The following is a 72,089-nucleotide window of genomic DNA, read 5'->3' as shown; positions in this document are numbered from 1 at the left end:
CTTTGTTTAGCAATTGATGTATAGCTTGCTCTCTGTTAATCGTGTGTTGTTTGAATAATCTAATTGATAATGATTCTTGAACTTATATGTTTCCGGCTACCAAAACGTCAAGCTTAAAAGTTAAATATATCAAGATATAGATAATAGCAAAAGTTAAATATTCAAGATATAGATATGCTATTGTTCGGTTATTCTCGTTTCTCATAGGCCCTAACGTTCGCGTGTAACTCTTCTCTCATTCTCACTACCGTAATCATCCTCATACATTCTTGAGGTGAGTACCACATTCCCTTCCATTTTACTCGTTTTACCATGTTTTGAGGACATATACGTAACTTATTATATTTTCACATTTATCTATACACAAAACTGCAACTGTTTGTCTTATGTGTTAACTAATCTCATGCCATACTTGTTATATGTGTATGTGCTCAATGTGAACCGCATCCGGAGAGGTCCAGCATAATCTCAGAAAATAGTATGATCATACGCTAGTCGTTATAGCCTTGTGCTTTTCGACATCTGATTTTATTTGCTCATTGGTTGATTTGTTAATCTCATATGATTCGTTGCAGCTACGTATTTTATTATATATATATATAACTGAACTGGTGTGTTGCTCACTCAACCTCGTGTTGACAAACTATATTATTTTCAACGCATATGCAGGTCAACGTTTGATGTGAAGTGTGGACTTAGAAGAATTGTTTTAAGGACTTATGTTAGAAGAGTTTATTTTTGAGACTATGAATTTTCATTTGAATTATTTGATGTTTTGTTTACTTTGGATTTCTTTTTGTAATAAATAATGGTGTTATTTGAATTAAATAAATAGATATTTAAATTTATAATTTTGCGTGATAGTAACCTTGCGAGCTGTGACAATCAGTCCACGCCCTGGCATTTCCGCCGTAGGTTGGGGTGTGACAGGAACGCCCATTATACCCATTTAAGTGGGTGATTTTAAAATGACACGGGCACTTCTAGATCTTGGAGCTAGCATTAGTATTCTTCCGGGAAGTCTATATGATCAGTATGACTTCGGTCCGCTTCGGGCAGCCGCTACCACGGTTGTCTTAGCTAACCAGACATCGAAACGTCCTCGGGGGATACTGACTGACGTTATCGTCAAGGTGGTAGATTTTGACTTTCCAGTTGATTTTTTGGTCCTCGATTATGTTTCGGGTGAAAGGACCAAACAGCCCACGGTTATCCTCGGTAGGCCATTTTTGGCCACCACGAATGCAAACATTTACCGTAGAAATGGTACTGTTTACATGGCATTCGGTAACCGTAAGTTGAGGATTAATGTTTCACACATGGAAATAATTCTCCGATCTTCATGGCTGATGTCATTGACGAGTGCATCCCACTATACGACTCTGTCGTCAGCACGGATGACACAGCGGAGACATGTTTTTTGTTTGACAGGTTACATGTGGAAATAGACAAGTTACTGGAAGAGGAGGAGAGACAGCTGGAAATTGAAGCTGTGCGAGGAAACCGTCCACCATCTTCAGTTCAGGTGGAACCACTTCTCGAGAAAATCGATATCGGGTTGAAACCGTCACTACAGGAGGCACCAAAAGTGGAACTGAAAGAGCTTCCAAAGCATTTGAAATATGCTTTCCTTGATAAGAATGAAACTTTTCCTATTATTATAGATTCTAATTTATCTGTTGAACAGGAAATGCTTTGATGGCGGTGCTGGTTGAAAACAAGGAAGCAATCGGGTGGACAATTGCGGATCTGAAGGGAATCAGTCCCTCAATTGTGATGCACAAGATTTTAACCGATCCGGATGTCAAACCCGCACATGACTCTCTGCGAAGGTTGAACCCGAACATGTGGGAAGTGGTGAAGAACGAAGTGCTGAAGTGGTTGGATGCTGGTATTATATTTTCCATCTCAGACAGCATGTGGGTAAGCCCAACACAGACAGTACCGAAAAAATCGGGCATTCAGGTCGTCAAGGACGACACAGGTAACGAGGTAGCAACCCAGCCGGTAACCGGGTGGCGCATTTGTATTGCTTATCGAAAACTAAATGCGGCAACATCGAAAGATCACTTTCCGCTTCCGTTTATAGATCAAATTGTCGAAAAGCTATCTGGTCAAAAAATTTATTGCGTTTAGACCGGTATTCCGGGTATCACCAGATAGCTATTCATCATGAGGATCAAGAGAAGACTACGTTTACGTGTCTGTATGGCATATTCGCGTTTAGGCAAATACCATTCAGGCTATGTAACGCCCCCGCTACCTTTTAAAGGTGCATGATGAGTATTTTTTCCGATATGGTGGGGGAGTCTTTAGAGATTTTTATATTTGATTTTTCAATTTTCGGCACATCTTTCGAGGCATGTTTGAATCAACTCGAAAGAGTATTGAAAAGATGTGTCGAAACGAACTTGGTTCTTAGTTGGGAGAAAAGCCATTTTATAGTCCAAGAGGGATTGTTTTGGGCCATGTTGTGTCGAGTCGCGGGATTGATGTGGACCAAGCTAAGGTTCAATTTATTTCCACCTTACCTCATCCCACAAATGTTAAAGGCATTAGATCATTTTTGGGGTATGCCGGATTTTATAGACGGTTATTAAGGGTTTTAGTGATATTACCAAACCCTTATGTAATTTATTACTTAAGGATGCTGATGTATTGTAAAACACACTTACTTTCCGTATCGTTTTATCATGTTTTAATTTCTTAATAGTATAATATATATGAGTTATGGCTTGTTTTTGCATGATCTTACAAATATTGATAATTGATTATAGGTTATGAGTTTTAAGGAAGAAAAGTTTCAAGTTTGAAGACTCTAGGGGCCTTTTTGATCAATTTTGAAGACTACAACTCAAGGCCCGACCCAAGCCCACAAGATCCAAGCCTTTTACATCTTATTATATGATAAACAACAAAAAACATACCCTAACCAGCCCTATATCCCGAAATCAGCAGCCCCCTAGTCCGATCGCAATTTGCAGCCAAGAGAAGAAAGAAAAAAAGTGTTTTTGAAGCTTGTGGTGGCTAGAGGAAGAAGAAGATCATTAGAGAAGGTTGTGGACAGCAGCTAGGGTGGATATTAATCACTAAACTCAGCCATAATCTTAAGTATTACTCTCATAAACTTTGTGTTTTTGTTCAAGATACATAACTAGTTAATTTGATTTTTTAACTTGAATTGTTTTGCAAGTAAATTAAAGATTGAGTTGTGCTTGATTGTTAGTGATTATTGAATGAGTTTAATTATGTTTATGTTGAGTTTTATGATGTTTACTTTGATGTATAGCTGCTGTCCAAAAATCATGTTAGGCTAAACTAGTTAGTTCTACCTAGGTTAGATGAATATTGTTAGGTTTTAGTAAGTAATATGGATTGTTGATCATCATCACTTGAATTGTTGATGAAAGTTTGGTTTAATATTGAATTAGGTTGTGTTTAGTGGCTGTGATTTGATTATTTATACTCATATACCTCTTTCTTTGATTGATTGAATCGGTTTTGGTTAATTTTAGCTTGTTTTAACTCTTTACTTTGTGTTTAGAGATTGTTTGCTGGGTGATCAACCATAGGGTTTAAGTGGGTATGTTAATTAGTTAAATTCAGTGGGTAGGCACCTTCTTAGAGACTGAGAGGTGATAGGAAGTAGGGTCGTCTCATAGCTTATACTTGTTAGGATTAGGATCGCGCGAGAGCGGGTTCGGTTCTTGTCGGGTATGGGTTTGTGAGCGATTAGTTGACCTAGTTTAAGTTAAACTAAATGGTTCCTCTATCATTGGTTGTGTAGTATTCGTCTCCATTAGGGTAGTGTTTCGGTGAGACCGAGAGGAGAGTCGACATTAGAACACTTTAGCAATTCATTCCCCTGTTTGTTCTTAAAATCAACTTAGTGTAAGTTAGAGTTTGTTGGCGAGACCGAGAGGTGATCTAGCTTTCTTGAGTGAACATTAGTTGTGTCATCCTTAGATACCGGTGTCGTGAGATTCTTCAATCCATTAGCTTATTATACCTTCAATAGGATTCTTACCTAGGTAGACGTTTTCTCCAATTGCAGTTAAGTCTTTAAGTTTCATCAAGTGTTTAGTTAAGTTAAGTTAAGTTAAGTTTAGTTAATTAATTTTGTTAAAGTAAGTTAGGTCAAGTAGTTAATTATTAAAAAATCATTTAAATATTCTTAGGTGAGTCTTGGTTAGGGTTAAGTATTAAAAACGTTTTCACGTGTCCTTGTGTTCGATACTCGGACTTCCTTAGTTCTATACTATTAGTGATCGGTAAACTTGCCGGTTTTGTGTGGTTTCTTTAGGAGTCTTGTTTTATAAATTTAAAGATTAGTTGTGAGTTTCTTAGAAAGAGCATCATTAGACACACATCATATGCACCGTTTGATTTTAATGATGAATGTGCTAAAGCTTTTGACATTTTGAAGTTGAAATTGGTTGAAGCCCCGATCTTGCAATCACCCGATTGGAATTTACCTTTTGAAATAATGTGTGATGCAAGTGATTATGCGGTCGGGGCTGCTTTGGGTCAACGGGTTGACAAGAAACCCGTTGCCATATGCTATGCGAGTAAAACTCTCTCGGATGCTCAATTGAATTACACAACAATCGATAAAGAGTTACTAGCAGTAGTATATGCTCTAGATAAATTCAGGTCTTATATTTGAGGAAGTAAAGGAATCATATATTCTGACCGCTCTGCAGTTAGGTACCTTATGGACAAAAAGGATGCAATACCGAGGCTCATAAAATGGGTTTTGCTACAGCAGGAATTTGATCTAGATATTCGGGACAAGAAAGGAAGTGAAAATGTTGTTGCAGATCACTTGTCCCGAATTATGGTGGAAGATGGAGACAAGGATGGGCCTATTAATGAGTCTTTCCCGGATGAACACATTTTGGCAATCTCACAAAATCCCTGGTTTGCTCATATTGTTAATTATAAAGTTTCAGGTGACCTACTGGAGCATTGGCCAAGGAGAAAGAAGAAGCATTTGATGTCACTAGCCAAACAGTACATTTGGGATGACTCGAACCTGTTCAAGATTGGATCAGATTAGATGATCAAACGATGCATACCCGAGGAGGATGTCAGATCAGTGTTGGAACACGCGCATTCGTCTGCGTGTGGGGGTCACTTTAGTAGCCAGAAAACTGCTAGAAAAGTCCTTACGAGTGGCTTCTTTTGGCCATCATTGTTTAAGGATGCTCACGAGTTCGCAACACACTGTTTAAAGTGTCAACAACTTGTGAGCATTTCTAAAAGGGATGAGATGCCCTTGAACCCGATCCTAGTAGTTGACATTTTTTATGTTTGGGATCGATTTCATGGGCTCATTCCCGAATTCACACGGTAATTTATACATCCTAGTGGCCGTTGACTATGTGTCTAAATGGGTTTAGGCGATAGCCACTAGGACGAATGATTACATAGTCGTTTGCAATTTTGTTCAAAGTAACATATTTTCTAGATTTGGAGTCCCCCGAACCATCATAAGTGATGGGGATCTCATTTCAACTTTAAATTTGGAAAACTGCTTAAACGATATGGTGTTGATCATAGGATTGCAACTCCTTATCATCCACAAACGAGTGGACAAGTTGAGGTTTCCAATAGGCAAATAAAACAAATTTTACAGAAAACTGTTTTGACAGACCGAAAGGATTGGTCAACCAACTTGACCGATGCTCTATGGGCCTACCGAACCGCATATAAAACGCCAATTGGAACCACTCCTTATAGACTTGTGTATGGAAAGGATTGTCATTTACTGGTTGAGATTGCAAAAAGAGCATACTGGGCTACTAAACAGGTTAACATGAGTTATTATGATGCAGGTAAGGCAAGGAAGTTAGCTTTGTGCGAGATTAAGGAGTTAAGGGACGAGGCGTACAATTGTGCATCCGCTTACAAAGCAAAGATGAAAAAGGTTCATGATGCAAATATCTGGTTGAAGAACTTTGAGGTTGAACAAAAGGTTTGGTTATACAACACGAGGATGAAGCTCTTCCAGGGTAAGTTGAAAAGTAAGTGGACGGGCCCGTATTCGGTTTTTAGAGTTGGAAACCATGGTCAGTACGAGATTGAGGATTTTGATGATCATGTGAGGCAAGTGGTAAGTGGCTATAGATTGAAGCCATACTTGGAAATGAAGGATATTCACGAGATGGAAAAGGAATCGGTGAGTTTCATTGTGACTTCACCGACTTATGAATACAATTGAGAGTTCGAGGCACTGTCGAGCTTTAGACATCAAATTCAGCGCTTACGGGAGGCAACCTGGGGTTTATAAGTGTCTGTCCAGTTTGTTTACATTTTGTTGAGTCTTGTATTAAGTGTCGTCTTGATTTTTGTGCAGCAAACATCAAGTGTGGGGAAGCTTGTTTAAAGAGTTGGAAATTCATGAAGTTCGGTAAGAGTTTGGTCAATTACACGTCTTTCCATGTACGAAAAGTATGTTTTGAGTTCGGGAACGTGTTCAGGGTGATGTCGGGATGCCGAAAAGTGGTAGGGTCGGAAAATGTCCAGACCCGATTTCTTGAAAAACTTTCTGTTAACAAAGGCCATCGCGACACGCGATGGGTTTACAAACATCTCCATCGCGTATCAGGATGGAGAGTGGGATCCCTGACATGATGACGTCATCGCGATACGAAATGAAGTCCCTTCACATCCCATCGCGTATCGCGATGGGGTCAAACCCTAACGGAACGAAAATTAGGTGGCGATACACTGTGCCTTTCCACTTGACCCATCGCGTATCAAGATGGGTCGTGGATCATCCGAAATTTTTTTAATAAAATGACTCTTCTTCTTCATTCTTCTTCTTCTATTTCTCTCTCTGTGCTCCAACCACCACCGCTCACAAATCACAATCCATCACCACCACTCACTCACTACAGTCTCCAATCACCATCTACGACCACCGCAACCCAACACCACCGTACACAGCCGTCATACATCCTCCGCCGTAAACATTCACAGCCATTTAATCACCACCGCCGTCTCTGACCACCATCCACTGCCACCCATCACTACCGCACAGTCAACTCCACCACCGCAGATCACCATCCACTCCCGCCGTTACTATTTAGAATGATTATTCGTGCTTAACCCGACCTCGAGGTATGTTTTTTATATATTATTTAATTAGGTCAGGATTTAAAATGTTTGTGTTAGGTTTGGAAATTTGGGACTATGCGGGTGGTTAGTATCGGGTTATGTTGCTTGTCGGGGTGACGGGATAGTTGGTTCGGTTTTAACGTTTAGAAGATGAGAACTTTATTTGATTGTCGGTTTTGCTTAACGTAAAGTGGTGATGGATCGGGCTTTAGAAGTTCAAAATCTTAAATTCATTAATTTATTATTATTTTAATGGCGTTTCAAAATTAAACAAAATTTTGAACTTAATATTTTATTAATATTATATCTCCCAACTCGATTTGTCACCTCATTATTTTGTTTTGCCGACATTTTAGTTGTTTGGTTTGCACATTATTCGAGACAGTCAGTCAGTTAGTTTATTTTGTTCGTGTATGTTTGTATGTTTGCATGTACATTATTAGTTCAAGCCGAGTCTTTTATGAGTTGCTAATCGAGTCACCTGGATACTTTGTTAGTTTGAATTCCGTTTGGATTTGAATTGAAATTTGATTGTACCGTTTTTTCGGGACAATATGGTTTTTAGAAATACGTGCAGGGTGTCCCCAAATTTTTCGTCTTTATTTAATTTTATTTTGTTATTTTGTTATTTTATTATTATTTTAATATTATTTTATTATATGTGGGACAACCGCTACCGAAATGCTATACGGCCGTCGCCACAGTCAGTGTTGACATATCTTTCTTGAATGTTTGATTTTGCAGATATGTCTGATCGCGCCGCCGGGAGCAAGAGGCAGAGGCCTGAGGGGGCGGGCCGCCATGGCCTCGTTACGGCTCCACGGGGAGATCCTGAGCCACACCGCCCTATTCAGCAAAGGATGTCGTGGGTTATACAGTATGATGGTCAGGAGTTATCGATTACTCCTGACATCGACTCAGAGACTATCATGGGTGATGAATGTCAGATACCTCATCGGGTGCTAAGATTTAGGATCATGACTGATGAGCATACGAGGCTGGGCAGGATTCGGGAGATGCAGCTTCTACGTCACCGTTCGTTTGATTGGACGCTGATGCGGGATTTGGGCATCGAAATCTAGGTATGTCAGATCGGTGGACGCGGGTACTCACGTATGACTAGATTCCTTATGTCGATCTCACACGTGAGTTTTATTCGACTTTTGCTTTTGTTTCCACCGATTTTCTTGAGCCACACGCGGTGTCATTCTCATTGGGACGACATCTTTATGAGATGTTGGTTCCCGACTTCGCTATGGCCACCGGAGTTTATACTGCCAAGCAGGTTCAGACTCCTGATTGCAGAGCATTCGTGGCTACACGCTGCATGCTCAGCAGATCCGCGAGCACTGGCTCACAAAGGACCAGCTCGGCCAGTTTTGGGCAGAGATCGCCGACGGGGCCCACTCCAGAATTGTTGTGGAGTCGTCCATTAGGGACCCTGTCCATCGCTACATTCATAGGATCGTTGCTTATACTCTCGTGGGCCGACATTCAGGTCCCGAAAAGTGCAGCAACCTTGATCTGTTGTGTCTTCTTTCCATCATTGGCCGTCGAGAGGCCAATGTGGCAATGCTACTGCTCTTGTCGTTCGCACGAGGTCGCAGCCTACAGGGATCCTTGGCACGTTTATCATTAGGACTATATATCACGAGGCTCGCCGAGCGACTTGGTGTGTTCGACAGATATCCGGTTGGGTTCTTTACTACAGGGCCAGCTACAGGGGCCTTTGGATTGGATGAGGCTCGTCGGGCCAAGATCTATGAGATTTTTGATCCACCGGTGTTAGTTCCGGTCCGACTGGGTCCGCAGGTACCACCACCAGAGGGGACTGCAGCATACGTGGCTATGTAGAGGGGGATTCCTACTCATTGGTAGCACATCCCGATCCCTCGCATGATGCGTCCACAACAGCAGTTTGAGCTCCGTCAGCCGCCACCGCAGCAGCAGCTAGTCACACTGGACATGATCTATCAGCAGCAGCGGGAGATGCGAGAGGAGGCTCGGGCAGAGAGAGAGGAGGCTCGAGCTCATAGGCAGGAGGTTCGGGCCCATATGGATGAGATGCGGGCCCACTGGCCCCCCATGATGATTATTCACGATTATTGTTTGTTTCTTCGCAGGTACCGCTCCCACCTTTGATTAATTTGGAGTCGCCTGTGGTCTCAGATGATGATGTCGAGGACTCACCGCCAGCACAATAGATTTTGAATACCCTTTTTGTGCTTTATTTTGTTTTTATTCTCATGGTCTGTATAAATTAATATTATTTTGGGAATATTGTATGGGTAACTGGTTGGGCTAGTATGTGTTTATATTTTTTAATGTCTGCTATGTTTTATTTATTGTATATTATGTTGTAACCGAACTTTGTGGGTATTGTTCACTACAAACCCTCACGAGACCTCACTCATCCACCCGGGCTATCGGGGGGTTTAAAGGGCTTGTTGATTGTGCTAAATGCAATCGTTATTCCTCCGAATGTGAGTTAGGCCTTTAAACGTTTTTAACTTATTTAACAGAATTTATTATGAAACAACTTAATTCGGCTCGGTAATTGTTTTAATAAATGAACATAAATCATTTTTATAACTCTTAAATCATTTTTATAATTTCTAGTAGAACCATCACATTGGAGCCCCGAATTTTAAATTGTTAAAGAAGTCAATTTCAACCCTATCCCTCAAATGTTCATTAATTTTTTAAATACTTTAACATTGAGGACAATGAAAACCACAAGTGTAGGGATGTGGAAAATTTGAAAATTTTAGCCCGATAGTATCTCGAAGAGTGCTCGGAAACCAAAGTTGTTAACTGTTAATTATTGTCATTAATACCAAGTTATAGGTTTCTGGTCATGGTTGGTTTTTCAGCTTCTCGATAGTCTTACTCACAAATTTTTCATAATGAGAAGTTAAAAATGGGGTCGTTTAGGCGGGATAACGAGTCATGGGGACAGGTACACATGTTCATGACGGCAGCCTAATTCCTTCGATACATGTGTAAGATTTTCCTTATATATAATACACATATAATATATAGTATACACACATGTCATTTGAGTGCCACTATAAAGAGTAACCAATATGCCCATAATATCTAGAACTTGGTTGTCTCATGAATTTCGAGATCTTAGCTTGGCATGAATGCAAAAGTGATAGAGGAAATTAGGTTAAGCCTCGTCTGGATGACTGCGAGTGTGGGTATTGGGGGTTGGGCCTCATACGTTATATATATGAGCGTGGATAATGTGAGGGGCGGGGGTTGGTTCCCTTAGAAAACATTGTTGGACCTATTTTTTTTCATTTAATCAACCCCGATGTTATATTGCGAGACGATCCGGCTTAATAGGTTTCTTTGTAATTGTTTTAGTATTTATCAATAGGATGTATTAAGCATTACGTTTATTATGCTTCAATATATATATATATATTTGTGTTAAAGTTGCAATGTTCAAGTATTATCAGTAAATATATATATATATTAGTGATGAAATCAGTTGTTTATGTTATGTCATTGTGTATTTAATTGTTTTGTAATAAGCCGGATCGGATCGTTTGAGCTACTTGAAAAATTCCCTTCCATACCCTTACACTTAGCCCCGTTACAACCCGTTTTAAGCCCTCTTGATTTGCATTTGTGTCAAAGCATTTATGTGGGTGGAGATTTGACTTGCTTCCAAGCTTATTACATTGTGTTCTTACTTTGTATAGAGGGCAGCGAGATACTAGCACATTTTTTTGCTGGTCTATACATTAAACCAAGAGGAGAGATGTTATACTATGAGGAGTATGAGCATGTGTGCCTTAACAAGAAACAAAGTACACTCGTCTGGGCGGCTCTATTGTTTTTATTATATCATTTAACCTTATTTGTGGGATGTCAATCTTGAAAGTGTCAGTCTGGGAAACTGGGTATGACCTTAAACCTTACTAGTATTAATGGCGATAATTTACATACCTATGATGGAGGTTGATGTTTGCATTAGAGTTCGCTTGAGGGCAAGCAAAACATAAGTGTGGGGATGTGATGGTTGGTTAATTTGTATTCGTTTTTGTTCGTTTATTTATTAGTTTTATCCGTTTAGTTTGGGAACTTCAATACTTCATACGTGTGTATTGTATTTCAGGTCATTGACGTTAAAGTACTTAATTTGGACCTGCTGATTCACTTGATGAAGACCCGGGACGTCCAGCACACAAAACGAGAAAGATTAAAGAATTATGTTGGTAACAAGTCCCATCGCGATACGTGATGGGCATGCTTGAAGACCCATCGCGTATCACGATGGGTAGTTAAATGAAGGTTGACCAATGGTCCATCACGATACGCGATGGACCACAGAAGAACCCATCGCGTATCGCGATGGGTAGTGCAGACGGGGTGTTAGGGTTTTATATCAGTTTCATCATACTCGACCCTATCTTATCATACTTCAAACCAGGAGATTTCCAGAGCTCAAAGAGGCTGATTCCACCATACCAGATCATACCGAGACCACATACATGCTCTATATCATCCAGATTGAAGATCCCATGATGCCGAGATGCAGCTTAACTCATAGAATCTCACCCGGGAATGTAAAGTTTGTAACGATTACAGTTTTCTCATGTAACTAAGAACGTTTATGTATAATTTTTTATGGTTAATCTATGGTTATTGATGTTTAGTATGTCTGTGTGTTCAATCGGTATAGGTTTACGTTGATCTGAACTATTAGTTACCTGTTGTTATAATAATTGATCGTTGGGTTGTTTGATTAGGTTGAAACGATAAAGCATATAATGCCCTTGACTGAGTCATACTGGCAGTGATTGTTTGATAACCAGTGCCGTGTGTAAAGCGATTATTGATGCCTAAGGTTTTGTCTAGTTGATCAGTCTGTATTTAACCGTCAATGATTAATTTGTTAGGTTGCATGAGATTACTGTAAGTTACTTACTTGAAGTCCCGAGTGCGATTTTCTTTTACTATTTGATTGAAAACTGTTTGCTTGTTCATTTGCTTAATTTTAAATTAAAACTATTTGCTTGTGAGATCAGCACTTAAACAGTACTTCATTATATTAGAAATCCGAAACACGTTGCATTGACACATACTCCTGGGGGATACGATACCTTACTTATCCTAGCTACTTAGGTTAATTAGGTTTTTGCATGACTCAAACGACGGTCATCACACCATCCTATCCATCTAATATGTTTTATAGATAATATAGATAATAAATGTTGATAATTGTCCTTTTTTAGTTAATTCTCGCAATATTTTTCTTCAAAACTAAAATCTTAATTAACCCTAATATATGTAATAGATCAATAATTATTCACTTTTCTTTTACACTCAATTTATATGATATCTATACATTTTTATAAAAATAAATATTAACTTATTATTTTACTATATATTCCAAAATACTTGGTGACATTCAAAAATCAACAACAAACTATATTTGTTAAAGATTGAAAAGAATATAATTTCAAACGTTATCATTAACATATTGTACTATGTATATCAAATAAGATTGTAAAGAAAAACAAAACTCGAATATGCTTTAAATTTACAAAGTAATTTTTTTAATCATTAAATTATAAATGTATGCTAAAAGTCGATCTATTCTTTTTAAAATCAGTCCATTTATCTATTACTATTATTGTAAATTGTCATATAAATTTATAAATTATAAATATATGTTTTAAATCTATCTATTTATTTTTTCGGTTAATTCAGTAAACTATATATATGTTAAAATGTAATGATAGTATATACAAATCATTTTCAGACATAACAAAGTTTATCATAATTAATTTCTTAGTTTTTTTATCAAAGATTGTTTTGGATTTTTTGTGGAGCTTAAATTTGATTTTTATGGGTCAAAGTTGGTAAACAGATTATTTGGTATAAGTTAACTACATTTATGTCAAAATTTGTTACGGGTCAAAAATGGGAAATCTAAGTATTTTTAAAAGTTTAAGAATGCAAATAGACTTATCTTCAAATTTGTTACGGGTTCAAAGTGTTGACCTGAAAATGTCAAACGAATAAAAGTTAGAATTTTAAAAATGATTTGGGTTTCAAATTTATTTTCAAATGCATTTTGAAAATCAAAAGGTTCGGAATTTGACAAATTGAATATTTTTCCTTCGTATATTAAAATTTAAGAAAAGATTGCGGACACTTTCGACAAGTCACCCCCATGTCTATCAATGCTTCTAACTTTTATTAAATTTGAAATATTTGTGTAAGCATTAACTTTTCCTTCAATTGTGATCAGAACGTTGTATGGGAAGCATGTCATACAAAATTACACTCAACGAAGCAAAATATTCACAAAATTGAATGGGTTAACATGTTATTTTTATGTTGTCATTATGATAAAGTCGAGAAGCCCCCCAAAACTTATCAAAATATTTTTCATGGTTTAGCTTAGAAAAACATAGTTTTTAAAAAACATTCGTCGTTACAATTTAATGTTCTCCTTTCCTTCGATGGGTGGTAAATTGATAAATATATCAATAAAGGTAACGCTCCTTCCGTATTTAGGCTGAGTAGTTATTATTATTATCGTATGAGAAGTCTTATTTCCGAAATTGGTTCATAACCAAAATTCTTTCTGATATACATATATGACACTAAGAATGTAATTTTCAATAGAATGAGCATTCTCGGACACGTTTTTGCACGTGTATTTTTTTATTAAGTTCATTTAAAAAATCATTTTGTGATATAAATAAATCAATTTGATGTACACATAGTAAAAATACAAGCATAGATGTAATACATTTTTTTCATATACGTTATGTAATTATTTACTTTACTTGTAATTTTATAATTTGGATAATCTCGTGTGTAATACAGGCTTTAAAGCAAGTTATCTTATAATTGATCGGAAACTCAATTATAGTAGATCATTAAATTGTAATTTTTAGTAGAACTTACATATTCTTTGAAAAATTATTTGCTAAATATCGACCTATCAACTCTACATATTATTCCCCAGTGAAAAGAAAACTTGCAAGAATGACACACAAGGCCACATAATTTATCAAATATGATCAACTATCACACAACAATGTAAAATATTTCATAGATAAGTCACATAGCTTTGAACATATTAATCCGCTACCAATTACTAATAGAAATAAATGACAATTTTGGTGCCGCAAGTGCTCTATTGGGCCACTTGGCGGCACCTTAGTGATCGAAAGAATATTGTTTTTTAATGTCCAATACCGTAACAAACATAACGTAAATCGACTGAATGACAATTTTTTTTCGTTATTGTTTTAATTTTGGTACTATAACGAACGTCATATAAACCAACCAAATTTGCATAAGCTCATTACATTTTGTTTTAGTTTCAGTAACATAACTAAAACCGACAGAGTGCCAAATTTGTTTTGATTTAGTTATCATATGTAACAAACGTGACGAAGACCAACCGAATTTGTGTCGGCTCACAGTCTCAATGCCAGCGATTGACAACGCTGGGGTTTTACCAACGCTCGACTTTTACCGACCAGAAACCCCATTAGGCCACCCCTGTTTTTATATATTTTTTTGTTTTAGTTTCAATACATAACATACGTAACCAAAATCGATCAATTCGCGTTGACTTACCGCATCAACACCCGTGACTGACAACGCTTGGGTTTTACCATCACCAGGGTTTTACCTACCTGCCCCGGCGCAACGCGCCGGATGAGCTACTAGTTTACAAGTCAAAAATATATGTACGATTAATACCAAATTTCCAATACATATCACCAAGTTTATAAACCTTTTCAACACATCACCAATCACTATATATAAATCATAGGTTTGGATCAAATACAAATAAAACATGATAATTGTGAGAATCAAGTAGAGTGATTATGTAATTACATCAAAGAGTAATTATCTAGTACTAGATAATTACTCTTTGATGTAATTACATAATCACTCTACTTGATTCTCACAATTAGCACGTTAATTTCATTTATACGTTAACATTCCCCAAATAATTTATATGTTGTTGTCAATAACCTTAGACGATGTTGGCGGGTTAAGTTTTGGTCATGAGCTTTGAAGACAATGTCTAGAAAATGTATAAGCTACCTCCCAAGCTATTATGCATAACCGACACTTATAAACTGGTACCCCAATCAAGTGGACAACGATAAATGTGAGTTAAAGTCAATTGGTTGGTATTATATTTAACATGGCCGTTTCCAAATATTTAAATACCCGATCAAACTGAAATAAAAAAAAGCTCGTTAGCCTTAACGAATAACGAAAAACATAAGCTAATTTTTATAAACGACGATTAATGTTATAACAATAAATATAACAAAAATATAATATGAATGTAATACCCAAATTTCGAAACCCTAAAACTTAATACTTATACGAGTTATTAATATAAAATTTATTAAAATTAATATATAGTTATTTTACTATATTCTCAATTTTTTTAAATTGTTTAAGGATTTTGATATGTTGAAATAAATTTTAAAGGTTAAGTATAACTAAAACAAAACTAAAAGGAGTGAGTATGTAAATAAAAAATTTAATTATGAAATAAAGAGCATCGACTACTTTTTCCAATGTTTTAAAAATCGGTATTTTACTTATACCAAATTAAACTAAAATATAGTACGACCGGTTGAACAGGTTTATACCGGAAGGTTCGACCGGTTAATAGTTTACCTTATAATTTCTTATAAATGTAACTTTAATCCAAAAATAACCAAAAAAATAAATGATTTCATAACAAAAAATAATCCAAAAGTTAAGTCATATTAAAAAAATTATTACTAAAACACTCCATTTTTAAAAAAATAGTCCTAAATTTTGCAAGTTTGAATGTTAATTGTTGGGATAAAAGTAATTTTGAAAAAATATGGGCTGCGAATATCAAAAATTCCTCAGACTTAAAACCAGTTTCTAGGTAAAAACCGGTATTTTAAACAAAAACCGCATGTACAATGTTATAGCAATCCGGCAAAAAATACCAGACTCAAAATACAGGCATGTTGTGCAAAATCCGGTTTAACCGGTTGAACGGCCGGTTTGAACCGATTTTTAAAACATTGATTTTTTCCATTACTTGAAACTTGATTTTGTTGTCATATTCTTCACCAAGACTTTCCGGCAAAGTTATCCGGTGTTGATAGCGACGTCAGCAATGGTGGCGGTTAAGTGGCAGTGACGATGATGGTAGCGGTCAGGTGGTGGCGGCGGTTCTTAGGTGGTGATATCTAGAGAGTAGGGTGAAAGGGGAATGAAATAAAAAAAATAGAGGTGAGAAGGAATGGTTATTGATTAAATGAGATTTTTATGTAATGATTGATTTCATTTCTTTTGCCAATCAAACACCAGGGTTGTCACTGAGAATGCTTGTGACTTAATAGACCATGTGCGAACCCTAATAAAAACTTACACAGACACACATATATACTATAATGATAAGTTTGATAACATATTAACATAGAACAACACAATATTGATGTAGCAAAATGATATGATTTTAATTGTTACACGAACCATGGGACTGTTCTAGCAGTTTTTTTTAGCAAAATTTAAGGTTACAAAAGTCGTTAGGCGGACCCTAGGCGGTCGACTAAGGATTTGGGAGTACTCGGCCTTAGTCGTTGTGTACTCGGCCTTAGTCGTTGAGTACTCGGGGATGACTCACCGAGAACTCGACCTAGGCAAGGATTACTCGTTGAGTACTTGATCGGTGCCTAGGCGCGATTGTTACAACCATAGCAAATTTATTGATCAACTCTTCATCTATTTTTATCTTTTTTTCGTTTTTAAAAACCCGATAAGTGTTTATAAGACATGATTTCTGAAAATCATACAAAAATGAATTCTACTTTCAAGCCTCATAAAAATACCTTGTAATCGGCCCTTCACGTAATCAAGGTTCCTTCAATTTAAAAACAAATGAGAAAAAAAAAGTTTTTCAATTTCAAATATAAACATCAGAGAGAGAAACAAAAACACATAGTATGTAACAAAAAACAAATATAATGTTTATAAGGTTATAAGTAGTGGAGGGCTATAAAATGGAATGAGATGGGCTTTCGACACGTGGTGCTACATCAGTAGATGAGCGATTTTTATTTTAGGGGTGTAGTGGTGTTGTAGTCCAAAAATCCCCCCCCCCCCCCAACCCTAGGCTTGCCAGTGGTCCATTTAATAAAATAATATATTTTCTTTAATACATCGGCGACAAAAGTACGCCCCCTCTGAAATCGCCCCAATATTGTCTAGGGGGCGGTGTTGTCGTCCAAAGTCACCCAAAAACCACCAACTTATCGCCCCACTACACATACTCTAACCCTTGTAAAATTTCACTTTTCCTTATTATATGACAAAAGTACCTAATCGTCATACAGTTGAAACAAATAAAGATTTTATTTTGGTCTTTTTATTACTTTTAATTTATATGGGCTAGGCTGAAATATAAGTTTTATTTGAGTTTGTTAATTCTTTGTCAGATGCATGCTATTGTATAAATTATATGGACCTTTTTTGGTTACGGGCCTTATGCAGTTGCACAGGCTCAAAACCCGCCTTGTGGAACACCATTTTTTTAATTCTCTCACAATGACTTATACCATTATCATTTTCATTCTTGTATATTAAACGCTACCTACAAGGCTATAAGTTATTGTTTATGATTATTGTTATGAAATATGACAATATACACATTATTATATATAACAACTGATAAGTTTGGTACCAATAAGTCCTGATTGGGCCACTTGACAGTACCATACATATCAAGTGCATATTGTTTTTTTTATATTGTTTTAGTTATACTATCGTAACGAAATAATGGAAGCCGGTCAAATGTCAATTTCGTGATTTTTTGTTTGATTGAATTCTGGTACCGTAACAAACATGATGGAAACCGACTAATTCCGCCTAAACTCATTGTCTCAACGTTCGGGACCGACAAAGCTCGAGTTTTACCAACGCCCAAGTTTACTGATGAAAACCACCCCATTCGTGCACCTCAATTTTTATATCTCTGGTACAGTAACGATAATTGACCGAATGTCAATGATGTTTTTTTAGTTCCGGTATCTTAACGAAAGTGACGAAAACCGACCAAATTCACGTAGACGCAACACATTTTGTTTTAAATATGGTACCGTAATGCACACCACGAAAACCAACCGAATGCGAATACTTTTTTTTGTTTTAGCTCCGGTACCGTAACGAACGTAACGGAAACCGATCAAATTTGCCAACACTCATCGTCTCAACGCCCGGGATCAGCAACGCTCGGGTATTCCCAACGTCCGGAGTTTAACGACCAACGCCACCCCTTAGTCTACCGCAATTTGTATATATTTTTTGTTTTTAGTTACGATATTATAACGCACAACACCGAACTGATCGGATTCGCGTCGACTTATCGCCTCAACGCCCCGGGACCGATAACACTTGGGTTTTACCAACCTGCCCGGTGCAACGCGCGTGGTAAAACTAGGGTGTTCAAGGTCCAGTTTAGCCGTTTTTTAAGTCAAACCGTAGCCAAACCATTAATAACGGATTTTTGTTATTAAAAACAGAAAGCGAACCAAACCAAACCGTTATCAGTTTTTCACGGTTTTTCTAATCTCTAATTTTAATTTGCTTGTGATTAAGACTTAAAAGGGTGGATGATGTGTTATGTCAAAACTAAAAGTAGGCACCATTTGATTTCAATATGTACGTTCTTTCAAAACATGAATAACGTTATTATTAATAACTAATCATGCTAAAAAGGCATTTGTTTGTATATAAAGAATTCGAACGGGGGCATCAAATCTACTACTCAAATAAAAGAATACTACCTTGTGTCACTTGTCACTATCTCAACCATCCTCACATTTTTTAAACCCATTTTGTTATTTGGAACCCGTATGGGTTAACCCAACCCAAAATAGCCTTATTCTTATGTATATATAAATCAAGTGTGTTAATGTTTATTTATTATTTTTTTTATATTTTAACGTTATGTTAAATAATAAAATGAAATAATTTAGCTATAGAAAAAGAGCATGCCAAATGGGATTGAAGTGGTCGGAATATTGCTTTATTATTAATTTTTTAGTATTCTCAGGTGTATAAAATAAAAGTCAATTAAAATACTTTCTTCCTAAAAAATTTTCAGTATATACATGACTACATTCTCATAAATTTATTTATCGACATAGTAACCATTTAAAGAGAAGACAGACGACGAATCCTGTTAGATCCGTAGAAAACATTACTATAGAGGGGAGGAGGGATAGAGGACGACCGAAATTGACTTGGGATGAGAGGATTAGGTATGATTTGATAGACCTAAACCTCTCAGAGGACATGGTTGAGGATAGGAATTCGTGGAGAAGTAGAATTAAAGTTAAGGATTTTTAGAGAGAATTGAATACCTTAGGCTTAGACTTAACTTATTTAGGTCGCATACCATAATGGTATTTCCCTTACATATATTATTATTATTATTATAATTATTATTAGCTTTTATATAGCTGTTAAACTGTGATCTTATTATCAATATTATTATAATTTGTAGTAGTTTGTATATAACTGTTAAACTTTGATTTCCTTTATTTTGCTTCATACACATGTACTTAGAGCCGAGGGTCTCTCTGGAAGCCACCTCTTCATTCCTTTGGATGGAGGTACGGTGTGCCTACATCCCACCCTCCCCAGACCATACTTATAGCTTTGCTGTCGGTGGGATTTTACTGGGCATGATTGATTGATTGATTGAGTAACCATTTAAAATTATTATTTTGGTTTATTTCGGAAAGCAAGAATTATGAAGTTCCTTTCTTAGTTAACATATAATATATATATGGATGGGTTATAGTAAGAATACATTGTTTTGTGGGAATGGTAAGAATAAATCTCAACCATTAGATCAACACATCTAACGGTTGAGATTAGAAGTTACAAAAATACCATATTGTGTCTTAAGATTGTCCTTCCCATGTAGTTTCTTAGGGGTAATTATGTACATTCAGATTTTCAACAAAATTAAACCGCCATTTATAAATGTTTAAGAACAATATTCAATTCTAAAACTAACACTATAATTAAATGATTTAATTAATTGATTCAGTGGAGACATAATAAATAAAACTATGTATGGTATTTTGCATAAACTAAAAAACTATGATATATAATAATAATAATAATAAACAACGATTGTATGGTCTGTAAAGGGAATTAAATAAACATAACACTTGAAATTAAAAAATAATAAACACAATCAATAGTAATTAATTGATATACCGTTTTCACTTTTTTTTATTTATTTAATCAAAATCACGTTAAAAAGAAAGAAAATGTAGCAATGGAGGAATCAGTTACTAAATAATATATGTTTTGATTAGTTCGAAAAAAGAATCAACTTGAAATCCCATAATTGTAGAAATTAACCGGTTAATTTGACATTTTAATTTAATCTAATTTAATATACATAAAAATTTACCTAAATACCTTTTAATTTAAATTAAGAACTATGCCATGTATCATTATCAATTGGTTCTTATTATTTATTTATTCTTATTTAACCCCCCCTATATATATATATATATAACTAGCTTTATTCCCTGTAATACGAGGTTGTTTTATATTATTCGTTTATGATATTAATATTTTTTTTTGGATTTTAATTTTGTTTATTGTAAGGAAGTTATTAATATACTTAGGATTTGATGACGAAAGAGTTTCATAAATAAATGAGATGTTATAACCTGGTTTAGAGGTTATATGGGTTTGGTAAGACCCATGATCCGCTTTTTTTTTTACTATAAAATTGTTTCTTAATTATAAATAATATCTTAAAAAAACGGATACTAATTTTTAGTATATTCCTATTTTATAGGATTTTCATATCGAATATTTGATGAGATTAATTTTTAATATAATGAGATGTTATAACCCGTTTAAAAGGCTAGGTTTGGTGAGACTCATACATGTGAATTCAGTTTAAATGCATGAGAAACTTTCATTTACAAATAAAGCAATCTGGTGACTTTAGAGAATTTAAGAAGGTTTCGTTTTTATATATTTAATATTAAGATATTATACATAGTCTTGTTTTATTAATTATTTATGGTTGGCTTGTACTTGAAAGACCCCGTGTTTTCACACATACATCTATACGTCACTTTGTCAAGATTTACAGGCAGTCATTGATTAAAAATTTTGATTATTGATAAACTATGTATATTGATTAACGCAACTGTAAACGTAGTGTACAAGGAAATTTTTTCTTATCAGTAAATATTTGCATAATATTTCTTTAGTAATTCATATAATTTTAATATAAATTGTAATTTTATTAACAATATATGATAATTGTGTTGTCGATTGTATTTTGATTAATGTTCAAATTTTAAAGTTTTATCTATTCCTCATGTAATACACGGGGCTCAAACTAGTGACTTATAGTCTCATAAGATCTAAAACCGGTTTGAATGAGCAGCCCTCTTAGCACTACAATTAATTAAATCCATTTGCATTCAGTTAACCAAATATGATTAGCCTAGTTCATACTTCACAACTTCATAGTATTTATCTTAAATGAAGTGTATAACATAATTATATATATTATGGTTCGGTCTGGTTTTTTACGATTGTTTTGCGACATAAAACGCAACCAAGCCATTCACTATGGTTTGAGATTTTTGAAACCAACCGACGGATAGTTACCAATAAAAACCAACCGTGAAATAAAACTGATGGCCGGTTGTAAGACCCCATTACCGGTGCCCTACATTTCATGTCGGATTTACTCATGAACACAGTTCTACAAATCAGAGTTAATTAAAACTTTTCGCGGAAATGTTAACTTCAATCATTCGTTATAAAACATACAAACTTGTCATTAAAACGTATCATGATACATCATCTTTAAACACCATTTCTTCCGTCTTCAGATGCTAGTCGTTCAATCCTTGCCATGTGCCGTTCTCATGCTAGCTTCCCAAGCGTATTTACCTGTATGCAAACTAAAAGTCAACTAAGCTGAGTGAGTTCTAGTTAATCTGGCAACTTACCATACAACCATTTCATGTATTTATATATATACATATGTGTCCGAAGACATATAGTCGTTCATCTAACCTGCTCACCTCACCGCTAACCTCTTTACTGCCCCTACATCATAGCCACTTGATTACGGAAGCACATTGAGGCTTGCCCTCTCGCGTACTTACGTATTGCCACTTATTTAACGAAGGCACGTGGAGGCTTGCCCTCCCACGTACTATCGTTGTGCCACTTAATAACGAAGACAGGTATAGGCTTACCCTACCACGTACTATCTTCATGCCACTTACACCCTTACCAACTTGTTACTACTTCTACCACACTCTAACTCGACGTGCCTACAACACACTTCTTATAATAAACAAGTCACAACATAACATTCATACACACTTATAACTCGACGTGCATCCATTCATAACATCTATATATATATATATATCATATCAAACATTATAGCATACACTTACCACTTAAGGTAAGTGTATTCACACTTCACATAGAGTATGCACACAGCCCTGAACACATAACAAGGAAGTGGGGCTAGAAACTCATCTGAATGCGGTTACGTTCACCGTTTATGGTTATTCATTTCTTTAGCTGTGCGCGACTAACTGTATAACAATTACATGTATCAATTAACTATTACTACCCATATCATGTTTCTAGTTTAATTATAACCCTCAACGAATGGGGTTCCGGGGTAGCGCCCCTGGCAGCGTGGTTCTAGGGGCGGCAGCCCCTATCAGGATCCAAGGGGCAGAGCCCCTGGCTGGGGTCGAGCTGTCAGGTTAGCTTGGAAAAAATTTGTATTTCCATTAACTGTCTTAACACATTTTTCATTAGAAATCTTAATTTATTATTCTATTGCTAATTCATAAGTTCGAGGGCTTCTTTGTAATTATTCCATTTTATCCTAAGTCCAGGGACCTTTATGTCATTCTTTCAAAGTTTTATTCGTTATCCCGTTCCTTAACGAATGGGGCTCATTCGTTACTTCTTGACGAATGGACTTTATAACGAATTGCATTTATAACGAATTGGACCTTTATAACGAACTGACCTTTATAATGAATTGGGGGGGGTTCATTCGTCAGTTCTCTGTTAACGAATTACTTAACGAATGGCTTAACGAACCACTTCTAATTCGTTATCTCTTCTTAACAAAGGGGTATAACGAATTGCTTGTTAATTCGTTATTTCTCCGCTAACGAACTGGGGTTAGGTCAGAAACATTCTCTGACATCCTTTAACCTCGTACCCCATCTGCGGCGTGCCTTTTCGGCGTCGTCATCCCCGGAAAACCGGGATCTCGCCGGAAAAGCGAGATCTCAACCATTTTCCACCGTTTTTCGTCCCGTTCTATCCAGGTCCGAGCTAGGGTGACCCTAAACTCATCTTTTGATTTGTTTATAGCCGATTCCACCCGGATCTCGTGACTTTAATGGTTTAGGGTGTTGGCTCGTTGTTTCGCGACTAGATCTAGCGGGTTTGGGTCCATACAGTATTATACTATCATTACCTCGGGTCGAGAATCGATTCTTCTTCCTGGTTTTGGTTTAGAGAAAGAGAGATGAGAGAAAGAGCTTAAGTGTGTGTTTTGGGTGGTGTATGGAATCAGTGGAAATGAAAGGATTTTGGGTAAATCAAGGTTTATATATCGTGGGTCATGGGCTTAAGCCCATGGTCTATTCTTCCTTCCTTTTAATCCAAGTCCATAACTCATATCAATTTAAGCCAACGCAAGCCCAACTCATAATAATTTATTTTATTAGCCGATAGTGGAAACAAGAATTATATATTATTATCCATCTACTATATCAATTTTATTCTTCCGAAGTAAATAATACATTAAATATTATTTATAGAAATTTCGGGATGTTACACCGGTTTGGACGGTTTCATGGTTTCAAATCGAACCGTAAACACCCCTAGGTAAAACCCTAGTTAAAATATAAATGAAGATAATTGTATAACTTGTAATCTAAAAAATTGAAAAGAGGTAACTTTAAAACCATAGAGCATCCTTAAATAATTTGGCCTTGTTTATCTAGAAGACAAGATAATCATTCCATTTTATTTTACACCCCAACCTACGACGGAAATGCCGGGGCGTGAGCTGATTGATCACAGCTCTCAAGATACTATCATGCAATATTAGAAATTTCAATATCTATTTAATAAAATTCAATTAAGACAAATTATTCAATACAATATCCAAAAGACAAATAGTTCACCAAAGCAAACATAAACAAGAAACAAATGTCTTGTTAAATTTCTCTATCTTTATTCTTAAGTGTTCTTCCAAAACTTGATCTAACTTCAGATCACACGATTACTTGCATATGCGTTAAAAATAAAGTAGATTTATCAACACAAGGTTGAGTGAGCAACACACCATTTTTAATGTACATATAACAAAAAAATATATACTGCAACAAGTCAAATGAGATAAGCAATTTAACCAATGAGTAAAATAAATGAGATGTCGAAAAGCACGAAGCTATTACGACTGTCGTATGATCATACTATTCTGAGTTTATGCTGGACCTCTCCGAATGCGGTTCACATAAAGCAAATAAGGACGTAACAAGTAAGGTACAAATAGTTAAACACAAGTGACAATAGTTGCAATTTGTATTAAATAATAGGAAAGTAAATATTAAGCGCATATGTCCCCAAAACAGTAAAAATAAATAAAATAGGGGAATGTGGTACTCACCTGATCAAATAAGCAAAGCGGAAGTGAGTACGACAAGAAGCGATAAACCACACTCGACAATGTATATCGACAAACGAATTTCTAAGTAATAATAATTACGAAAATTAAATAAGAATTCAACAACGAACTAAAACTAAATAGATGTTCGGGATTTGATGATCAAGTACGTTCTATCAAAAGTTAAATATTACAAAAACTTTTTATTGCTTTAATAAATAGTATATTTTAATTAAGTAAAATACTTGAATAATTATTTATAAAATTTTGGATAATTATAATAGGAGATTGTTTTAAATGTTTATTTTAAACTAGAAAAAATACGTTTAATGTATTTATGTATATTTTAATTATTAATAAAGATTTCTCTTAACCTAAATAGTGTAAATAATAATTAATAGATAATAACTAGTTTATATAAACTAAAATCTTTTATAAAATACTTAATATTTATGTAAAATAATAAGGTCTAATATATATTTTATTTATGTAATTTTATTAAACAAAACCTTTTTAAATCTTTAACATTTATAAAAATATTTATCAAAATTTTAATAACTATTATATATATATATATATATATATATAGTTTTTAAAAAAGATTCGGAGAGCAACTTGTTAATATATCGGCTTTAAGAAAAATATAATTTGTTATTGATTTTATAATATTAGTTAATATTTACATGATTAAATATATAATATATTTAATAATTAAAACCATTTTATAAAATAATGAGATAAAAACGGGGGGGGGGGGGGGGGTTCGAACCCGCGCCCCAGCCAGTAAGAAGTCCACACACAAACGCCCAAGCCAACTGATCTAATATGCTACTTGGTTAAAATACGAAAACAAAAACCTTAAAAACAGCTGATATGAATACTCAGAATATGAACAAGCCTAGAATTATAAATTGATTGATCTGATTGTTGTTCGTTTGATTATTGTTAGGGGTATTCAAGGTGATAAATAAACGAACTTGATCCGTATAATTTTACCTGAAACACGTCGTATAACAGATTATTGTGAACCAACAGTCTCCAACCAAAAATTGCGATGAACGGACAATCAGACGCTTATGAGAATCCAATTGATTAGAGGGGTTTTGATTATGATGGTTAGGTGATGCTAACTGCGGTTTAATTAATTTTATAACATCGTTTTATATGTATATTAATCTAGGGTTAGGGTCGGCTTAAGAAATACGATTGGCAGATTTGATATGATTCAATTAACATAATAATAGTGTCGGTTTAACCAGATTAAGTATGTAGATCAACGATTTGATTAACTTTCCAAGTTTTGTGTCGAGAATTATAGTGCAAGCTAGCAGAACTGGTATGAGGGTTTACTAATCGGGTCTCGGGTTAATGGATACGGGTCATGGATTGTTGGGTCAGAAATATAATAAAATAATATATGTCGTGTTTACATTTTAGTCCCTGGGGATTTAAGGTGAAAACATAATTGGGTAAGAGTTTGAGTTTTGGGTTAAAATTGCCAAAATGTGTAAGTTATAAATATATAATATATAATTAATTGAATAGTAATATAATAATAATTAATCTTCTTGGTAAACGCGATATTATTATAGAATAACCCGAACATCTAAACGAGTCGGGCATTTATATAAATTCGAAAACCCGAGTTGTTACAATACGGGTATAATCGGGTATTGGAAAATTGGGCATTAGTAATATCTGGGTCGGGTTCGGGTCCGAGTATTGGCTTTAAAAACCATACCCTATGTAACGGGTCCAGGTCGGGTATTGAACCGGGTCTTCAATACCCAGGTGTTTAAATACCCTATTTCCGAGTATTGAAAAAACCCGTTTCCATGGTATTTGAATACCCTATTTCCGGGTATTCAAAAAACCTTTTTTTTTCTATAACGTTCTTTTGTTAACGAGCCTGCTTCGGTTTTTTTTTTATCCTAATTCCATTTTTTTTGTATACAAACTTCATAGTTCATTCAAACATATGTAAAAAACTAAGCAATTGATATAAAAACTTATATATTTATGTGTTATAAATTGTTGTTTGGTATATCAAAAGGCGTTACTCTAAATAACTGTTTATATCAAACATGTAATTCAAAAAAAATCCGTTGAAGAATGGCTATAGATCTGTTGGTAGCCACAAAACCACTGCTAAGTGCCACACAGACACATGTGCACAAACACTAATATCTGGGTATACAAAAAGATCCAGTTCGGGTATGCAAAAAAACCCGAGTTTCGAGTATAACTAGAATTGGGTTTCGGGCATAACTAGAACTGGCTTTCGGGTATTATCAGGTTTAGATCGGATACGAGTTTGGGTTTGAGTTTCAGCATTGAAAGTCATACCCTATCCGTACCTTGCGGGTAGGGTCAGGTTTGGGTATTAAAAACCGGGTTTAAAAAAAAACTAGTTTCGGGTTTTTTTTGTCCGGTTCCGGGTTCGGTTTTTTTATGCACCTCTATGTATAACATCTATAAAGAAAATGAGGCCTTTACAAATGAAAGGCCCAAAGCAGTTTCCTTAGTAGGCCGAGTCTGGCTTGCATCTTCCATAATAAGATAGAGTTAATAAATGTTTTGTATTGAAATTATTGTGATGCTCCAAAAGCAACTAAATTACAATTTGAGTTTGTAGATTTACTCACATCACATCTTGTTTGATTTTGTTAAAAATGTAGTTCTCAGTTTTATTAATAATAAAGAACTATAGAGTTAATTATAGTTTATATTCAACCTCTAATCTTTTTACAAACGGTAAATAAACTAACGTATTCAGTAGCATCTCACTTAAAAATATATTAAAGTTGCAGTTATTATAGGATAGAATAATTTTTGTACTTCTAGGTGGTTTAAGGAAACCATTTGTGTTCGTAGGTGGTTTATTTAATTATTTGTAAAAGCAGTTAACTTGTAACATCCTGTTGTGAGCTTTAAGCAGTAAATGTAAAATCGCAAGGGGCCTGCGAGCTTGAAGGGAATCTAACAAAAGTTTTAAACTCACAAGGGGGGAAAGTGGGGGTTGGTGTGACAACTGCCAATTTTCAGGTTAACTACATTAACTAAACCCAGTTAGTTTTGTTAACTACGCTAATGAACTCTCATGCTTGTAGTATCATGTATGCATACATTGAGTCAGTCATGTTGTTGGTGACCTAAGTAAGAGTAACTAGTTGTTGGTAACTAGAATAATAAACTTGTCACACATGTTATAATAAACATGATATGTTACATGTACTATATATGATAGATATAGTTGTGTTACATGCTTAATATGTTACATGATTAGTTGTTATATGCTTATATGTTATTGTAAGAAAGTTGAATAATTGAAATGATACAACATATGATATGTTATATGATAACTAGTTAAATGAATTGTTAAACCACACTTAAATAAAATGAAATAATCTAAAGTTGGAATTAGTTAATTACTACTTAATGATGGAGTAAATAACAATGGAGGTTATACATTTTCTTTTCCTCTCCTTGGCTGTCCACTTCACAACACACACACACACATTTTCATTTTTCAAAAAACACTCTCAAGATCATAAAAAGTTTGGTGATTTTTGGAAGCAGGAGTATTGGGTTCTTAGATGAAACACTAGGTAACCATATGTAATTTATATTTACCTTATGAATTCTTCATGTTATGATCTTATACACATGAAAACTAGTATCCAAATAATCGTATTTGTGAAAATGAACCAAGGATGATCAAGGTTAACTGTAAAAAGAAATTTTGTGTCTTGTTATAAAAGAAAGGATGGAAACCTTTTGTATCTAAATGTTATTTTATAAATCAGTATAATAATGAAAGACATGATATTTGATTTTAGAAAATGGTTCCTTGATGATTTAGGATCATAAGGATATAATAATCATGATTTTTGTAAGTTTTGGTTTGAATCTGCTGGTTGACAGATTAGGTGATTTAGATTGTTAGATGTATAACTTGTTGATACGATGGTGTTTTTGATTGATTTTTGATACTCCGGTTAAGTACTCTAAGGGCGCGTTCGTTTCACGGAATGAAATGGATTGGAATTGGAATTTGCATAAGATTTGGAATTTGAAGGAATTGGATTTGGAATCTGAACATTCCAATAGGAATTGGAATTGGTGGGAATTGAAATCCAAATACATTTTTAATGTGTCCGTTTGACAAATGAATATAAATCAAGTTTTATTTTATTTTATATTTTTTTAACAATGACACGGCGAAAACATTTTAGTTTTTTTAGATTTTCTGTTTTTTATTTATATTTTGTGTTATGATTTTTTTATAATTTTTTTTGAGTTTTTTTATGGGTTTTCTATTAAGATTAAAAACCTTCAAAAAATATTCAAAATAGTAATAAAAAATCATAACTCAAAATATAAATTAAAAAAAAAAGTAAAAAAACTAAAATGTTTTGTTCATTGTTCTCGTTAAAAAAAAACTCAAGATAAGATTTCAATGAATTTCCTTGAATTCCTCCACATTTTGAAAGGATTTGAAATCCCTATATTTAAAGGAATTTGAAGGAATTGAATTTCAATTCCAATTCCAATTCTTTGAACTGAACACACCACAATGGAATTAAGATTCTAATTCCAACGAAACGAACACGTCATGTCATGGGATTTTAATTTCAATTCCTCTGAATTCCCACGAATTCCGTGAAACGAACACTCCCTAAATCTAGTTTTCAAAAAGTTAGAAATAATAATTTTTTGGACTTTGTTTGACTGATTTTTATTAATTTACAAAATCGGGTTGCAATCCTGATTGAAAAAGAAATTTTATGAGTTGTGTTGTAAATTGTATAACTTGATATTGAAAATAGATAATGATGTGATTCCACTTCTGGAATGTCATATATGGAAGTAGGAATCCAATCCAATTGGTATTGCATCAATTGGACATATATGGAATGTTTGGCAAATAATTGTATTATGTTGTGTTAATAAGGAGATTGAAAACAGGTTGCTGTAGTGTGTGAATTTTCTTTATGTTTGTGAGTATTGAAAAATTATAAGAAAAATGTATGTTGTACCTAATACAAGAAGGTATACGTGGGAATTTTTTAGTAATTTATTTATATGTTTTGGTTGGTTGAAAAAACCAGTTTTGATGACTTAAAACTTGTTCAAATTGATCTACGGTTTAGTAAAGATAATTGTAGTTTGTATTAGGATTGTTGTAGTAGATTGGATTTTGACTTTATTGGTCAACTTGAAACTATTTGACTAAATGTTTAGTCTTACTTATAAACAATTGAACTTGGTAAATGTTGGACTTAGTCATAGGATTGCATGAAAAGTGACTAAGTGCAAGTTATATGATTTGTTGTTAAGTCGTGAATAGGAATATCATGTAACTATTCTAAGTCTATATAATTGGTCAAAAGTCACCAATGGGACGTCGGTCAATATTTTGGGTCAAAGGTCAACATTTTGGTCAGCGGTCAACATCTTGGTCAATGGTCAACAAAACTCAAATTTTAGTCTTTGGTTATCGAGACTTGGACTTTTTAGTCAGCGGTCAACAACTTGGACCTTTTGGTCAAAAGTCAACGAAAAGTCAAAATTTGGTCAAAGTCAACAAAAGTCAAAGTCTAATAAACAATGGAATTGTTTGGATACTAAGGATTCTAGGAATCGCTTAGCAAATACTTATAGTGCTTGTATGATTTAGGCACTAGAACAACTTTGACTTAGGTAGGGGTGCAAATGAGCTGAGCTGCTCACGAGCTACTCGAGATCGGCTCGTTAAAATGCTCGTTCGAGCCGAGCTTTATCGAGCCCGAGCCCGAGCTCAAGCCTAAAAAATAAGCTCGTTTAATAAACGAGCTCGAGCCCGAGCTTTACTTATCGAGCTCGAGCAGGCTCACGAGCCTAAACGAGCCTACCATTTATATAATTTTTTTAGAATATATATTTAATAATTATTAATTAATAAATATAATGTTATGAAAAAATAAATAAAAATAACTGAATAATATATATTCTTTTATACATAAAATTATAATAGAAAAAAAAATATATAAATTAATTATAATTATATAAAAAAATAATTGATAAATACTAAACGAGCCGAGCCCGAGCCGAGCTCGAGCTTCAAAATTCACGAGCCGAGCTCGAGTTTTGAAAATAGAGCTCGAAACGAGTCGAGCTCGAGCTCTGTGTAAGTTAAACGAGCCGAGTTCGAGCCTAGTCGAGCTCGGGCTCGGCTCGGCTCGTTTGCACCCCTAGACTTAGGCAGTTGATTTTCGTTTAAACCGCATTCAAGGTGAGTTTCAATGTGCCTCTTTTTACTTACTCCTTTTGGGGAGAAAACATGTAACATACAAAACTTTTTGGATATTGTAGACTTTTTAATACCTCATGTGTACATAGTGAACTTAAATTGAAGTCCCCCCATACACATTGGACCGTTAACATTATACATTAGCTGGGTAATGAAAGGTAGTACTACTGGGTCCGACGAACCCCCTCGGGGCTCTCGGGTGAGGGAGTCGTCGAGTGTCTTCATTTACTATAAACGCAATATGCACTAGTCTTATATTAGACTCCGTGGGTGGCAAACAAACTAACAAGTCAGCCTCGGTCATAATGGAACTTACACTAATGTAACATGATTACTAGCCTAATTAACTAGTGGTATTACTAATGCATACACTATCCATACTTAAACATTTACAATGTTTACTACTTAATTGTTTGTTTGACTAACCTGTTTTTAAAACTCAAACCTATGAACTCACCAACCGTTGTGTTGACCCGTTTTAGCATGTCTTTCTCAGGTCGCTAAGATCAAGTGTACGGATAGGAGTTGCATTCATGGTCACTCATAAACATTGCATCATAACTTGGAACTTTTAATTAATAATGTTATGGTTTGCACATGTTTTGGCGCCTTAGAATGTTTGGTTTTGTTTAGGGATTTTTCCCGCTATGTTACGCTTCCGCGTTTTAAAACATTAAGATGTTAACTCTGAAATGGTTTTCCCAAATATGGGACAATTAAGTTTATTTTAAATATTTAGACGTTGTTTGTTGTAACTAATGATTGAGATCCTGGTTCGTCACGCGCCTCGCGGTAAAACCCTGCATGTGGAAATTGAGGGTGTGACAGTTAGATATGTCAGATCCATCCAAGAGATTCCTTTCATATGATATGAAATGAGTTATGATTCTTGCGTACAATTTTTGTCACAAATAAACACTCCGATAGAAATTACTTTACATGATGAGATTCTTATCAAAGAAGAAAAAAAAAGACGGGGTCATGGATTAGGGTTTTACACAGTTCACCAACTACTATGCCAGAGAATAATCTTGGTGTAAATTAGTAGCAAATAAATATCATTTTCTAATGATCCTGAAGTTAACCTCAAACTCATTTTGAAAAACTAGTTTAATTTAAAAACAAAATTAAAATTTTAAAACGAATTTTAGACTTTTAAAAAGTAAATACTTTTGGAAAAATGGGTTTATATATTTGTGCAAAACCCTACCCGTGATCCCGTTTTGTTTTTTTGTCAAGAATCTCATCATGTAAAATAATCTTTGTTGGATGTGAGCTGTGACAAAAATTGTGTGCAAGAATCGTAAGTCACTTGAAATAAAATTATATGCAAGTGCAATGAATCTTTGAGATATATGTGATATATCCAAATCTCGCTTTTGAGTCGAAACCTTTTGTTAGACGAGTTAACTATACTTTCCCAATAATTAAACAAGAAAGAAAACACAAATGGTTTGTTTGATCCACCAACAATACAAGGATAGGAAGGTAGGGGCATTTTGTGTATTAGAAGCATATGGTAAGGGTTTTGAAAAGAAATATAGGAAATTTGAAAGATATATAAACCCCAGAAGATTGAAACTCAATTGATTTATTATTATTTCAAAATCAAAAGCAAAAACACACACACAGAGATCGATCCAGAGGGGGGGTTTTTCAATCTCGATTAACAATTCACTCACAAAACCCTAATTTCCATAAGCCCTAATTCAACCTTCACTCACCGATTCGACTCAGCCAGCTGGATTCTACTGGATAATTGTTGTTGTTTACCTGCCAATTCTAATCGTATAGTTTTTGTGTAATTGATTCAATCTCCTTCCGGCCGTAGATCATGGCGTCAACGAGGAAGTCTAGAAGTGTCATGAATAAGCGCTATTCCGATTATGTTGACGTCTCTCCGACTAAAACTCTTGCTAATAAATCCGGCCGACAGGCGAGTATTCATTTGTATATTTTTTATAAGATATGTTGTATGTATTGCTGACTTTAGGGGTGTGAAAATGGGCCAGACCAGTTTAACATAACCGGGTCAGGTCTCGTGGATCTTATGCTCACCGCAATTGTTCATTTTTTTTGCGCAGAAGAGGAAGCTTTCTGACATGTTAGGATCTCCATGGACTGGCGAAGAGGTTGAGCGCTTCTATAAAGCTTATAGGAAGTATGGAAAGGACTGGAAGAAGGTTTCTGCTTTCTTCCTCTTCTTCTCTTTGGTTTAAGTTTAACTATGAGGATGGATGGCTGCTTTTTATAAAAAAAAACAAGTTAAACATACGGTTTCTTAACCTGTTCAAGATGGAACTGTCATCTTCATAGCCACTTGTCTTTCACATGATTAGCTAATGTAAACGATTTTGTTCCTTTAGGTGGCTGCCATGGTGCGTACCAGGAACTCTGAAATGGTTGAGGCTCTCTACACTATGAATAGGGTAAATTATCATAATTCAAGCTTGACTAAATTTCATTCTGTAGAATAAACAATCGATTTAACTCTTGTCTCGTATCATTGCTTGTATTGATTGATATTAGAGGTGACTTTGTTGGGTTGGGTAAACGGGTCAAGGCAGGTAATTTCTTAGTGCTTTTGTAAATGGGTTGTGGTGGGTTGGGCCGGACCACAACAAAAGTTAATGCTTCAGAATTTTTCACTAAGTTATGTGTTAACATGATTACAAATATATATTAATATAATAATCAAATGTTTTTTTCTTAAAAGATGACGCAGATAGTTTAATGCACCTTAATACACTTTGGCTGACTTTTGATAGGTATATGCCAGTGTTCTGACTTCAGATGAATTAAATTATCTAAGTTTAGCAAGTAATGTTTCAAGGAGTCAATATATTCAGTTGGTGTATTAATAATCAATTTGAAAAAGAAATATGCTAGTTGCATTAAGGTTTGGATTCCAGATTTGGGGGTAACGTTGAGTAGGAATGTAGGATACACTAAAAGTGCTGAGCTGTCACACATGTCGTTAGTGCCATGATAGATACATGCGTATTTGGAAGTTAATGTGTATATGTATTTGTAAAATAGATGCAAACCTATTTGAAAATGAATTTGATTGTTATCCTAGTATTAACTTTGGGGCTTAAAAGCTTACTTTTTGATAATCTGATGATAGCAATTTCTAGGTTTGAAGATTAACCATTTGAAACTTCTGATTTGCAGGCATATTTATCGTTGCCGGAGGGAACAGCATCTGTGGTTGGGTTAGTTGCAATGGTGTCTGATCATTATAATGCCATGGTGAGATCATATACACACTTTATTTAAATTGTTTTGTTGCTTATGTGTCGATATTGCTAACTATATACTTTGGTATTGTTTAAATCCAGGGTCTTATGCATCGAATGCTATTAACACAATAAAACATGTTTTACTTTTGTTGTGTTATACATTATCTTTTAAATATTTGCTAAATCTTCCATTTAGATGACTGCCTTCATTGTTACATACAAGTTATAACTCTTCTCCTTTTTCTATAACTTATGTTGCCCTTTTCAGTCCAACAGTTTACAATGTGCTTCTGAAATATTATGTAAGATATTAGGGTCCTTCAATAGTCTGTACTATCCTTTTAAACTATGTTTTCAGTTTTTGTTTTACTGATTATGTTACGTTTATGGTGAGAAAAGACACTCCTTTAACTGTATTGATAAATGAATGCTGTCAACTAATGTAGTATATTAACAGGAAGGAAGTGATAATGATCAAGAGATCAATGACGTTTCAAAATTAACACGCAAGCCTAAAAAACGCACGCACCAACTGCCTCAGCAAAATAATAAACCTGAAGATCAATTGCAATTTAGGGTAGTTGGTTCAAGTGATAGGTCTTTGCCACCATTGAAGAGAAGGGAATCTGATGGTATATTCCTTCAGCCATACACACACACACACACACACACATATATATATATATGTATTGTTATTTGCGTAAAGTTAACTTCTAATAGTTTTAAATTTAATGTAGGATGTACTGTTAGGAAACGGACACCTCGGTTCCCTATTAACCACTTATCAAGAAGAGAGAACAGCGGGAGTTATGTCTCACCACACAAAAGAGGCCAAAAGAGAGATGCTGATGACGTGGCGCATGGTGCTGCCTTGGCATTAACTGAGGCTTTACAAAGAGGAGGCTCCCCACAAGTTTCTCAATCACCACACCACATGAAAACCACACCTTCGAAGGGCAGACAAAAAATTGTAATAATTTGATTACTTTTCTTATTTACTCCTAGAGTATAGGGTGTGCATGGGTCTGTTTGGGTCGGGTTTTGGCCAAACAGAACCAAAAAACCGAAAATTCGGTTTCTGGGTTTTTGAAAACCATCCGGTTTTCACAATGGGTTTGGTTTGGTTTCATTTTTTCTTTTTTGCCACTCGGGCCAATTTTTTTTTTCTGGTTCTTTGCACATTTGGTTCTAAAATTATGGGCCAAAAAAATTGACCCAAAGTAATGGATCTGGGTCTGAAATTTTTACGGTTTGGTTATAATAGTCGGTTCGATTTTTCAGCTTTCGGTACATGCAAATATTGGTTCGGTTATAAAAGTTGGTTCGTTTTTTTCAGTTTTCAGTATATGCAAACCAAAATGGAATCGGAAATTCGGTTTTTGAAAAAAAAAACATAAACCAACCTGTCAGTTTTGGCTTGGGTTTGGTTATGTTGATTATTTCACTTACGGATCGATTATTTCGGTTTAGGGTTTAGGTTATTTGTAAGGTTATTTGTTTACTGATAAAAGGTTTGAGGACCGGATAAAATTATTCATTTGACAAGATTATCTTATATTGTACTAACTTTATGTATGGCATTGCATTTGCAGTTGGATACATTGAGGACAAAGCTTCATGGTAGTTTAATTGATGAAGACGTTTTTGAGGGCAGTTCAGGAAGTGGAGGAGCTGAAAATGAAGAAATTTACCAGAAAGGGAAAAAGTTATATATTCGAAAAGACGATAATGAATTTGATGATGGTGGGGAAGCATGTAGTGGCACAGATGAAAATATTGAGCAATCCTCATCACAGGGTAAAAGAAAAAGGAACAAAAAGCTTTTCTTTAAAGGTAATATAGTTAATAGCTTTAGTTTAGTTTTGTTAATGTAAAGGATATTAAATTTGTTCACCTATTATGCAGGTATTTGATCTTTACATAACAATCATACATGTTAGTTATTGTGTTCATTATTGGATTAGCTCTTAATGCTTTACGCTTTTATTATTTGTGCAGATGAAAGCTCTGGCTTGGATGCACTACAAACGTTGGCTGACTTGTCACTGATGATACAATCTGGTAAACATATAATGCTTATAGGTTTTGGTGTAACACTATTTTCTTTTACATTTTATATCAAATTTGGTGTGCATTTGATCACATTAAGTTTCTATGCGTTTCGTTTTAACTCTTTTAAGACAATGCCTTTTATTGTCATATATTGATGAATTTGTATAACTGTTAAACATTAAGAGTTAAGTTATACAAGTTATATATGTTAAAACAATCTCGTTGAGATATTATAAAACAAGTCCGATATTGAATGTCAGCTTTAATAATTTATTCTGCATTTATAGTTATTTTAAGTTTTTATTAATTATAAATAATTAAATTAATGTATCTAAATAGTATGTCAGTATGTAATTAAGTTTGTAAATAAAATATGTCATTGAAATAAACTGTACTTGAAAAAAAAAAACATTCAGACATGGTTTTCCATTTCAGTCCTAAATCACTTACATAGAAAAACAGCTTCCTAATATAATGATTTTACATTTTAATGATACACTTGCAATCTCTGTCTGTAGAATCACCGGTATTGAAAGAGGATAAGCCAGCAACTGCTTCAACTTCTCACCAAAGAAACAAAACCAAGGTGCCAGCTGGCATTGAGAAAGCACTTAACGGGTTTTGCAGATCCGATGCTTCTAAATTTGGAAAGTTCAAACCGGGAAGGGAATTAAAAGTTGATTACAAGGCTTTATCCACAGGAAAACAACTATACCAGTCCACTAATAAATCATCAAAAAGAAAAAACAAATCATTTGAGGTAAGTTAGATGAAATATAAATCATCTTCCTCTTTTTTATTACTAACTAGATATGCTGTTATAGTATATTAGTTTCTTATGTATTGTGTATGTAGGCCCCTGAAAATGAGGAAGAAAAATGTGCAAATAAACTCACAGGCATCAATGAAGAAAATGCACCTTCAAAGATAAGCAAATCTACAAAACTTGTGGAGTATTCTTCTTCAAATAGTAACACATCAAGAACAGGAGCTGCTGACTCAGCAATATCAACAGCACTGCTGTCCAAACGACAAAATAAACGTAAGGCGACTCCAAATAGAGTGACAAAGGTTAATTCAAAAGAGAAACCCAATAAAAAGATAAACCGCAACTTAAAGGTTCTTCCTCAACTGTCTTTATTGTCTATTTGTCTTGGTTAACAGAATTTGTAACTAACATAACGTTTTGACTTTTGCAGGATAAGGCTATTGGTTACCTTTCATCATCTACGGTGCGTAGATGGGCCACATACGAGTGGTTTTATAGTGCAATTGATTACCCTTGGTTTGCTAAACGGGAGTTTGTAGAATATTTAGATCATGTCGGGTTAGGTCACATTCCAAGATTAACCAAGGTTGAGTGGGGTGTCATAAGAAGGTACACTATTTTAATTGTTACTATTGTTATTGTGAATTAATTTCATATACACCCGACTAAAACTAAAAGTATTATATACACCCAACTTCGGTGAATTTTTACTTAATGACCATTACACCCCTTTTCATTATATTTGTTCAATTCCTATTTTTTATTTGGATTTTGATTGACGTTGATGACAGCTAGCTAACCGAACCGTCGTCCCTCATTTGTTGTTTTTTTTATTATCTATTTATGTTGTTTTCATAATTTTATCCCAGTTCATTGGGGAAGCCTCGGAGGTTCTCAACAAATTTCTTACGTGAAGAAAGGGACAAACTTTGGCGGTATCGGGAGTCGGTTAGGAAACATTACACCGAGCTTCGAAATGGGACACGGGAAGGATTACCAACCGACTTGGCCCGCCCATTGGCGGTTGGTCAATGTGTGGTTGCAATTCACCCAGAGTCAAGAGAAGTTCATGATGGAAGTGTGCTAATTGTTGATCATGATAAGTGCAGGATACAGTTTGATCGACCCGAATTTGGTGTTGCATTTGTCAAGGTATGGGCATGGACCCCACTTCAATTCAGTTATCTATATGTCAATTATTAACTGTTTTTTTCTGATAGGATATCGATTGTATGCCATTAAACCTGTTGGATAACATGCCTGAAGCTTTGAGAGAGAACGATGCACTATATAGATTTACTATGAACTCTAGAGAGACAAGGTTGCCACAATCAGTTACTGGATCGTTGATGCTACATACTTCAAGTGAACAGGGTCCCACCATCGCCATGATGAGTCAGCGACAGGTCTGTTACTGAAATTCTAAATAATAGTTGTTACATCTGCATTTCAAGTTATTTGTAACATGGATTGAACAGTTAATGTTTCTATAGGGACATAATGGGTCTGTTTCTCAAATACAGTCAAGAGAAACTGATATACGTGCACTTTCTGGGCTTACTCGTGCTCTAGATAAAAAGGTAAAGAGATTTCTGTTTAATATATTAGAGAAAATTGCACAAATGGTCCTTGTGGTTTGACCATATTGCAAGTTTGGTCCTCAGATGTTGATGCATAACCAAAAGTTATATACTTGAATTTCAGGAGGCGATATTAACAGAGCTTAAGCTTGTAAATGATGGCTTGATGAATCACAAAAACGAGACAGGAACGGAGATGAAGGTATCTGAAAGCTTCAAAAAGGAATATGCAATGGTACTTGTGCAGCTAAAAGAAGCTAGCGAGCAGGCATGTTTCTGACTTTGATTTTATTTTGTTGACACATGGTTGTTTTTTTAAGTGATGAAATGTGGAAATATTGTCTCAGGTTACTTTGGCTCTTCTTAATTTGAGACAACGTAACACATACCCGGTAAACCATTTGCCTCCGTGGCAGAAGGTTCAATCCAGTTATGCTGGTGTTGGTGGTCCTATGAGTTCCGTTGACAATTTTACATCCAGTAATCAGTTGTCGCCTAATGTTGTTGAAGTTGTGAATGGTTCAAGACTTGAAGCACATAAACTTGTACATACTGCCATGCAGGTAATCAGAAGTTCTGAAATCTTCTCTCTCTCTCTGTGTATATATATAATAGGAATATTTTATGACCATTATACCCTTAATTTTCTTGAACTTTAAAGTCTCATTTATATCCATTTTAAGTCACTTTTCTACTTTTTTCGGTTTTTTTTTACTTTCATTTTCATTTTTAATTTTGTACTGCTTTTCCAATTGACTTATTTTTTTTCAGCGATCCGGGCCGAATAATATATAGACTGATGATCGGACATGCTATGATTCATTCTTTTCATAAATGTGTTGTTCAGTTTGTTTTTTGTTATGAACCACAAAAATATAGGAAGAAATAGGATATTATTTCGAGTCAACTGGAAAAACAGTAAAAAAAGCGTTATGAAAAAAGTAAAAAAAATGGAAACAGAAACAGTAAAAAGATGAATTAAATAATAGATAATAATAAAACTATTAATTTTTAAGAAAGTTAAGTGTAACATGGTCATATTATGATTTTTTTTATGAAATATGTTAAAATGGATATATGAATATGATATTTAAATACGATTGGACATATACGATATTTCACAAGTTTTGTAAGAATATATATAGTATTTAAAATTTGGTTTGGATATTATATATGTTAGACTAAGTAATTTATGTTTATAATTCTAGAGGGTCCAGATTGTAATATTTAGCTCTTTATAATGAGCTCCTATGTATTCTCTTTCAATCAATATACAAAGTTATTGCAACCTATCGGTTCATCTTGGTATCTAGAGCCAAGGGCATCCCAACCATCACCAGCCCTCCTTCTCTGGCCAACTTTTTTTTTCCTGATCATGGCAGCCCTACAACCCTTCTCTTCTGCTGAGAAAACTGGCCATAACAGCCACAAATTCCCTTTTACCCTTACCCCTACCAACTATGGGTATTGGAAAGCAATGCTTGAGCCCTTTCTGATAACAAATCATCTATTTGATTATGTCAATGGGACTATTCCCTGTCCAGACCGAAATTCCTATTGAACCGACCAAAGAAGGAGAATCCTCCACCACTGACAAGCCTAATTATCTTCGGTGGATCGCTAATGATGCGCATGTTCGAATGCTAATTTTGTCCACCGTATCCGAGGCCTCTTTTCAACATGTCCAAGGAACAACTTCTAGGGATCTTTGGCTTTCCTTGGAACCGGCTTATGCACCCCACACAGCCTCAAGAGAATTTACCTTGAGAACTCAATTACTTCGGATCATGATGAAGGGAGATGAAACACCTATTGCTTATTTGTCCTGTGTCATGGAGTACGCCTTTGTCCTGGCAAATATATGAGAGCCCATGAAAGATAAGGATCTAATAATGCTTACACTTTCTGGTCTGCGTGATGAATACAGCGGGCTCAAATCCACTCTGTTGGCTCGCCACCCACCGATTACCTTCAACGAACTCCCGGGCCTGCTCTCTGACCATGACTTCATGCTGCACAAAACGCTATCTGATGTTTCTGGTACCCCTTCTCATGTTTTTGCTGCCACCACAGGTACCCCTGTTCATAATAACTATAATACATCTTCATTTACACAATTACAACAATTGGCATCCCAACTCGGTTACCAGTTGAATCCGGTCAGCCAACCTATCTCTCACCACAGGCCCTATATGCCTCTCGTCCCACACCAAACCGCAACAACCGTCGGGGTTCTAACCGTGGAACTTACCGTGGCTCTAATAGGGGACATGATAACACTAGATCTGCCCCCTCACGCCAATTTGCATGGGCCTCAACCCAAAACATGGTGTACGGTCAATGTAACTGTTGTGGTATAAGTCACCTACCATCCCAGTGCCCAAACCATTCTCCAGTTAATACTAGGCCTGCTGCTTCTTAGGCCAATTTTGCCTCCTTCTCAGAAACTGGATCCACTTCTGGGACAACTTGGCTCCCGGACACAGGTGCTAATGGCCATGTCACCCCAGACCTTTCAAATCTTGACAACTCCGAAGCTTATTCAGGTATTGACTCACTCCATGTTGGTGACGGTAAGCCCTTACCCATCTTGCACATTGGTTCTTCCAAATTTTTCTCTTCTAATAAAACATTTATAATGTCTGATATTCTTCACGTACCTACCATTAAAAGAACTTATTATCTGTTCAACAATTCTGCCTTGATAATGATGTTTATTTTGAATTTCACTCTTCTTTTTTTGCTGTGAAGGACGAGTCTTCACACACTACCCTTCTCATGGGTCCAAGTGATAACGGACTCTATTCGCTTCGACTCCCTGAACTTAAGCCTGTTCTCAAGCAAGTCTTCACAGCAACTAAAGCACCATCTGACGTTTGGCATCAACGTCTCGGATACCCTCATGAACGTGTTTTTCATGTGCTTGTTTCAAATAATTTCTTACCTGTTTCTAATAAATTGTGTTCTTCATGCACTGCTTGTCAAATGGGGAAATCCTCCAAACTTACTTTGCATAATTCTAAATTTCAAAGTCGTAATGTTTTGGACTTAATTTACTGTGATGTTTGGGGACCTTCCCCTACTGTTTCTTGTGATGGACATCGGTTTTTTTTATTGTGTGTTGACCATCATTCACGTTTCATGTGGTATTATCCGCTTGTTAAAAAGTTAGATGCTTTTGCCACATTTACCAACTTTGTCACCATGGTCGAACGACAGTTTAATACCAAATTAAAAAGTGTGCAATCTGATTGGGGGGGGGGAGAGTTTCGTAACCTTTCTCCCTTCTTCAACATACTTGGTATAATTCATCGCCGTTCATGTCCATACACTAGTGAACTGAATGGAATTGTTGAACGCCGGAATCGTCATGTTGTGGAAACAGGGCTTGCTCTCCTTGCCCATTCTTCTCTTCCACCTCGATTCTGGAACTTTGCCTTCGAAACCGCTGTCTATCTTATTAATCGTCTTCCATCCAGAATTTCTTCAAATAAATCTTCTTTTCACCACATTTTTAATCGCAAACCAGATTATTCCTTCCTTCGCGTTTTTGGGTGTCAATGCTTCCCCTATTTACGCCTATATAACCGTCACAAAATGGATTTTAGATCCACACCTTGTGTTTTCCTCGGTTACAGTCCTCACCACCACGGTTATTGTTGTCTTGACCCCACAACAGAAAATATATATTGTTAGACATGTGCGTTTCAATGAAACAGTCTTCCCTTTTCAGGTTCCTGTTTCCCCACCATCCCAATCAGCTGCTACCTCTAGTTCTCCATATATATCCATCTTTCCTGACCCCATTCCACATACCACTCCAGATCCTATAAACATTAATTCATCTCCTAGCACTACTACTGTTAACCCACCATCACCACAACCCTTTACTGCCTAATACTCTCCTCAAGCCTCGCCTTCCATGGCCCCAAATTCCTCTACTTCCCAACAAAATATTCCTACTCCACCTCCACCCCCTCCACGGTCTCGTCCAGCTAACCTACGCCAAAACCCTAAACGCACTACTCGCTATAACCCCTCTGCCTACATGTTAAACCAGTATTTATGATATTTAGAGGGTTCAATATGTAATATTTGTCTTTATATTCAGCTTCTTGTAACCTCTCTTTGTCATTCAATAATATACAACCCTTTGGTTTAACTTGGTATCAAAGCCAGGAGCTTCTCAGCTTCTCAACTGCTCACCTTCCCTTTGCCGGTAACCAATTTTTTTTTCCGGCCAAACTTATTCTCACCATGGCTGCAATTGCTGCCTTCACTACTGCTGAAAAAACAGCCCACAATACTCACAAATTTGCTTTCACCCTATCCCCAACGAACTATGGGTATTGGAAAGCAGTGATCGAGCCGTTTCTAATTACCAACAACTTGTTCGATTATGTGGATGGAACAATCCCATGCCCGAAACCAACTGTTACTATTGCACCATCCAAAGAAGGCGAACCTTCTTCATCTACTGATAATCCAAGTTATTCCCGGTGGGTTGCAAACGACGCCCATGTCCGGATGATTATCTTATCAACAATTTCTGAAGCATCTTTTCAATATGTTCAAGGTACTACTTCTCGTGATCTTTGGCTTTCTTTGGAACGTGCATATGCACCGAATACAGCCTCACGTGAATACACCTTAAAAACCCAATTACTCAGAATCGTGATGAAAGGGGATGAAACCCCTATTGCTTACTTGACACGAGTAATGGAGTATGCTTCTGCTTTATCTAATATTGGTGAACCTATGAAGGATAAAGATCTAGTTATGCTCACAATATCTGGGGTGAGAGATGAATATAATGGATTGAAATCTACTCTTCTGGGCCGACACCCACCAATTACTTTTAATGAAAAGCATGGTCTATTATCTGATCATGATTATATGATCAATAAACCGAACCCTAATACCTCTGCTCCAACACCACAACTATTTGCTGCTGCCACTGGTCACCCCAATACCACTCAACCACAACTTGCAAACCTACAACAATTAGCGGCTCAATTGGGTTATCAGTTGAACCCGGTTACTCCACCAACCCAACAAACACAGGCCTTCTATGCCTCTCGTCCATCGAACAGAGGTAATCGTCGTGGCAATTCACGGGGTAATTATCGTGGCAATTATAATCGGACCCGTGACAATAACCAATCTGGTTCTAATAGGCAGTTTGCTTGGGCTTCGACACACAATATGGTGTATGGCCACTGTAACCGATGTGGCATAGCGCACCTACCCTCTCAGTGTCCAAGCCAATCTACTCCTCGATCTGCCCGACTCAGTCTCAGGCTAATTTTGCAAATTTTTCAGAGACGGGATCGACTTCAGGAGTCACTTGGGCCCTGACACCGGTGCTAATAGCCATGCCACTCCTGACTTATCGAATATTGACAACTTTGAAGCATATCAAGGTAATGATTCACTCCATGTTGGTGACGGTAATCCCTTGCCCATCCTTCATATTGGTTCATCTAAATTCTTTTCACCAAATAAAACGTTTAATCTTGCTAACATTCTTCATGTACCTGCTATCCAAAAGAATCTATTATCTGTTAACCAATTTTGTCTTGATAATGACGTTTATTTTGAATTTATGCATCTTATTTTGTTGTGAAGGACGTGTATTCACACACTATCCTTCTCATGAGATGTATAGAACTTTTCAACGAGATAGTGCTTATTCAACTCTCTCAAAATGGAATCTATTCCAAACATATATGCCATGGTTCCTTACTTCGACAGGGTACAGATATCTAAAGTTTTTATTTTTAGATACTTTTTCAAACCTATTGCCGATACTAAGACTAAGTAGCAGCCAAAAATTTGTATCCATTTTTCATGATATTATGCATGGATCAGATATAACATGGCGGTCCAAGTGAAAATGGTCTCTACTCCATCCATCTACCTCAGCTTCAATCCATTCCCAAGAAAGTCTTCACAGCAACCAAAGCCCCCTCAACAATTTGGCATCAACGTCTTGGTCACCCGCATGAACGGGTTTTTAAGTCTGTTATTACAAATTGTTCTTTACCGCTTTCAAATAAATTATGTTCTACCATATGTACTCCATGTCAGTTGGGAAAATCTTTCAAACTTTCTATGGATAACTAGTTTCAAAGTAATAACATTCTGGATTTGATATTTTGTGATGTTTGGGGACCCTCTCCAACCATTTCCCTTGATGGACATCGTTTATTTCTGTTATGTGTTGATCACCACTCACGTTATATGTGGTATTTTCCACTTAAGCACAGATCAGATGCATGTCACCTTTACAAATTTTGTCACCATGGTAGAGACAATTCAATACCAAAATAAAGTGTGTTCAGACCGACTGGGGAGGGGAATTTTGTAACCTATCTTCATTTTTCACAAAACTTGGTATTGTTCATCGGCGTTCATGTCCCTATACTAGTTAACAAAATGGTATCGTTGAACGCCGTAATCGTCACGTTGTGGAAACCGGGCTCGCTCTTCTAGCCCAATCCCATCTACCACAACGTTTTTGGCATTTTGCTTTTGAAACAGCCGTTTATCTCATCAATCGATTACCATCCAGAATATCCTCAAACAAATCTCCTTTTGAACACATTTTTAATCGCAAACCTGATTACTCGTTTCTCCGTGTATTTGGATGTCAATGTTTCCCTTACCTTCGACCATATAATCGTCATAAAATGGACTTTCGCTCCATCTCATGTGTTTTTCTTGGTTATAGCCCGAATCATCATGGTTATCGTTGTTTTGATCCTATCACTGAACATATCTACATCGCAAGGCATGCGTTTCAACGAGGATGTCTTTCCCTTTCAAACTCCTATTTCCCAACCAACTAGCCCTTCGTCTTCTCCATACGTTTCTGTTTAGCCCACACCAGCCCCTTCCTTCCCCAATAACCCCATCCAAATAGAGTCACCAAGCCCTATTCACATTGCTTCACCAGCCCCCAACCATCCTATCGCCCCTACATCCGTTATTTCCCAACTAACTGAGGATACATGTACCACTCCACAACAGTCACCATCTTCACCCGATCCGGTTCCTACTCCCCCTCCTCCCTCTATCCAGCCTCGGCCTTCCCACCTTCGTCAAAACCCTAAACAAACGAATCCATATGATCCATTAGCCTACAATGCTACTCGCTCTTCCTCTCTCATTGAGCCAACATCCTTTACCGTTGCCAACAAATCCTCAGAGTGGTGTCATGCCATGAATGAGGAGTTTCAAGCACTTCATAAGAATGGAACATGGTCTTTAGTTCCTTATGTCAACAACACTAATGTTATTGATTGTAAGTGGGTGTACAGGTTAAAGAAAGATGCAGAGGGCAATGTCACCCGTTATAAAACACGTCTTGTTGCAAAAGGGTTTACTCAGCAACCCGGTATTGATTATCATGAGACGTTTAGTCCGGTAATAAAGGCAACTACACTTCGTGTTCTCTTGTCTCTTGCTGTGACAAACAACTGGCCTTTGTGTCAGTTGGATGTACAGTATGCTTTTTTACATGGGGATTTGAAAGAAACAATTTACATGAAACAGCCACCCGGTTTTGTTGATCCGAATAAACCAAATCATGTGTGTCTTTTACATAAGTCTCTTTATGGGCATAAACAAGCCCCCCCGGGCCTGGTTTAATCGCTTGTCAACAGTTCTGGTTCAACTTGGCTTTTGTGGATCCAAAACTGATCCATCACTGTTTATTCTCAACTCTGGTGGCAATTTAGTTTATGTTCTTGTTTATGTGGACGACATCATCATTACTGGCAACAACAACTCAGCTATTACGGGTCTTGTTCACCGTCTGAGCTCCATATTTTCCATCAAAGATCTTGGCAAGCTTCATTATTTTTTAGGAATTGAAGTGGTTCATCATAAAAAGATCTTGTCTTGTCACAAAGAAATTATATTTTAGATGTCCTTCACCGCTCCGGCCTCTCTGCTTGCAAACCGGTGAATACTCCAATGAGCACATCCCAAGTGTTAACCATTGACGATAGTCCACTTCTCTCAGACCCGGTGAAATATCGTAAGATTGTTGGAGCTTTACAATATGCTACTCTCTCCCGTCCAAACATTGCTTTCGCTGTAAATCGTGTAAGCCAATTTATGCATGCTCCAACCGAGAATCATTGGTCCGCAGTTAAACGTATTCTTCGGTATCTAAAGGGGACCACGGATTTAGGTCTTTTTATACGTCATGCTTCGGACTCCACCTTGCAAGCCTTCACCGATGTTCACTGGCCAAATGTTGTCACTTCACCGGTTCGGGCCTTTTCTAATTCAGATTGGGCAGGTTGCCAGCCGATCGTCGATCCATGGGAGGGTTCGCTATATATCTAGGATCTAATCTCATCTCCTGGTCTGCCCGTAAACAACGAACTGTTTCAAGGTCCTCAACTGAATCTGAGTACAAAGCATTGGCTGATACCGTGGCAGAGATAATCTGGTCACGATCTCTCCTACATGAACTAGGCATTTCAATAAACACATCCCCTACACTTTGGTGTGACAATCTAGGGGCTACTTACCTCTCAGCAAATCCTATATTTCACGCTCGTACAAAACTTGTGGAAGTAGATTTCCACTTTGTTCTTGAACAAGTAGCCCGGGGTCAACTACATGTTCAATTCATCTCTACAAGTGATCAGATCGCGGATGTTTTCACAAAGCCTTTACCATCTCAACGGTTTCTATCCTTAAGGTCCAAGTTGCAGGTCGTCCACCGCCCTTAACTTGCGGGGGAATGTTAAACCAGTATTTATGATATTTAGAGGGTTCAATATGTAATATTTTAGTCTTTATATTCAGCTTCTTGTAACCCCTCTTTGTCATTCAATAATATACAACCCTTTGGTTTAACTCTACACAACTACTTCCTCACCATCCATCGAACCTACCTCGTTTACCGTTGCCAACAAATCCTCGGAGTGGCGTCTCGCCATGACCGAGGAGTTTACAACACTTTGTAAGAACGAAACATGGTCTTTGGTTCCTTATGTCCCTAATACTAATGTTGTTGATTGTAAGTGGGTGTATAGGTTGAAGACAGATCCACAAGGCATGGTAACTAGGCATAAAGCACGCCTTGTTGCCAAAGGGTTTACTCAACAGCATGGTGTAGACTATCATGAGACCTTTAGTCCCCTTGTCAAAGCCACAACAATCAGGGTTCTTTTATCCCTTGCTGTACAAACGCTTGGTCTCTTCGCCAACTGGATGTTCAAAATGCATTCCTACATGGTGACTTGAATGAAACAATTTATATGAGGCAACCACCAGGATCCAAGTAAACCAAATCATGTATGCCTTCTTCATAAGTCTCTTTATGGGCTCAAACAAGCCCCGCGGGCATGGTTTTATCGGCTATCCAATGTTCTGTTTCAACTTGGTTTCCGAGGGTCAAAGACAGATCCTTCATTATTTTTTATGATCAACCATGGCAATCTTGTTTATGTGCTTGTATACGTTGACGACATTATCATCACCGAAACAACCCGAATGTCGTTAACAACATTATTACTCAGCTGAGCTCCACTTTGCCATTAAGGATTTGGGCAGACTTCACTATTTTTTGGGAATAGAAGTTCTTCATCGTAACAAAGATCTCATTTTGTCACAAAGAAAGTATTTTTTGGACCTCCTTCAACGATCTGGCCTCTCTGATTGCAAACCGGTCTCGTCACCTATGAGCCCCTCCGAAGTGTTGACCATTGATGACAGTCCACCACTTTCTGATCCCGTGCGATATCGCCAGGTCGTTGGAGCCTTACAATATGCCACTCTCTCTCGCCCAGACATTGCTTTTGCTGTTAACCGTGTCTGTCAGTTCATGAATGCTCCTACAGAGAACCATTGGGCAGCTGTAAAACGCATCATGCGCTACCTAAAAGGGACTACCAATATGGGCCTTGTTCTACGCCACACATCTGGCTCTTCCTTGCAGGCTTTTACTGATTTCAACTGGCAAAACCAACACTCCATGGTACAAGCCTTCTCTGACTCTGATGGGGCTGATCCACGGGGGGATTTGCCATTTATCTTGGATTGAATCTCGTCTCTTGGTCTGCCCGTAAACAACGAACTGTTTCATGATCTTCAACCGAGTCTGAATACAAGGCACTTGCTGATACCGTGGCTGAATTGATTTGGTTAAATTCACTTCTACATGAACTTGGTTTTTCAGTCAAAAAGCCTCCTATTCTTTGGTGTGACAATCTAGGAGCTACCTACCTATCTGCTAATCCTATTTTCCATGCTCGAACAAAGCACATTGAGGTTGACTCTCAGCACTTTACGTTTTTAAGATCCAAGTTGCAGCTCGTTTCCCGGCCTGAACTTGCGGGGGAATGTTAGACTAAGTAATTTATGTTTATAATTCTAGAGGGTCCAGATTGTAATATTTAGCTCTTTATAATGAGCTCTTATGTATTCTCTTTCAATCAATATACAAAGTTATTGCAACCTATCGGTTCATCTATATATATATATGTATATGTATGTCTGTGTGTAACCAAGTACATATGCCGCATATGTACTTGGTTACACACAGACATACATATACATATACATACATATATATACATATACATACATACATATATATATATATATATATATATATATATATATATATATATATATATATATAGAAAAGGGTTCAAATAAGGAGTTTCTTAGGAATGGTAAGAATCAACAAATTTTTAGGATAACCCTCCCCTATATATATATGTATGTATGTATATGTATGTCTGTGTGTAACCAAGTACATATGCGGTTCTGATAGTTAACTGCCTAAAACTGAACACATCCATATAAATATACATAACATAAGCCCTGACTATCTTAATCAATGTTGATTAAATTGTAATCTAATAAATGTGTCAGGCAATGTCCAAAATCAAGGCGGATCAAAGTGTTCCGTCAAGTGTTGCAGCAGTTTTTGAATCTCTAGGCGCGCGTAAAAACCCAGCTGGATACGTGCCATCAACATTCAGACCATCAGAACAAGGCAACGGGATTGTTGCATATAAACACACCCCGGACCTTTCACAGCCTTTGGATTCCAAGTCACGGGGTGATTCCGAGGCAACAATCCTGTCTGATCTTATCGTGTCGTGTGTCGCTACATATCAGACGATACAGGTGAGTAATATAGTTATAAACTACAACATTTTGGGGGAAAAAAGAGCTCAGACAATCAAAATTGAACTGTTTTGGTTTGTTTTTTTTTTGTGTAGATGTGTAGTGAAAGACAGTACCCGCCAGGTGATGTGGTTCAAATGATGGATTCGGCTTTTACACAGTTACGACCTCAGTGCTCTGAAAACCTTGGCATATATAGGGAGATAGAAATGTGCATGGGAAGAGTTAAAACTCAGATTCTTGCTCTTGTTCCATCCTAAATTCCTAATCGTAGGCTTATAGCATTATCAGTATTACTATTAATAATAATTGTTACTTATACAATGCCAACCCTAGTTGTTTTATTATACATATGTTTTTATTCTACAGTTTTATATGTGTGTTTATATTCAGTTAATCATTATTGTTTACTTTGTGATAGAAATTCAGGTACGAGACATTTGTCAAATCTCATAGCATTTAGAACTTTGTTGAGATTTGATTTTTATTAAAGTGTTTAAAGCTTGATGTAGTAAATGCAAGAAATTAGCTTCTTTATCTGTGTAAAAAAGTGTTTAGAAAGTAGAAAACAACACATAACGGCTTGGACAATGACTTGTTTGAATTACTTTGTTAGTGTGGTGATTTTGGATTCTTAATGTCTTCTTCTCCTTGGAATTTGTCCATTGCCTTTTTTTTTTTTTTTTTTTTTTTTTTTTTTTTTGTGTTAGTAACATGTAATTTCTACGGCAAGTTGCACCAGAGCGGCTTAAATATGTGTGACATATTCGAAAACTATCGTACGCTTCTGGAAGTTGGTTGAAATCGGTTTAATTCATTATGTAAAATAGAGGTGCACAAAATACCTAGTTTCGGACCCGAACCGGTATACCATACCTGGTCCCGGTTCCTACCAAGACCTGCCGAAACCGGAAATACCCGGTCAAAAAACCGGGACCTGCTGAAACCAGAAATACCCGGTCAAAATCCGACTTTCCTCTCAAATTAATCACAACTATTCAAATATAAAATTAATGGGCTGGATTGCTTCTCACACTTTTAACTTTTTGTATACTTTTTTATTTTAACCTTAACCTTTCATATATCTACCCTTACAAATACAAGTGCAAAAAAAACCCGAACCCGGAACCGAAACAAAAACATGTAACCGATTTCTTTAATAGTCGGGTTTTTAATACCCGAACCCTACCCTACTCGTAGGGTATGGATAGTGTATGCATTTCGGTACTAAAATCCGAACCCGAACTAGACCCGATTTGTACCCGGTAATACCTAAAAAACCGAACCGGTTCTATACTCGGAACCGGGTTTTTCTAATACCCGAAACTGGGTATTTCAAATACCAGATGTATACCTGAAAAATACCTTAAAAATACCCGAAAAATATCCCTAAAAAGAGCAAACTTTTAAAAAATCCAATCTAAACCCGGAAAACAGCCCGAAAAAAGGGTTTTTCAATACCCGAAAATAGGGTATTCGAATACCCGGTTTTGAATACCCGGTTCTATACCCGACCCGAACCCGATGCATAGAGTATGGTTTTTAGAGACTATACCCGGACCCGAACCCGAACCCGACCTGGGTATTACCAATACCCGATTTTCCAATACCCGGTCATACCCGAACCTAGGTATTTGAAAAACCCGATTTGTGCACCTATACTTACAAATACACATGCGCGCGCGCACACACACACACATAAGGCTGTTATTGTACAATAATATTATATCATACATCACGTACACGAATCACACTCATGGCTAAAAACCAATTACGCTCAAATCGAATTCCAAAACCTAATTAGGCAAGGTGTAAACAAAATACGCTCAAGGTTAAAACAAATTATGCTCAAGTCAAAAATTATTTATTTAAGTTTCAAATTCATGATTAATTGGATATATTGATAATTTCGAGATCATGTGATGTGATTTCATGGACCAATTTCAGAGTTTAATTGATCAATTGACTTCAGTTTCCAATTTCAATTCTAATGATTGAGACACGAATCAAATTAGCGGCGCTTAGTAAAGCCCTAGGATGAAACAACCACATAACAAAAATTGATAAGTAAACAGATCGATTACATGGACGATTAGTTCCAGGCTTGAATGACTATGATAAATTTCAACCTTAGGTGAGGAGACGACGACACAACACAGATCGCTTAGTTGCGGTAAGTCCCAAATCCGGATCTACACGATGTGATATCAAGTAAACACAACTACTAGGCGTAATATAGTAGTTATGATGGTTCAAGAATAAGATGCACGATTATATTGACTGAAAATAATCGTCTTGTACATAAGTTATCGAAAACACGTAATGAGAAGCATAACGTTAATCAAGATCCAAGCATGTCTATTTATAGGGTTACACTATCAAATACCAAAAGGCCAACCAAACCCAATGGGTTCTCAACAACTATCTGAGAACCATCTATACTACACCAAAATCATTATCGATAGAGTGAATCATTACAAAACCGATAACATAATAAATAAACCTAACAATCTCCCCATTTGTTTATTCGCTTGAGGTCTTGTTACCAAATGTATATCCAGTCCCTCACCAGCACCAACTCATATCTTGTTATTGATTATCGTCGCCACCATTGTAACTGTAGTATATTCTTTAGCTACTGCTTCAAAATTGGAATTTTGAAAACATGCTGAAGTGTGTATGTATATCTCATTCTCCAAACTTCAGTAAATCTCTAGGATGAATGAATAAGAACTGACCTTTTCCAAGACAAACAATAGTATCTGAATCAAAACACCAAACCACATAAAATCTAATGATCCATCCTCTATCCTTTTAGTAAAGGGATCAATAACTACATTCGTCTTCTTCACAACTGATTCTTCCGTCTGATGGCCGGGTAAAAATCATGTGCATATATGTGTTTTTCATGTGTTTTAATTGTTTATATATAGTGAACATGATTACTTTTATGATCGCAGGTGTTCGGTGCTTAAACGAGTTCATTCACAGCCATACACATGAATATTAAGCGAGTCTCGAGATCACGGAAGCATAGGGAAGCGTATATGGATGGTTAAGAAGGATCTGAGAAAGGTTTGGATGAGAGACCCGAAGCTAAAGCGAAAACTGAACAAGACAGGTTAACATGAAAGTGTGTTAAAGTAAAACGGGCATATATGTGACAACCGTCAATTTCAGGTTAACTCCGTTAACTCCGTTAACTCAACTCCGTCAATTCAAACTTTAGATCACTGAATCTATAACGCACACCTCATTACATTTAAACTAGGGTTTAAATGACGCTTGACACTTACTACATGTGTAGTCTTTCGGGAATTGCACCGAAACGCAAACGAGTTGACGCAAACGATTAGTGAATAAAAAAAAACGTCAAAACAATAATTATGTGATAATTATGTGTTAGACATATGTGTTACTTGATTATGTTATGTGGAATGCTAAACAAGAAACAAGAACCCAATTAATTAAGCTAGAGATGTAACATTTGGAAGTTTAGGGACTAAAGTGTAACATGTTATTATTATTAATATTATAAAACCCTAACCTCTCCTCCCTCTCCCTCTTCCTAAAACCGACGGCCAAACCCCCCCCCCCCCCTCTCCTCACAATCGGTTCACACACACACACATACCTCTTGGATTTTGATCTTGTCTTTCACAATTGAAGCATCCTATATCCGTTTCTAGCCGTCTCCTACCTTCCTATTGCTTGTATTGGTGCTTTTGAAGGTATAAATTACAAACCCTAGGTCCGATTTTTTCTATGTATGGTGTTCATATGATTGTTGTTGATTTGATGGTGTATTGATGATGATTTGATAACTAGTTTTGATATTATTGCATGTTAATTGTTGTGTCTTTGAGTTTGAGATCAAATAAAACCCTAACTATGTATGTATGGTGTAATTGATATGCATGGATAGTAGTTATGGTGTCTAGAATGTTATATGAATGATTTGTGGTCCATAGATAGTTAAATTGTTGAGTTTGGATGCAAACAGTTTCTGGACAGATTGTGTTGTTGATGTTTGATTGACTGTAACGGGGTGTAAAAGTGAAAATTTATTGAGATAATTGATACTACAGTAAACTAGGTTGAGTCTAGTTTCTAAAGAATATAAATTTGCAATTTTTGGACGTGTAAAAGTTAACTTTTATGATTTTACAAAAACGTTGTGCAAAGCTGAGTTGTTAGACCTGCTGTTAGGTTGTTTTGTAAATGTTATATCTCATGAACTACGAGAACAATTGGGTTGGTTCCACTTCTTAAAGTTGACTTGTTGAGTTAGGAACCTAACCCAAGTGGTCTTGCATTTATTGGATTTTTCGTTTAACGGGAATTTCAAATAACATTCTGTTGCGCATGAATTTGACTGTTATGAGTTTGTTGTAATGATTTGAGAAACCTATGTGGAATAAAAATATAATAAAATATGTTCTGGAAACCTAGGACATATATGCTTTTGTGATGATTTTTGGTAAATTAATTGTGATGCTATGATCGGTGGGATAGACTAGTTTTTCAAGTAGAAATTCTGTCGTTAAGAAACTAGTTGCTGAATTTTGTGAAAGTTGCATGAAACAACGTGATTGCTAATTTATTATCGTGTTTTGACCAAATTGCCCTTGAGGGGAATGATTGCTAATTAATTGTCGTGTTTTGACCAAATTTCCCTTGAGGGGAATGATTGCTAATTAATTGTCGTGTTTTGACCAAAATGCCCTTGCGGGGAATAATTGCTAATTGATTGTCATGATTTGACCAAATTGCCCTCGTGGGGAATAATTGCTAGTTAATTGTTATGTGTTGACCAAATTGCCCTTACGGGGAGTAATTGCTAGTGATGTACATTATGAATACATGACACGTAAATAATTGCTCACACATGTAACGTATCACAAATACACTTGTTAAAGTCACACACGATTCACAAACGAAACACGAAACATGTTGTGTGCATAGGTATTATGTGCCGGGTCTAGAGACTCGATAATATTCCGACACTTAGAAAAATCTCTTTGTTGTTTTAGAACGCTAGAGAGAGTTTTTCTGTGACCCGCATCTTGGTGAATTATTTTGGGAATACTTCGCAAACAGTGAGTTCACTTACCCCTTTTAAACTATTTTCAAACGTTTTTCACTTGGGGGAGATAACATACTCCGAAAACGCATTTAAGATTTTGTTAATATAGATTATATATCACTTGTAAAGACTAAGTGGCAAACGCGATAACTAAAGTCCTTCATTCACATCGAACCGTTTAATATTGGATAATAGCGAGTCATTGTTGAGTAGTACTACTGGGTTTGACAAACCCCACCCAACGCTAAACTCGACTGGAGGTCGAGTGGGTGTAATCTTGGCTAAACACATACCATGGTCGGGATAGACCTGGTGGCAAGGCAAATGATAAACAGTCAGCTTCGGTGTCGAACACTTAGTAATACTTGTTTTATAGGCTAGCTACCTATAGATATATAATTGACATAACACTATCTGGTAACGCAAAACGCTTAACGCAAAACGCTTAACGCCAAACGCTGAACGCAAAACGCTGAACGCAAACGCTAAACGCTTTATTTCATATAAACTTGTGAACTCACCAACCCCGTGTTGACACTTTTAGTATGTTATTCTCAGGTAGCCGAGGCGGGCGCGCGGTTTAGGATCATGCATTGCTTGAAACACTTTTAATTATGCAAACTTATTTTAAACTGTTATCATTGGGTTTTAAGTCGTCCTGCGTGACGCAACATTGGTTTCTATGGTTTTACGCTTCCGCATTTAATTACTCGTAAACGTTTTCATGGTTTTAAAACTTTGTTTTATGGTTTTGATTATAACTAATGATTCCGATCCTGTTAGTTCACACCCTCTGACGGTAAAACTCCGTTAGTGGATTTTGAGGGTGTGACAATATACCAGGCTAGAAAATGAGTTACGGGACCCATAATACATAAATTTTGGGTTTCTAAATGAGAAAAATTTGAATATGAGGTTATCTTAGCTCGTGCTATGAGAAAACGTGGTAAAAATATTTCGCTCTACGCGAAGGATTTAAAAAACGAGAAAAATCCCTAGTTGATATTATAATCAGTTTTCAGCCCCCATTCGAGATATCTCTTCTTACAGCAGCCAAAGACCACTTAGAGGGCGATTTTACATCATCTCGGAGATTTTGGTTCGTCAAATCAGTCCATGTTCCCATCCTTTCATCAGATAAGCGAGCTAATTGTCATGTAGATGCTAGGATAAAAACTTTTGTGATCATTTTAGGCTAGGAATTTGTGTAAACTTGCTATGATCGAATTCTATGTTCTTAAGTGTTTCAAATATTGATTGAGTATCTTATTTTATCTTGCTTTGCTTTTTTTTGATTGCTAAAACAATTTGTAATTTGGTTATCGTGTTTTGCATCAACTATTCGGTTGTGTTCATCAGTATCTAGGACTAGGCACTTATAGCCATTGATCTGATAACCGTTAGTTATTGCTTAATAATTTATATTTCTTATTTCATTTCAAATTTCCATTCATCTCATCAAATATAAACTTTGAAAAATTGTAATCTCAATCCATGATTAGTGCAATAACTGCTGATGATTGCACTTGATTTATCTGATAAGTTCCTCCCTTGTTACCAGCCAAACACATAAAGAACACATGAAGCAAATATATACAATACGAATGTAGCAGTTTCTTGTTGTCTGGAGATTAAGTTCCCTCATATCCCATTCTTTGTAATATTTCAGTAACGACTTCTTTTGGATATTAAGTAGGATGATTGGGTAAATATCTATAGAGGTAGGATACTGAAATGACCCAAATACCCTTAAATAATACCCGCGGGTCAGTCAGAAGTCCTTCATAAGACACCGACGGGGCATAGGGACCGCCCGCATAATCACCTAAGGAAGAAACACCCTCATAAGACGTGCGGAAGCATCTTAGCATCCTCAGAAGTTATCCGCGAGACGGAATAGTCGTCCGCGTAAATAATTATGAGGTAATGCTCCGGGACATCTGTCATTAATTGATAACATTCTAGAAGATATACCAAGATGCTTTCTTGAGCAATACGTGATGTATTAGCCAATCAGTAAAATGACACCTGGCCAGGTCGTTATAACCATGCACATGGCCAAGGTTGTCTACCGTCCTATCATATAAAGACACGTGTCCAGGTTGTTATACATGCACATGCAACGTATAAACTAAACCTGTAATATGAGGACACGTGTCCAGGCGGTTTTAAAAGCATCTTCCAAAGGGAAAGCTGGCACAATCACCTTCCCACACCCTTCGGCTATAAATACCCTCTCAATCATCATGAGGTAAGGACATTCACTCCCACTGTACTATCTCAATTTACTTAAGTACTTTATCTTCATCGGAATTGTACTTGTTCTCACGCCGGGGGGTGGTTACGGGAAGACCCCCCTCTTGTCCTTCCCGTAACGAGCTCACGGTGTCTATTTTGCAGGTTCACGTCACTGGACTTTGGGAATTGACTTCATATCGTATCAGAAGTTAACCGTATCCTACCTTGTGGACTCATCGGATCTAGGACCCGTTAAGGGGAGTAGATCCGTGTTTCTTCATTGGTGCCATCCGTGCTTTTGTTAGAACATCAAATTATTTTTTCGTTCTCTTTACGATATGAATCAGTTACCTAAAGGGCCAACGGAGAATCAATCGCAACCTACACGTGATCTCAGTATTAAAACACGTGAAGGAGCACCGTCCATTTTTGCTAGAATCACGAATTCTGTTCCACGAACTGATGCCATGAACCTGGAGGTTTTACCTTAGGTGGTTCAACGGCTCGGGGACACTTCACTTCATTAGCAGATACTGGAAATGTCGTTACACCAACTACTGACCTATGGCATGTCACAGCCCCAGAAGGTTCTACTCTGGGATATCTAGAGCGAATTATGAGGGAAGCCCACCGAACTCACTCGGAGTTAGGTTTGGACGAAGATTCCGGTGATTCTAACCCAAGAAGAGCTCACCGTCATAGCTTCAGAACCGAAGGACTTTTGTCTCCGGATGAATGGCTTCGTGTTCAACAAGACAATTTGAAAGCAGAGTACGAACACAGGGTTCGGAATGAGCGCTTTCATGGCCGTACCCTGACGTATGATGAGCCTCCCAGGAGACTATTTCTCCTCCCATAAGAGGAGCCACATTCAATACAGTCAACCGCCGGAACAGAATGCGGGCAGGATTTGGAGGTTACGTCCTCGCCCTCGCATAGATATGCGGGTACCATCTTATGAGGACGAACTGGACGGATACGACTCAACTTATCGTCCGGAAGGTAGTTATTACAGCGGGGATAGCCGCCTTCCTTCATATGGAGGGGCTAGTTACCCGCGACCAGTTGTCCGTCACGCGGAGTACTGCAGTAGTGCTGAGTATGATTTTTCAAAACCATACAGTCCAAAATCTTTTACAGAAAAGTCAAAATTTATTCCAAGCATCGCACAAGCTCCATTTCCAATGAATGCAAAGATTCCAATATCCGTTGGAACATATAATGGAATGACAGATCCCAGTGATCATCTACTGAGATTTGTGGTAGTCGGGGGGAGTCAGTGGATGGACCCTTCCGTACTGGTGCCACATGTTTGCACTAACATTCACGGGAGTTGCTTGAGAATGGTTTGAAAAGTTGCCCGCCGGGCAAATCAAAAGCTGGAATGATTTTGTAACAAAATTTTCCCAGCATTTTAGTCAACAAAAGAAACATACCCATGACCCTTCGGAAATACTAGATGTTACAAGGCGAAATAATGAGTCTATTGAAGACTTCATTACTCGTTTTAATAACGAGAGCCTTAACATTGGAGGAGTCATCGAAGATATGCTTAGAGGAGCATTCTGTAAGAACGTTCATAGTGATGCCCTGATCCGCACTCTTACGGGGAGAGATGGAATGCCCGAATCATGGGACGAAATCATGAAGGCAACAAAAGTTTTTGCAAGAACCGAGAAAACTCTAGGTTCTAATAGTCAAAAGCAATTACCAAGGATTGAGTTTCAAACTCCGAGACCAAACAAACAGGCCAAAGGGCTAATATGGTCAAGACTTCAGCCAAGTGTGGAAACGTCTAAACCATTCGATGCAAGATCGCTCATCGGTAACAAAAACAAATCAGGACCCTCGAACAGAAGTTCAAACAATTGGACCCGTTATCAAAGACTCCCTCAGAAATTCTCACCACTGAAAATCTGACATTCAGAAAGCCTCAAACATTACCGAGGAAGTCGTTCCTCGATAACAAGAAGCACTGCTCATATCATAACGATATTGGACAAAACACGAACTAATGTGTGGCCCTCAGAAATGAAATTGAAGCAGCCGTAAAAAATGGCAAACTCGAACATTTGGTCAAAGGCACACGACCAGGGACTGGCAAACCTCCTGAAAGGGACAGTCAGGGTCCAGCCAAAAGGCAGGTTAAATTTGACCGTCCACATGATTCAGGGTGGACATTCGGGTAAAGGAAAAAGGAGGGAATATTTAGATTAGGAGTGGAAAAACGAGCCCGTGATCTTTCCTCGGGTCAGAGGAGGCCCGTGTAACAAAAACCCGTTGATAATTACTGCTCAATTTGGTCAATACCGATCACAAAACGTGTTCTTTGACACTGGAAGTACATCTGACATCATGTACGAACAATGTTTCGAACAATTAGATGAGGAAGACAAAGAAAGATTAAAACCAATTCATGCTCCCGTCTCTGGATTTGGAGGGGAGATAATGCATCCGCGTGGGGTAATATCTTTTCCGGTAACACTGCGACGGAATTCATTCAAGAACGGAAAAGTTGAATTTTTGGTTTTACTAGCAACTTCTAAGCATGACATTATTTTGGGACGAGAAGCGATTGGTGATTTCAACGCCCACCCGTCCACGGCCGACGGCGCAGTAGGAGTTCCAACTAGCACCGGCTTGTCAATAATTCATGTCAACCGACGTTGTTTTGCAACGGAAAGTTCAAGACCCGGCAAGGTCCCTAGACAAGCTCAAAGAACCGAACTAGAGAAATGAGTTTTGAACAAGAAATTTCCTGATCAAACAGTTACTATTGGCCCGACTATTTCAGAAATAGTGAGGACCTTTTTGAAACACTTACTAACAAAAAACGTGGACATCTTCGCCTGGCAACCCGCAGACATGACTGGTGTCCCGCGGAACATTGCTGAACACAAGTTAAGGGTAAACCCGGCGTTTACCCCAATTGTCCAGAAAAAGCAAAAGATGGGCTCGGAACAAACAAAAGCTATGAATGAGCAAGTACAAGATCTCCTTCACGCCTGAATCATCCGGGAAAGCAAATATCAGACATGGGTAGCTAATCCAATCATTGTTCCAAAGAGCAACGGAACATGGCGGATGTGTATTGATTTCAATGATTTAAATAAAGCTTGCCCAAAGGATTGTTACCCACTACCTGAGATTGACCTCAAAGTAGACGCGGTAGCCCCGTTCAAGTTCAAGTGGTTCCTTGACGCCTACAAAGGCTATCACCAAATCCGTATGGCGGCAGGTGATGAGGATAAAACAGCATTCCGAACCGATCAAGGCACTTTTTGTTATAAGATGAAGCCTTTCGGGTTGAAGAACGCGGGTGGCACATATCAGCGGTTAATGGATCAAGCTTTTAAGAATCAGATAAGTCGAAACCTGGAAGTTTATATGGACGATTTAGTCATTAAAAGCATCGAAGAAGATAAAATGTTAAGAGATATTGAAGAGACCTTTGAAACATTAAGAAGCATCAATATGAAGTTGAACCCGACTAGGTGTTCGTTCGGGATGGAAGAGGGAAAATTCCTTGGAGTCATAGTAAAGGGTGCGGGCTTCAAAGCCAACCCCGATAAAATTCAGGCTATAGCCCGCATGTCCTCTCCCTCTTCCCTCAAAGAGGTTCAAACACTTAATGGAAGACTTGTAGCGCTAAACCGATTCTCAGCAAATCACGCGGCCAAGTCTTATCCATTCGTGTCAACACTTAGAAATTACCTCAAGAAGACACATTTCAAGTGGACCACAGAAGCTGAAAAAGCATTCTTAGAGGTTAAGAAATGTTTAATGGAGTTTCCTACTTTAACAACACCATATGCGGGTGAACCTCTGACACTGTATTTATCTGCCTCGGATATTGCCATAGGGGCTGTACTACTGACGGATAGGAAAAATGTCCAAACACCAATTTACTACGTCAGTAGAACATTGTCAGATCCGAAGACCAGATATTTGATGTTAGAAAAACTTGTCTTAGCATTGGTCTATGCAGCCCGACGGCTCCGCAGATATTTTCAGGGACATCCCATAAACGTTATGACCGGTTACAAACTCAAGAACGTGCTGAGTAATTCGGAACTATCTGGATGATTGGCAAAATGGGCCATTGAGTTGGGGGAACATGAAATCGAATATAAGCCTAGACCAGCGATCAAAGGACAGGTACTCAAGGACTTTATCACCGAAGTCCCGCAGCACAAAGAAAAGGAATGCTTGATTGAGAAATAACCCCAAACACCTCCGGAACAAGGACAAGTTTGGTCATTGTTCACGGACAGAGCTTCTAGCAGTGAAGGATCCGTGGCAGGCCTCAGGCTAGTTAATCTTGAAGGCTATGAGTTCACATATGCCATAAAGTTGGACTTCAAAAGTACCAACAACGAGGCAGAATATTTAGCCTTCTTGGCAGGCCTGCGGATAGCCAGCAAGCTTGGGGTGAAAAATTTGGAAGCACGGGTGGACTCCATGCTGATTGCGGGACAGATAAATGGAACTTACGAAGCAAAAAACGATGTTATGGATTCTTATCTCTCGAAAGAAAAAGACTTAATCCGCCAGCTCTCCTCCTTCAACATTGTTCACATTAAGAGGAGTGAGAACAAATCTGCGGATGACCTTAGCAAACTAGCCTCGACAAATTTCGAACATTTTGCTAAGGATATTCGCGTAGAAGTCTTGGAACACCCGTCCGTTCCTCAAAATCAAGTTTTGGTAATTCAAACGGGCGTCGAATCATGGATGACACCGATCAAGGCTTATCTTTCATCCGGAGCCCTCCCAACAGAAAAAGCTGAAGCTCGGAAGATTAAACACAAGGCTTTGAATTACCAATTAAACGATGACGTGTTATACCGGAGATCATTTCTAGGACCACTATTGCGTTGCGTAGACGCGGAAGACGCGAATTATCTCATACGAGAAATTCAAGAAGGCATCTGTGGCTTGCACGTAGGTCCTAGAATGACTGTGGCGAAGATCATGAACGCAGGGTTGGCCCGACATGCACTTAGACGATGTGCAAGAAATCAGAAAGTATGATTCTTACCAGCGTCATGCCCCCAATACCTTGCGCCCCAAAAATGAATTGATCCCGGTAACATCCGCTTGGCCGTTCCAGAAGTGGGCTATAGACATTATGGGACCATTCTCGGACGCCCCTGGACGGGTCAAATTCTTGATAGTGGCCATTGATTACTTCACCAAATGGGTGGAAGCCAAACCGGTTGCATCAATAACGGCATCAAGTGTCAAAAAGTTCCTCTTGGAATTCATCATTTGCCGATTTGGTCTCCCGCAAGAATTGGCAAGTGACAATGGGACCCAATTTGCTGATAGCGGACTATAAGAATGGTTGAAAGAACTTCAAGTCATTCAAAATTTTACATCTGTAGCTCATCCGCAGGCAATGGTCAGGTCGAAAGAACCAACCAGACTATCAAAGAAGGAATTAAGGCAAGGTTAGGAACTAAACGGACGGGTTGGGTGGACGAATTGCCCCATGTACTTTGGGCCTTTCGCACTCAAAGGAATTCCAACAATTCTGAGATGCCATTTAGTTTAACCTATGGCACTGAGGCCATGATCCTAGCCGAAATCAGGATTCCATCCGCAAGGGTTTTGTTAATTGATGATAATGATTATGAACTCCGGATGAATCTTGATTTGCTGGAGGAAAGAAGAGAACTTGCATCGATCCGCGAGCACAATTATAAGCGACAGCTTTAGAAATACTACAACTTGCGGGTCAAGAAATGTGAGTTCGATGCGGGAGAATTCGTTTTCCGTAACAACGAGGCTTCCGGCCAGGAGCCCCCGGGCAAGTTGGCCCCAAATTGGGAAGGCCCTTACAAGATAAAACAAGTTTTGTCTAAGGGTACCTACAAGTTAGAAAAGTTAGATGGGGTAGAGGTCCCGCGAACTTGGAATGGGGCACAATTAAAAAAGTGTTACATTTAGCAATTTCGTTTGTTTTTACTTTGGCCTGCGCGCCCGAATAGACTTGTTAAAGTTTTGTAATTTCACTCTGTATTTTGGCTTACGCCCGTTATATGGAAAATTTATGTTAAGGCCTACGATGTGTTGTAATCTTATATTAACAAAATCGAAGATCCGGCAGAACACTTATATTATAACGGATAAGATAAAGTGTACCAGAGAGAACAAAAACTTCTTATTTATTGTCAAAAGAGATTACAAAAAGAAGTACATATAAAGTTATACAGAGAATAGATCTACATCTAAGAAGTTGTGTCTTCAACCTCCTTGTTTCCAGCTTCAATATCATCTTGATCTTCTTCATCTAGACCAAGAAGAACTTTTAGCTGGTCAATGGTGTCTTCCTTGTATGTAAGTTCAGATATCTGCTCTGAAATCGGAAACTTTAGAGTATCATAAGTCTTCGTATTTTTAGTAAGAATCGCAGCAGTATCCTTGCCGTGAAGAATGAATTATTCCGGAACTCTGCTTTCGGAGGCAAAGTTATAACCTTCTTGAAACCCTATTTGGCGTCCGGCCTGCTTGGAGGCACTCAAGAGCACCGCAACACAGTCACCAAGAACATCACTCTGATGAACTTGCGTGATAAACTGTTAAGAAAAATTTAAATATCAACAATTGCAACTGTCATAAATCACTTTCGACAGAATAAAAGGCATATGTACCTTAGGAATGCCTACCACCAAGAGCCACTTCCTATCCGCCTCCGCCCGCAGTAGCTTCATTTTATGACTGGCATATTCCAGTGATTGTTCCCGGCTTTTGGCGTTGAGGTCGGACAGACGTTTATCTTTGGCTGCTGAGTCGACCCGAAGAGTTTTTATCAGTTCAGCTTGCTCCTCCAATTGCTTCTGGAGAGCAACCTTGGTTTCCTCAGCAGTGAGACGATTGGCTCTCTCGGCTTCATAAGCTTTGAAATTCTCTTGAGCCTCATTTAGAGCATTTGAAAGCTTCTTTCTTGGACTCAAGTAGTTTAAGCTCTAATTCGTCCCATTCCTCGTTCATCACCAACCAATCCCGGGTGATCTCTTGATTGGTAGAAATAGTATTCGCTAGGTGGTAGGAATTTGAGTTCAGCAATTCCTGGCGAATACGAAGACGTTGCCTTTCCCTTTCTGCGGGAGGAAGACTTTCCCGCAGATATTCAAAACACGTGCCCACGTCATTCAATGTCAAATTTAGACGTAGTGACCAGTGTGGATTATGAGGGGCAGTGTCCTCTTCTGCGGGAGGCGAGGAGGTCTGATCCATATAACGGAATGCACTGACACCTCCTTGGTCCCTAAATTGATGAACATTAAAGTTTGGAGACATACGGAGGGCGTCAGGCTCACTAATCTCCCTCTCCTTTAAAGGAGAAGTGCCCGTCAGATTGATCGGATCCTGAAGAGTGTTTGGTGGTGAGGATGGTGGGGTCGGAAGTTTTGAAGCACCGAAGTTCTTTAACCCAGAAATGTCTTCTGGAAAGTCTTTCAAACCTACTGACATAATGATAGTCACGCATCAGATACATTACTGTTTGAAAACATGATAAATATAAGAGATAATGAAATTACCTAAGGAGATCTCCCGGGCATCACGTTGATGAAGACGTGATTCCAAGTCGACGACTTTTGCCTTCTTCTTCTTCTTAGATGGGGTAGCTTTAGTAGGTTGAGCCTTACGCTTACCAGCCGCCTTAGACGCACCCACATCAGTGGCTTGAGGCCCCTCCCCAAGTTTGGTGTCGTCGACCGCCTGGTGATCACCATCATCACCCAACGATTGTTTGGAGGCGGCTTTTGAATCCATCTCGCGGGTTAGACCTACAGTTGACGTGATGGGTTAATAGCATCAAATGTAAACCCTTCCTCGCTGAGTGATGACTCCTCACTGGACGAAAGAAGTACTACTACTCCGCTGGAAGTAGCAGCTGTAATGGGTCGAGGTTGTGGAATCCCCTCACCTTTCACGACGAACTCCTCACCTTGAGCGAACATCGCCTCGGAAACCACAGGCTCCGGGCTAAGAGTTGTGGAAAATAAAAAATTGTTACGGGTACGCTCCTAGAAAGGTACGTCCCTTGGATCGATGGGGCGACGTACCATCATCCCTCCTTCGCGATCTAGAAGGGTGCTGAACACAGAACCTTCGTCTATGCAAGAAAACAATAAAGTTAAGGATGAAGAAAGATATTAATAATAAGTTAGCAACATACTTACGTTTATCTGAGTTCTTGTAATACGGTTCTAGTTGAGGGAACGGCCATAAGCGGCTTATCTTCGCATGTACCATCGCCCCTTCGTGAATAGGGGGCATGGGTGTCGGCGTTTGGGTCAAAGTGTTGAACCATTTATGACCCTCGTATTCAATGGTGGGGATCTCAGGAGCTGCATCTTCCGGTTTTCTCCGGGCCATCGTAAACGGGATGATATCTTCCCGGATCCAAAAGAACTTGGATTTCCACCCGTGAATACTCCGGATTCATTCAAAGCCGATTGGACCTTTTCCGGTAGTAGCAAAACCATACCATCCGTCACGATATGTCATTTTGTAAAAAATGGCAAACATGTTGACCGACGGTTCATAGTCATGAGATTGGCAACAGAATTCGAAGTGTCGAATTCTCAGCATCCCAAATGGGTGAATTTGGGATAAATGGAGCCCATAGGCTCTCAGAACGGATCGAACGAACTTCATCACGGGTAGTCGAAAGTTACCCGTGGTAAAATGGTCTAGGTATACGGCCATCTTCTTCGCCGGCGGCGCCGTGGAAATTGCACCTTCTGCCGGACGTTCGGCTTCCCATTCCGGTGCTAGCCCATATACGTTTCTCACATCATCAAAATCCTTTTCTTTAATGTTACATCCAACCTCGTGGATGGCAGGAGGATTCTTCTTATCAATGGCCATCAAAATATAAGTAACGGAATAGAAAACACAAGTTGTGAAAAATTTCAGATCCGTTAAGCTTTGAAGAGAGATATCTTGAAAGTGATAAGAATGAATGAAAGCCCATACACTTATTTATACCCATTGAAATAAATGCGACTGACTAACAGAGGAAAGAGAAAAGGCGGATCGGTGGATGATTGACACGTCAGGCGGGAGGATCGAAAAAGTGTTTACAGGCTGTCAAGAGGCGTTAAACACGTCCTATCCATAGCCGTCTAAAATTCCCCTCTCTGCCACGTCATCAATATCATCCAACTTTCATAAATTCAAATTTCAATAATATCTTACAAGAATTTTATCATATAAAACAAGTATAGCAATCCTATGGCTAAAAAGATATTTTTCATTACTAATCAGAGGATGATTACAAAACATGGAAAATATTTACAAGTCCTACAAACTAAGTCTATTCTACAGGTTAGGGGCTGATGTGTCTTCCGGGGCATTGGGAGAAGCATCCTCAGACTTGTCGTCTTCAGATTCATCATCTAAGTACACCCGCAGCTGCTTCACGCCATCTTCAGCGCACGCGAATTTCGGGAGCATGTTCTGCAGCGGAAAGACCAGAGCGTCATACTCCTTAACCTGCATCTCATACTCCTATTTCGCATCAAGGTCGTGAAGTGGATGACTTTCAAAAGATTGACCGGATCGAGCAAACGCCATTCCTTCATTGAAGCCTTTCATCCGGCCAACTCCCTCTGAAGCAGTCATCAAGTTCATGAAGCAATCAGTCAGTTCAGTGCTTCCCTTGATGTGCCGGATGACCTGACAATGGAACATGTTAGCATGTATAGAGATATCAGAATAAATAATTAATGAGGGAAACTTACAGAGTCAAGTCCTCGGTCGAAGAACCATTGCCGATCCCGCTCAGCACACTCCACCCTGTTCTGAAGCTCCTGTAATTCGGTAGAGGTGCGGGTCTCTACTTCTGAGCGAGACTGCGATAAAGAATCATACGCAGTCTGTATTTCAGCAGCAGTTTTGTCCTTGAGTTCAGATTGCTCTTTCTGCAATTGTAACTCAGTCTAGAGCTCCTGGATCCGGTTACCTTGGCCAATCACCTCTTCTTGTGCCTTCGCCAGGTCATCCTTCTTCTTTTGAGTATCAGCTCGGGCAGCCTCTAGAACTGCATTCTGCCTTTCACAGGCTTCTTTCCACTTCTGGGCAGTAGCAGAGCTTCGATCCTTTTCTTGTTTGAGAGCAGCCTCTGCATCGGTCTGCTTCCACCTAGCTGCACTCGCTGCTTTGCGGTGCTCTTCAACTTCTTGGTTGGCAGCCACAATGGCTCGAGTAGCCTCACCTAGTTTCCCGCCCATAGTACGCCACTCACGTAATATTTCTTGGCTACAGTCCAAACTGTTAGCCAAAGAAACCGATAAGTCTGTATGGAGATTATGGCGGGAATGGTCATGAAGATGCGCCATCTCGGTAGAAGGCACACAATGTTTGACGAAATTAACACAGATCCCGGGGTCAGAAAACCGGGTCCCATTAACAATGTCCCACGGAGGGACTAACAAGTCATAATCCCCTCCCAAGATTGCATCCCCGAAATACTGGGAGCTTGAAGTTTCAAGACGGGTAGGGATCGAAGAAGATTGCTGAGGAGCACCTTGTGATGAACCCCCTCTAGCTTCATGGACAGATGGTCCAAATTGAAAATTCCCCCCTGCATCCATAGCTAAAGGTGAGGAAGTAGGAAAGAATTGAGAAGGAGAACGGGAGAGAGATTCATGAATCCTGAACCCAGCTTCATCCACAGCTGGGGTTACTGCCTTCGTAACCAGTGGCCCCCCTGCCTGGAAAAGATAGTCAAAAGATTCATTCGTCCTAGGCTGGACATTGGACCCCTCCACATTTAAGCCCGTAAGAGGGGTAGCAGGCTTACCCTCCACCTTCTTCTCTGGAGGAGGATTAATTTGTTTCTCAACGGCTGGGGTTGGCGTTGGATGTTATGGAAATAAATTGTAGAAAATAAAACGCATACTAGTCACTGTCTTCAATCGATCCGCAAGAACAGATTGTGGTTTCTTAGGACGACGCGTCCGTCGTTTCTTAGTCGCTGGCTCATCGGCAGTAGTCGCAGCACTCGAGCCCGCTTCGCTACCTCGGACATACACAAATGTGACATCCGTGGCAAAACCGAGTACACCTTAGTAATTACAAACTCGAATAATTGTTTAACCGCTTATTGCGTAACGAACAAACGAATAACCAAACGGGTCTGGTTATGGTCCGGATATCCCAGGGTGCTATCTATAAGAGATATATGTGACATTCGTGACAATACGAGGTATACTATATTCATTACGTAACAAGTAAACGATAAATCGGTTAATTCGTAGTGCTTAAATGAGTAACCGACCGATACTAATTAGGACCCGTATATATACTGAAGGGTCATATACGAGTTATATATATATTATAGAGGCTAACTTATTGATATTTACGCCCCAGTACGTTTAAAACTCTTTAAACGAAAAAGGTTTCGTTTATCGATACGCTATAAGCTTAAACGCAATCGTTAATATCAAAACGAGCATTGTAGCATCCGTTAAGCCGAAAAATATTTATAAAACACTTATATGACATGTTCTAAGCAATCCATGAAAATATTTTGGAATTTTACAACGATTCAGTACGTTTTTCTTATTTTACAAAAAGAAGCTGAAAAACACTCGTTTTCGCGCTGGTTTTCGCACTCGAACTAGTTTTCTTGCTAAAAACCGAACCCGAATTAAATTTTGGACTGACGTTTACGTGTGGCACGAAAACCGAGGCACCATTGGGCCAAAAAGAGGCCCAATGGGCCTTATATACTTGCGGTCGCCCCTTACATTATTCTACCAAATATATTACCTTGAAAGCTTCTTGAATAAGCCACCTATTTTATACATTAAACATAAAGACCAGACCTTCTTCAGCTGTGTTCTTCAAGTTCAGCCAAAGTTTTGAGGTAAACCCTCTAATTTTTATTGATTTCATACTTAATTAACATAGTTTAAACATGAAAAATTAATCCTTGATTAGTTTTAAACATGTTTAACCATCCAAAAACCATAAAAATCAAGTAAAATCTTGTTTTGATGTTAAACATGTTTACAAACCAGGAACATATACTTTTTTGGTCAAAAACGCGGATTAGAACATGAATATAACGTTTTTACGGTTTGAAAGTTCGGTTTGAACCCAAAACCGAAACCCTAATTATCAAGGCTGTCACATGGATGATTTATGCTTGGTTTGATGTTATATGATATCTAGATACACTGAGATTGCAACCCGAGACCCGAAAAGTCGTTTAAGCTAGCAAAACTCATCGAAAACCGACAAGGTAAACCCGTAACACTCGTTTAAGGGCTGTTTAGTATTAGGTTGTGACGTGCTTGTTTTTAGCTTGTGAAAATTTTCAGGGACATTAGGGATCATTTAAATGAGTCCCTGTTCAAATTTGGTAATTTTTCGATAAACGGAGAATATTTGGTGAGTTTATTTCCGTTTATGAGCGTTTATTTGGGTAAAATAGCTAAACATATTGAAAAATTATGAAACTTCTTTTTGGAGATTAATAGGTGATGGTAATATCACTGGTAAAGTTTGGGGATCATTGTAAATGCCTAAGTATGGTTTGTGCAATTATGATTTAACCGAATTTTAACAGCCGAAAAACGCAAAAAAAGGCATTTTGTAAAAAGAGTTAGGTTCTGAAGATTTTTCAGGGGCTATGTAATAACATTCAAGCCATTTGTAAAAATTATCGGATTTTTCGGAGGTCGTTTGATATAAACGGGCCATTTATTATGCGGTTATAACCTATTAAATGAATTTTTATAAATAAATAACTAATCATAAAATTTCTGAAAATATTTTTATAAAATTCTCCATATTTTAATGTATTTTTACAAAAAATTACATAATTTATATGTAAGCACATATTTAGTTATGATTAATCGAAGATTTAAATTATAATTGTTTTAACGAAACCGGCAGTTTTGTGTTTAACGGACTGACTGGTATGTCAAAATGTCAAAAGTGGTCAAATATCGTATTTTTGAATGAAATTGATATAAACGAATTTTTTTACGAGAATTTCGGACAATTCGGGTGGATTGTACGCGTTGTGTATAATCAAACCCGTGTGAAAACGGAAACAAACCCTGCGATCAATCCAGATACCGAAACCTCAAGATGCTTTCATAAATCAAATCATTTTAACAATCAACATGTTTACTTAAGTTTGTGTGATCTTACCTATTCCCTGAACGCGTAAACGATCAAATTGGCTAGGCTCGGGAAACCGTGAAACTGAGCCAAGCCTGATTTTAATCATTTCTTAGTATACAACGTCACAATCTAAGACTATGGTCATGTTCTGGGCCAAACAGCTATAACCAAACTAGTTATACAGCCCGATTTGGTTTAAACATTGATGAAGAACCGGTGTTGCCCGTGAGTGAGAATACAAGAATGATTCAATAAGTTTAAACTAAAGCTGGTGATGTGATGGAACCACAAAAGGGGCTTAATATATAAGGCCCGAGAATGAACCGTTGGAGGTGTGACTTACAAATAATAATTTCAAGAAGACATATATATATATATATATATATATATATAATACTCCACAGTTTGAATCCAATCCTATCTTATAAACTGGTTCCATTGACATTAATCTAAACTATTTTCCGGTCATCCTTCCAATTCTGTTGTTCAGAAACAAACACCATCCCTAGGGGAAATACCTAGTGATGAGTCTGATTTATCAAATTATAAATATGATAATTACCAAAACTGAGTTTTCAATTATAATATGAGCAATCGTTACTACCAGTACATATAATGTACTAATAATATTTCAAAAAAGAAATATTAATAATAGTAATTTCCTTTATATATCACCAGTACAACTAACTCTGATGAACCTCCCTAACTAGCAAACTCTTCGAACCATCTATGAAAGACAACCTCCAACCTCTCCTATATTTTGCTATTCCAATTGGTTATTATAGGAGAGAAATCTCATGCTCACGAAATGATGACATGCCCCGACTGGAATGGAACCTACTTACCTCCAACTAGTAAACTACTACTTTTATTAAGTCCGACATGCCTACGAAAACTGAATGACCTGGCGAAAGAATATATTTTACGATTATAGTTAACAAACATTCAGAAGTCAGGTGGAATGTACACGTGCATTCCCATTATAACGTACTGATTAAACTCGTAATGAGCAAATATCTACCTACAGGAGAGACCGAACAAAAACAGCTTCCCAATAATGGGATCGTATTGGAACAATTGTCGTATAAGTTGTGAACTATTTATAATTGTTATAACGCGTGCTTTGATAGATAAGGATAGTATGGTATTTTCATGTATAGCTTCTGATACTCCATACAAGCATATGGTGGTGCGCTATGCTAATATGGAGGACGATTTGGGCATTTTTAATACAAACATTGACCCCTATTGGGTTAAAATTTCTTGTCATGAGATGACAACTTTTAATATATATGCAAACTTTGGCGTTTGCTAGGCTAATTTTACATACTATCCTTAGTATTCAGACTCGAGAACAAACCAGTGTGATATATACGTGTTAATTGAAATACCTGATTACTTGTTATTGTAATTCCTTTTGTGATCATTAGTGTGTGTGAATTTTGTTAATTGTTGGATAACAGGTTATTGTTATAGAATGGCCCCGAAGAAAGTAAACATGTTGTCTGAGCAGATATAGCCGAGATGATCGCTCGACAACTACATACAGTACTTCCGACAATAGCAGCACAATTCGCTGCTGGTATCCATACAACTATGAATACAAATCAAGTGCCGAACGCTAACGCGGCTGTA

General features: G+C 37.4%; 2 protein-coding genes across 2 annotated transcripts; both read left to right on the top strand.

Moving 5' to 3' along the window:
• The first annotated feature begins 33,006 nt into the window (after positions 1–33,006).
• On the top strand, positions 33,007–50,343 carry LOC143554983 (protein ALWAYS EARLY 3-like). Its single transcript, XM_077044631.1, has 18 exons — positions 33,007–33,108; positions 33,257–33,355; positions 33,539–33,601; positions 34,347–34,424; positions 34,872–35,046; positions 35,152–35,384; positions 36,007–36,247; positions 36,413–36,475; positions 36,985–37,226; positions 37,322–37,585; positions 37,666–37,844; positions 38,105–38,387; positions 38,456–38,641; positions 38,729–38,815; positions 38,940–39,083; positions 39,163–39,378; positions 49,718–49,975; positions 50,071–50,343. The coding sequence occupies exons 1-18, from the start codon at positions 33,007–33,009 to the stop codon at positions 50,233–50,235; spliced, it is 3,078 nt and encodes a 1,025-aa protein (XP_076900746.1). The 3' UTR covers positions 50,236–50,343.
• An 11,417-nt stretch (positions 50,344–61,760) lies between these two features.
• Positions 61,761–62,333, top strand: LOC143554987 (uncharacterized). Its single transcript, XM_077044633.1, has one exon. It carries the CDS (start codon positions 61,761–61,763, stop codon positions 62,331–62,333), a length of 573 nt encoding a protein of 190 aa, XP_076900748.1.
• Positions 62,334–72,089: the final 9,756 nt, after the last annotated feature.

This window comes from Bidens hawaiensis, unplaced genomic scaffold (assembly GCF_021521415.1).
Source record: "Bidens hawaiensis isolate Kalapana, Puna unplaced genomic scaffold, B.hawaiensis_p1.1 tig00017940_1, whole genome shotgun sequence".
Lineage (NCBI taxonomy): Eukaryota > Viridiplantae > Streptophyta > Magnoliopsida > Asterales > Asteraceae > Bidens > Bidens hawaiensis.
This window is presented reverse-complemented; position numbering and strand designations above follow the sequence as displayed.

Excerpts from the sequence above, each read along its gene's own strand:
- LOC143554983 (XM_077044631.1), top strand. The coding sequence starts at position 33,007 with ATGGCGTCAACGAGGAAGTCTAGAAGTGTCATGAATAAGCGCTATTCC. Across the intron at positions 33,602-34,346 it reads CTCTCTACACTATGAATAGG|GCATATTTATCGTTGCCGGA; the intron begins GTAAATTATCAT and ends TCTGATTTGCAG. Across the intron at positions 38,816-38,939 it reads CTCGTGCTCTAGATAAAAAG|GAGGCGATATTAACAGAGCT; the intron begins GTAAAGAGATTT and ends CTTGAATTTCAG.
- LOC143554987 (XM_077044633.1), top strand. The coding sequence starts at position 61,761 with ATGCTGATTGCGGGACAGATAAATGGAACTTACGAAGCAAAAAACGAT.